Genomic DNA, 72,089 nt, shown 5'->3' on the forward strand with positions numbered 1-72,089 from the left:
ATGCTTTACACAATAATGACTTCAAATGATCTTTTGGGGGTAATTTCTCAGATTTGATGTACAATAAATTTGCGTTTAATTCGATTAATTAATCGCCACATAATGTAATTAATTAGATTAAAAATTTTAATTGATTCCTAGCCCTAATATATATATATATATATATATATATATATATACACACTGTGCTTGGTAGTAACTGATTACATGTAATCTGGATAATGTGATCAAATTTAAAAAATGAAGTAGTTGTAATTAGATTATATTACATTTTGAAATACTCATAATTAGACTACAGCTACTTTTTTACTGATTACATTACGTATTATTTACACAATGGCAGTAAATCATTCATAATTTAGTGATTGTCCCTAATTCTTCTTTTTCATGTTTTAAACATGAAATTATTTTTTGAATTTCACTCAGTAAGTCATTTAACCATGTATTGCTTTGTCTTTGAAAGGCATTTGTCTTTTAAACACATTTTTATTATATTTTTTATGATTTATTTAATTATTAGCTTTTCATTAAACTCATAAACCTGCAGGGGGTTCCTTCATGAACCCCAGTTTGGGAAACCCTGACATAATGTAATGTAATATAATATATATATATATATATTCTACACTATTATATATAGGCTACAGAAAATAATACTTTTGTCATTAATATTGTTGAATGTATTTTAAAAATGCTGTGCTATGAATAATTTAAATGCTGTTCTTTCTATTCAAAAAACCGCCCCCTTACCCAGACTATCCTGCCCCCTCAGTCAAGATGTACAAACCCGATTCCAAAAAAGTTTGGACACTGTACAAATTGTGAATAAAAAAAAGGAATGCAATGATGTGGAAGTTTCAAATTTCAATATTTTATTCAGAATACAACATAGATGACATATCAAATGTTTAAACTGAGAAAATGTATCATTTTAAGGGAAAAATAAGTTGATTTTAAATTTCATGGCATCAACACATCTCAAAAAAGTTGGGACAAGGCCATGTTTACAAGGCTGTGTGGCATCCCCTCTTCTTTTTATAACAGTCTGCAAATGTCTGGGGACTGAGGAGACAAGTTGCTCAAGATCTGGAAAGATCTGGACTGCAGGCTGGCCATTTCAGTACCCGGATCCTTCTACGCAGCCATGATGTTGTAATTGATGCAGTATGTGGCCTGGCATTGTCATGCTGGAAAATGCAAGGTTTTCCCTGAAAGAGACGACGTCTGGATGGGAGCATATGTTGTTCTAGAACTTGGATATACCTTTCAGCATTGATGGTGCCTTTCCAGATGTGTAAGCTGCCCATGCCACACGCACTCATGCAACCCCATACCATCAGAGATGCAGGCTTCTGAACTGAGCGCTGATAACAACTTGGGTTGTCCTTGTCCTCTTTAGTCCGGATGACATGGCGTCCCAGTTTTCCAAAAAGAACTTCAAATTTTGATTCGTCTGACCACAGAACAGTTTTCCACTTTGCCACAGTCCATTTTAAATGAGCCTTGGCCCAAAGAAAACGCCTGCGCTTCTGGATCATGTTTAGATATGGCTTCTTTTTTGACCTATAGAGTTTTAGCCGGCAACGGCGAATGGCACGGTGGATTGTGTTCACCGACAATGTTTTCTGGAAGTATTCCTGAGCCCATGTTGTGATTTCCATTACAGTAGCATTCCTGTATGTGATGCAGTGCCGTCTAAGGGCCCGAAGATCACGGGCATTCAGTATGGTTTTCCGGCCTTGACCCTTACGCACAGAGATTGTTCCAGATTCTCTGAATCTTTGGATGATATTACGCACTGTAGATGATGATAACTTCAAACTCTTTGCAATTTTTCTCTGAGAAACTCCTTTCTGATATCGCTCCACTATTTTTCACCGCAGCATTGGGGGAATTGGTGATCCTCTGCCCATCTTGACTTCTGAGAGACACTGCCACTCTGAGAGGCTCTTTTTATACACAATCATGTTGCAAATTGACCTAATAAGTTGCAAATTGGTCCTCCAGCTGTTCCTTATATGTACATCTAACTTTTCCAGCCTCTTATTGCTACCTGTCCCAACTTTTTTGGAATGTGTAGCTCTCATGAAATCCAAAATGAGCCAATATTTGGCATGACATTTAAAAATGTCTCACTTTCAACATTTGATATGTTATCTATATTCTATTGTGAATAAAATATAAGTTTATGAGATTTGTAAATTATTGCATTCCTTTTTTATTCACAATTTATACAGTGTCCCAACTTTTTTGGAATAGTGTTTGTATGTGAAAATAGATTTAAATGATGAAATAAAAAAGACTATTAAAAACACAGTTGCCAAGAGCATTTTTAATATTAGGCTACTATACAACATTTTAGTTAAGGACAGTCTGTTTGACAAAGTCACATTTTGATTGGCACATTTGACACAAACTTCCTGTGCCACGAAGAATGCAACTCTATACTGACTAAAGGTATGATGAAATATCTTTTTTTTTTCATGTTTAGAGGGCTGGATAATTGGTCATAGATAGTTGATTAATTCACTGTATTTTGTCACCGGTTTCAGTTCTAACTTGCTATAAAATTACGCATCTGTTAAATGTGTTGCAATTAATGAGTCTGTGTTTTATAGGCCTAAAGCAGACACAGTTACTTACTTCTGGTGGTGGTGGTACTTGTCTGTATTCATGGTAAAACCGCTGAAATTGAGCATCTAAAACGTAATTATATCTAGTAGTCTAAAATGTGTTTATTTCATGGATATCAGTGAATGAGCTCAGTGCTGAAAGCGGGCAGGGCTACATAAGGTCTATAGATATAAAACACTAATGTTGAAATATATGAAAAACACAGGCCTGCACATATAAAACAATTGAGTCGTAAGTACGTGCTGCTGTGACTTGGCCGATTATTGTCAGTATTATCAAGAGCTAAGTCTCTAGATCAGACATTAACTGAGAGACCTACTGAACAATCTTTCTTAAAGGGTCTATTTTGTAAACTTTCCCCCTTCATGCTGCGCAATACCTTCCATTGATGGAAACCAGCAACTGGAAGACTTAACAACTGGGTTGGAGACTTGGAGTGACATCATTTAGTGTGTACTAAACATTTAATCAAAAAAGAGCTTCTCGAGATGTTTGGACAATTATTACTCCCGAACAGAGACTGATGTGGATTTGTTGACTGTGTCACCCTGCTGACAGCTGTGGGCTGCAACTGAGAGCCCCTCTCTCAGAGAAATGATTGCAATAGAGCATTCGTCTGTAAGCCAGCATTCAGAGCAGAGATGAATGGGAACCATACAACATAGCACTGCCTGGACACTCTTCAATGGAATTACTGTAGCTACAAAAGAATGGGAGGTTTGACTTTGGAACCAGAAATTAATAGTTCCAGGCAAAGAAATCCTTTATGAGACTATAAAGGTTTGGGCATTTTAATGAGCCAAATTTTGATTTGGATATATATATATATATATATATATATACCTTATATGAATAAGGTTTTTAAAAGTGTCAAAAAATATAATGGAGATATAATTAATTTTTAAGTTTTATTAAGTGTTAACAATGAGATTATGTGGTTTTTATAATCAATTAACACTGCTTTTGTCATTTATTACAAGATGGACAAAATTTGTCACCAAAAAAGTCATTCAGTTTAACCAAAATTTCGGTTTCACCGAATGACACTTTTGGTTATACCGAATGACAATATTTTCAAACAATGCTAACAGGCTTATATCTAGCTAGCTAGCAAAAGGGCAATCAAACATTTTATAATTAGGACAAGTTTTTAAAATATTACAACATTTTCCATGTTTTATAGCGGTTGTACCGAATGACCTGATGTTTCGGGACATGCGTATGAGCAAGTAAAAAAACATGAATTTTTCAAATAGTTAAAAGAGAGTTAGTTACTTTGCTTCATGACTGTGTGGTCCTTTGCAGGTGTCTGAATGATGTCACATCCTGTCACATGATATTGACCTGCATGACTTTATATCCCTTTATATTGGTTACTCTGAATGACATCAATGAAATTCATTTTTTTCTGGACATTCTTTCTTATAACAAAGCAATGACTTCTACACATAATTTTAATACCATTTTGCACTATGTTGATATATGATGTTATAAAATCATGTCAGAATAAAAAAATAAATACATTTATTACAATTTAAGATATTTTAATCACAAATGAAATGGCTGTATTGGCCTTTGGACGGTTAAACCGAATTAACTTTTGACACTTCAAAATCTTTAAAATACCTTTATATGTAGCAAAATATAATTAAAACCTTTTGGATTCAATAAAACAGATGAAGTTGAACTTCCTTACATACTTTGAATGACACACAAAACATTTAGAACAAAATGGCTTTTTTAAGCAGATATCAGTATTTAGTGTTACCTCCTGGATTTCTTCCATTTTCTCAAAGATGAAGATCTGAGAAACTTCTTATCAGATTTTGAAAGTTTTCTTGGCCTTCTAGTCGTTTTCCATTCCATTTAGGTTTAAGAGAGCAGGTTTCTGCTATTGCTCAAGTGTAAGGGGAAGTCACTAAATAATTGCCACTTTAGTCCATAGAAATTGTTGTTTTTTTCTTTCTGTTTTTTAATACTGCAAACAAATATCCTGTATTTCCTGGTTATATTCTAATAAAGAGACTGAGAAATAATTATATATGGTCATTATCCCATTGCTAAAACAACATCTAAAGGTGGCCTAAGACTTTTGCACAGTACTATACATTTACATATATTATAGATAGATAGATCGATAGATAGAACGATAGATAGATAGATCGACAGATAGATAGATAGATAGATAGAATATAGATAGAACGATAGAATGGTAGAACAATAGATGATAGATAGATAGACAGATAGATAGATAGATAGATAGATAGATAGATAGATAGATAGAATATAGATAGAACAATAGAATGGTAGAACAATAGATGATAGATAGATAGACAGATAGATATTGTATATATATATATATATATATATATATACTGTTCAGTAGTACTCTAAAATCGATTAATCGTATCTAATATAAAAGTTTGTAAACGCGCGTGTGCGCGTGTGTGTGTGTATACGATATGCATATATATTTAGAAACATGTTAGATGCGAATAATCCCGATTAATCGATTTTACAGTGTATATAATGTATATAGTAATGCTGTCAAATCGATTAATCACGATTAATCGTATCTAACAAAAGTTTGCAAACATATACATATATGTATCTGTGTACACACGCACACACACACACGCATATATATACATATATATTTACAAACTTTTAGATGTGATTAATTATGATTAATCAATTTTACTGCACTATACACACAGAGATAGATAGATAGATAGATAGATAGATAGATAGATAGATAGATGCTTAATTTTCATGATAAGTCTATATAGCTACCTGCTATTACGCCCCTTCTTACTTATCAAATAATGTATGACAATGTTTCCATAGATGAAACCAATGAGGGTCTGGACACAAAAAAATAAAATAACATGGCATTTAAGTCCTCACACAAGAACAATGCAAAAGTAAAGGGCCTTAGGGAGATTCCCAAGAGCTGCATCTTCCTTTCCATGAGGGCTGGGTGTGGAAATGTGGGGGATGGGGAAGTTGGCGCTTCATTCACATGCATAATATCAAACTTAAAGAGAAGAAGAGTTTGACTGGTACAGAAGGGCAAGCAGCCTTTCATATTATATGTACACAACATATATAGAAGTTGTCGTATTGAATTAAGTTAATAGCACTTTTCATGTTCATGTCAGATTTTGGATGAAAGCATTAGAAAAACAAAGGTTATTCCACAAACGCATTAAAGTGACTTTTGTAGGTCTCTGTATTTGAGTAATTTCAATAACGTTTTCTCAACTGAATGATTGCACAACAGCTCTGTGTCCTTCGCCTGAGGGTGTTTAAAGTACTTCTCACTTCTAAAGAAACACTACATCCCGAGTATACGCTCCTATTCCAGTTACAATCAACATGGTTTCTGTGTCACAACAAATGCATGTTGTCTTAGTAAGCATTAGGAGCGTCATAATGACTATTAATCTGTATACCTTATAACAATTATTAAATTAATACAATAATTTCCTTGAATGATTGATTGTTCTGCAAAAACCTTTGTCATGCACAAGTTATACTTGCTTATTTGAATAGAGATTATGCAGAATGGTACTTTTCTTCTACATAAGCTTGCCTAAAGTGATCTGCACTTCTACTATATAATTCTGACTTTTAACCAATAAAGTAACAGTAAACAAACCCTGATGCCTTTACTTGCATGTGTTTTCTTGTGTGAGTCCTCTACCCCTCCCCCACCCTACATAGTGTGTGTTTGTGTGTGTGCGAGTTGAGGGAAGCAGTGCAGGGGACGTGATAGGTATCTGCTCTCTCAAATAACAGCCAAATTTCCTTCAGTTTCATGCAGTTGCAGAATAGTGACAATTCAGTGCTTATCTGTGTTTGCCAAAGAAATAATGAATGGAAACCTTGAGGAAGGAGAGAAAGCAACTTTGTGTACTTCTATTATAGACAGTAATAGTCAAATGCAGGGGGGAAAGGACGCTGGGGCTTTAAATGCAAGTTTTTAGGATGATGCCACCATGAGGTGTGGCTACATGAACTGGAATAAATACATTTTAGCCCTCATTTAGGTACATATATAAGGCTACAGGATATAAACATTATGCATAATTTTCAGACAAGCTGTGAATTATGCATTTTTAAGCATATTTAATAGTGAGTTTTAGGATAAATAAAATGTTAGTTGTTAAATTTACCTCAGCAAGACAAAGGAGTCAACCATTTTATTCCAAGAATATATAAAATATATCTACCACAGATATATCTACCATATAAAATCATTTCTACCACAGAATACTATTTAACATCATACATATTTTGAGGAGTGGTGAAAATGTTGACTTTTTAGAACAAAAAAAGAACATTTGAACATTTAGGCTAAGCCCACTAAGACTACTTCAACTAACATGAAATTTATTAAAAAAATCACCCATAGCCGAAGCTGAAAACACCCATTTACTAATGGGAACTCCAAGTTATTTAAAAAAGTTTTGTGGACAAGATGGATTATTAGCAAAAATTATCGTGGTTAAGAGAATATAAACTGAGGATAATCGTTTAATATAAAAGGTATGTTTTGTAACTTTTTGTTTTATTCTTGTTATGGGCTAATTACATACGGGTACCAGCTGCACCTCGTGGTCTTTTAAAGGACATTTGTTTACAATGCTGGCTAAAATGAATACTAAATACTTGTTGTTAACTTCCTTCTCATTACTACTAACGGAAGCCATATCCACTCATCAGAGGCTGTGTATAACTCATACCTCAGTTCATAATAATAACCGTAAACCACAGTTCCACTATAGCAATCTAGATGAAGAATAGTTGAGAGGGTCATGTGATCAGAGGTGCGCGAGTCGCGACGTTCCACAGAACTCTGTGGGCTGCATGAACGCGCCTCATCCGACTCAATTTCGTGAACGGTTCCTTAGAACAGTTCATTGAAGCAATGATTCTTTTACGTGGGTACGTAATTGCGTCACCACGTGGTTCCTAATATCCCAGCGTGGCAAACTTACGTGCTAATATGAACGTTTCAGTAAATGTTGTTTAATACTTTTTTTTTGTTTAGTTTCATGTGCGCCAGAAAAGATTGTTGCAGCCATGATTTAGAGAGCCTGAATAAAATTTTCAACACTAGAATAACTTTTCGTATGTTGTGATAAAATCAACTCCGTTTCGTTGTAAACATGATTCTAGGGATTTTTTTTAAACACGTACTTCTGATATTTGAATACTGTATTAAGGTTTTGGTCTAATATAACGAAAGTGATACTTTTCTGTTAAGTGAATCAAATGAATTCAGAAAACCGTTGAGATTCACTAACAAAGAACAGGATCATAAAGGTCACTCGTTTATGGGAATCAAACTATTCTGGTTGTGATTTATGTATTTGATGCACTTAAATGAACAGCCATTTTTTCGAGAATCACATTACTGTTCTGGCTGTACGTTTTTGATTTACCGGTTTTGTGAACTAGTTCAAGTGATTCGTTGAATAGATTCGACTCAAAAGAACAGTGCTTTAACGAATCAGACATCCACTGCTACCCACGGGAGCGCGCCCTTCCTCTCTCTCTCTCTCTCTCTTTCTCTCTCGCTCTCTCTGAGCGCAACAGCTGCATAGTGAGTGATTTGCAAACATTGAAAGCAAGGCATTTCGTCCGGCTAACAATTGGCTAACTCAGCTAATCAGATTTCCAGAAAGAAAGAAAGAAAACCAGCTACCAAACTAACATCCCATAGACGTTATTAGTTACTATAGCGATTGTTGGCACACAATAAGAATACCTGACGAAGTCTGAACATAATGGTAGGTATGGAGGGTGAGTTCCTTATTTTCTATATCACTCATCGCTAGCGTGTCGTTAGCCAAATTTCTATTATCAGCACGAGCGCAGGTTGATCTAACTCACCAAAGTTAACGAACTAAGACAAAGGCTTTAGTTGAACACAAACACTCTATTATGTGAAATGAAATAGCAGAGGATGATGAAGCTGGTTTCTTTTTTTGTAATGCAGGAACTGCATTAAGGTCTTTTGATGTTCTTCCTTAACTTGAAAGGGGAAAGAATAGACAACAACTTGACAAAAGTTTCAGCCATCCCCAAAAACAAAGCCATAAAGTTGTATTTTGCTATCCGACCTGTTATGCTATACACATAATAGCTTTTGATGCAGCCATTTCAAAACAATTTATTCTAATAGCTACAAAGGAGGAACTTTTGTATAAGTCAAATGAGGTTTGTCGTATTAATGATTTTATGTTATGTTTGAATATCTATTCAGTCTTGTTTGTATTCTTTCTTCTATCAAACTATACTGATGGTTATAAGTTACTTATAGCATATACTTGACCATATAGTAATCTCATTGTTCTGTAGTAAACACATCTTAACTGTAGTTTGGGAGGAGTGTTGTAGCACATTCCAAAAATGGAAACAAAAAAGAAAAACAGGGCATGCAGGTATATTGGCGAGGTATGTAGTAAAAATAACTACTTGCAGTATCTAGAGTTGCTGATCAAGTTAGAATGATCACGTGTCAGGAAATTACAGCCACATTAAAGACACGCTTCCACACACGAGGCATTATTATTTATATAAGACATGATTTCGTTTATAAGGCTTGTCGTTAACATAGTTTCTATTATGTTTTAGAAAAAACGATATTTTTAAACTTTGCATTATGACGTCAGTAACCGTTGTTTTAATAGGCAGCCATCGCCATATCTCCTCCCTAGTCTCACACTTTTGTTCTCGACGACACACGTATATGTATGTATGTGTGTGTATAATATATATATATATATATATATATATATATATATATATATATATATATATGATGTTATATCATCTGCTATATATATACATGTATACATATATTTATAGCAGATGATATAACATCATATAATAAATACCTTTTTTTTTACTTTATTCATAATTGTTTTTGGTTGACATCAGAATTACAGTTATGAGATAATTGCTGAGCAACCGCTGTTTTTTTTTTTTTTTTTTTTTAAGAAAAACAGTATGAGTCCTTTAGTAAAGTATAATAACCTGTTTTTCACATATTTGCATGAGCCAGCTGCGCCATATATTGTTCTCTAAGACAATTGCAATAAGTGTAACTAACACTGTGTCTTTTTAAGAACTCTTATTGATACATTTGGATGGTTTTGGGGCCAACAAACTCACTATTCTTGTGAACAGGTTGCATGGCAAAGCCCAAACAAAAGAGTAAGACAAACACCAGCTGGTCCCTAGCTGTTTCTTCAGCATGTCAACTAACTGTGTTTTAGTCTATTATAATGACGCAAGTATAGGTGGAGCCATTAACATTTTAATTATTGTGTACTGGTTTGGTTATCTAGATAACTTTTGTGCATTTAGAAGTAAATGACTTTGCTCAGGATTGGTATGTGATTACTATCAGAAGGATTTTGAGAAGCAAACAGTATTGTTTGTTGAAATCAGCATGGCAAGGTCTGTCATTAGAGTATGTCTGCAGAGTGTAAAAGCATTCACAGATTGTTTTCTTTCTTTTTCACTTGCTTTTTTTTTTTTTTTTAACAGTGGTTATTCGGTAGATAACTGAAGTGTTGAAGCTTCCTTTTCAGCCTTCTCTTTTTTTCATCTTCAGCCTCTGTTTCTCTTTTTCAGTGCCTAACATTAGCAAAGCCTATTTTTGTTTTGCACAGGGTTTCCCTAAAAGTGATTTGGACTAGTAGTGTGGATGTAGGGATGTAGAGATTATTGACATTTGAATTGAATAGTTTTATTACTTAATGTTTCATATTTAAGGTATTGCTTTTATTGTAAAATAGGCCTAAGTACTTCTGTGTGCGCAGTTTGGCAAGTTGCCTGAAACTTTGTATTTAGGCTTGAATAAGAGTGTTGCATATTCATTTTGGGTGTTATTTAATATCCTAAGAGAAAGATAAATGTGGTTGCCTGTATTTATTGGCTTGTTTCAGCATGGAAGGTAGGCTAAAAGGTTGCAGAACAATGCTGTGACTCCACCTAAGGCCTCATGAGTGAGGTTTCGCAGATATTGTGAAGGACACCGCTGTAGATAGGCATACGACTCTGGCTTCCTGTTGCTTCACAGTTAATTCATCTAAATAATTTCATCAACTTTGTCCCTGAAAAACTTTCTAAAGATTTGAAATTGTTTTTTCCTTCAAATTGTGTAAGTGCACCAATACAAAACACAGTGAGTGTCGGATCTGTGAGTTTGCAGTTTACTAGGTCTCACGCAATGGTTTTCTTTGTTTTTTATGTATACATATTTACTGAAATTAGCACTAGATGCAACATACTTTCACCGTTCCTTTATGAAAAACATGTTGGAATGGAATTCCATAATAACGAATGATGTATTTTATGATCAATTATCAACTTTCTCGATATTAATTTAATCTTGTTTATTTAGCTAAATAAATAAATAAATCTTACTCCAAACTTTTGAACATGTATATGTTAAAACCATCCTAGGGATCTATTGTTTTAAAAGATGACACTTGTGTATGAATCATAGAAAAAATGTAGTATTTTTTTTTTTTTTACTGTGAGTCATAGAAAAATAAGGTAGTTAATTTAAAGTTTTCCCCAAAGTTTTTTTTTTTGAATAAAATGTCTACTGTACAAATCCTGATTTTTAGACTGGGAATTTTCACAGTCCTGCATTGTGATCTACTTATTTAGTTGATTCAAACAGTTGTTTCCCTTTAGTCTTTTTAATTTATGTAAAAAAAGACAAATTACATCAAAGGACTTAAAGGTCAAATGCTAGTTGTTGACATTCAAGTTATAAAATGGCTGCTCATTTTAAGCTGTCCTATGGTATTGTATGATATACTAAGCTCTAGCTAAAATGATTTAAACAGCATTCTTATAATATATTTTTATAATTGTGTATGCAGTTTTTATGATTTCTTATCAATTGTGATTACTACATGGGATATTTGTACAAAAAATTGATTTGTCACACTGCTGGACCACTGAAGTTGACTAAAAATGTTGAAAAACAAAAATGGAGACCAGTTGTAGCATATAAAACAAAAGTTATAGCATCCCTAATACAAACATATATTATTAACCTAATCTTGATGAAACATGTCTATTATTTTAATTTACATTGGGAATGGTGCAGCGACAGTCCCACTGGAGTAACTTAGTTGGCACTAAGGACTTTTCTCAAGGGCACAATTATCATAGACTAACACCGTACCCTCAACAACCCCCTAGCTGCTGGTTCATTCCCAATTCAGATACGTTGGGGTCAAAGCCACAACCTTTGGCTGTTTGCCCAGATCTTTACCCCCTAGCTTACTATTGCATTTTGCTCAGTATGTTTTTGTAAATAATGGAACCATATTTAAATATATTCTAAGTAAAATAATCCTCTCATTTTGCTATAACAACAAAATGTCGAATGTATGTTTTGAGCAATGAGTTTAAATTATCACTTGCTCAGTATTTGTTCCACTTTGACAAATTGCAATGTGCTTAAACTTTCCTGTGGTCTCCAGTTTACTTAAGAAACATCAATCCTAGGACCCTATGTAGTTGCTAATCAATGTTACATCATGTTTCATCTTGAGTAACAGTACAAAACCCCCCCCCCCCCAATTAATTTAATCATTTGTATTTGTAAGTGCAGTCCTGAGTTGATTGCATTCCACCGAAGTGGCCACACCTGACTTTGTCTTTTTCTTCCATTTCAGGTTTTGCCTGTCAGGACAATTCCTCCGTGTGAATCACAAGAAATCAACTGATCGAGTTTATGCCCCATTACCTGGCAGTGACTGGCAAGCCCTGACTGCTTCTCTTGTATAGGATGGATCATAGGGGTTTACAGAAACTTTTAGCATACGTGCCGTTCTGAAATTCAATTTCAAAAATTTCAAAAGTACCATGGAAGTGTTAAGAGTGTTTGGTATTTTGTTATCTCATGCATGATGTCCTTCATGAGTATTTCAAAAGAATGACTAATCTTTTGCATGTCTTGTAACATACAACATATTGTTTCATACAAGATTTCAACTGAAACTAAATAAGAAAAAACGAAAAATACCCAAGTAAATTCCTGCTGACATGCCTACCCACCCATTGATCCCATATGTGGAAAGTCCTGATGGACTAGGTCATGACATCCTTAGCCACAGCAGTGCAAGCATGCCTGGTACTGGGTCTAGCATGACGCCCCATGCCAGCTTGGTGGAAAAATCCGACACGCTGGCAGAAAGCAGCCTACCTCTAGACTGCATGTTTTGTGAGGAGACTTTCCTGCATCAGGAAGACCTGGGACCACACCTTCTATCCCAGCATCCCACAACATTCCATGCGCCTGCAGTGTTGCGCGTTGAAGCGGAATTCTTAACTCCCAGCGACAGGGCCCGTTCTAAGACCAGCCCAGCTGTCGAAAAGAATGAGGAGCTCTGTTGCGTTGTGTGCGGCCAGGCTGTCGCAGATGCGACAGAGTTGGAAACGCACATGAGGAAACACAAGGACTCTTTCACATACTGCTGCGGTCTCTGTGGACGTCGTTTCAAAGAGCCGTGGTTCCTAAAGAACCACATGAGAACCCATGGTGGAAAAGCAGGGTCTAAAAACAAAAACCAGGACCTCGAGATCCCAACTACCGTCAATGACGTCATCCAAGACCAACCCCCATCACCTGTGGTCATGCCATACAAAATGTGCATGATATGTGGCTTCTTTTTCCTCAACAAGGAAGTTCTGGCTGAGCACAGCAAAGTCCACAATCGGGAACTGGAAGTGGATGAGAACGTCTCCCCTGAGAGCCAACCTGCTGAGGAGGTTCCTGTATCTCAGATGTCGTTTTTGCAGACCTTACAGTTGAATCCTTCTGGCGCAAGAGAAACTGAACAGAATCACCCGTCTGGACGCTGGATATCACAACTTGATCCTTTCAACACCTACCAGGCCTGGCAGTTGGCCACCAGGGGCAAGATCGCAGCAGGTCCCAACTTGGCCAAGGAGCTCAATGCAGACTCCAACTCTGACAATGAGGACTCTGGTTCTGAAAAAGAGGAACTGGGGGCCATCTGGGCTTCTGGTGGTGGAGATAAACCCGCCAGGCGAGGGCTAAGAAGTGAACTCAAGCCTACTGAGACCCCTTCCCCGTCACCTGAGCAAAAGGGTCTGATTCGTAAAGACAAGCCAACAAACTGTGAAGAGTGTGGCAAGATCTTTAGGACATACCATCAATTGGTCCTTCATTCTAGAATCCACAAGGGCAGAGGGGGAGCAGAGAGCCCAACCACACCTGTAGACGGGAGGGCCCAAAGTGTAGGCTCCTGTAGTAGTTCATCTCTCGACCGAGCAGAGGAGTACTCCGAGGATGGCTCCGAAGAGGGAGTGCCAGTTGACGCCTTTAATCCAGGTATTATTACCCAAGTGTTTGGTATTGCATTCACATTTTTATTAGTTTTTAATTGCTTGGTAAAAACAACAAACTCATTTGTCACCAGTTGGTCCACAGAGAGCTCATAATTGGCATCATCTTGTTGAATTATGCACACCATAATTACCAAAGAAATGTGCACTCTTTACTACAGACGAAGCTACTTCTGTCTCAAGGGTTCACACAGACCTATTTTTGTACTAGTGAAGAACTTAGTGCTCCCTCTGCTGGTCAAGAGAACTTGAATCTTGCATACTTGAGAGCATTCTGTAGTATGTCTCATGCAGCTTGCAGTTTTACATTTCTGTTATAGGACACCATGTTGTACCATTCAAGCAATATATGTTTTGCATATGTCTCTCATTGTCCTACAGATAAAAGTGAGGATGGATCGGGTAAAATGAAGCTCAAAATTCTTGCTCCCAGAAAATGCAGTTACTGTGGCAAGACTTTCCGCTCAAATTATTACCTCAATATTCATCTCAGGACACATACTGGTTAGTACTTGGTTGTATTGCTTTTTCACAACTTATGTCTCATTTGGCTTCTGTTTGCTTGTATTTCAGGATGAAAATAGTTTTTCTTTTAATACAGATTGTTTATTTGCCATGGTTTATTTAAATATTGACGTCTCTTTTCATTTCACAGGTGAAAAACCTTATAAATGTGAATATTGTGACTATGCCGCAGCACAGAAAACATCTTTGAGGTACCATTTAGACAGACGTCACAAGGACAAACCTTTCACGGAAATCCCGAACATTCCTGCAACATCGTCTGCTAGAAATATCATCAAGGCCATTGAACCTCCCAAGAATGAAGATAACAAACAAACCTTAAAACCAGCCAAGCAATGGCTTGTTCCTAAACCTCTCCCTGCCAGTGTTAAACACGAACCAGGCATGAGCCAGGCCGTTATTACCAGCACAAGTCCTTTCATTCAAGTAAAGCAAGAGTATGTAAGTTCTCCTGTCGCAGCTCCTTACACCCCTGCGACTGAGGTCAACAAAAAATACCCATTACCGGTAAACCTGAAGATGGAGGAGAAAGAGGCTTCTGAGGCACCATTGAATCTGTCTCTCAAAGTGTCTCTTTCTGTATCTGCTACCTCAGTACCCAGAAATCTGTTACTGACCAACACATGTACCTCTTGCTCCTATGAAACCCTTTACCCTGAGGTTCTTCTTATGCATAAAAAGCTCATCCACAAGGAGAAGTTGGACATCAAGAAGAACGGATACAGGGGGCCTCAGAAACAGAAACGGTACACTGGTTGCCCCCCGGCTCTTGAGGGCAAAGACGTCACTCCTTTGCCCAACATCAACAGGAAGCATCCCCGCCGGACCAAATCCCCACTCCGGCAGCCAGAAAAACCTGGGGAGAGGGTTCCGAAACATCAACAGATGTCTAAGATTTCTCCTGCAAAAGAGCGCTGGAGAGAACAGCACCAGGAGGGTCAGCGGGGCAGGGAATCGGAAGCAACCAGCTCGCTATCTAGAATCTCAGAGCAGGAATCTAGCAGAAAATTAAATGTGCCAGTTGTAAACGATCGAGAGTTGTCCAAGAAGAGGCCTGGCCAGGATCATGAGATGAGTCAGAGGGCAAGCATGGGCAAAAATGGAATGGTATGGGCCACAGATCCAGGTAGACTTTGCCTTTCAGACCGTTTCCGAAACTTGACGCAAATGGATGTCGGCGAACCCTCCAGCAAGAGACAGAAGTCCTTTGAGCCTCTTCATACTGCATCTGGACGGCTTGGAGAGGATTTCAACCGGCTCATGCCCTCCGGCAGAAATGCGAAAACCTCAGTGCAGGCGAACTCACCCTTGGCTTCGGTTAAGGTGACTCCCACGCAGTCTCCAAACAGCATGCAGGCTGACTGGAATGTCATCAACCTGCTCCGCTCTTACACGCCCAACAACATGGCCTCGCTCTATCACCCCGCTGCTGCAGGTTCCAGCCACGCTGTCATGGCCTCACCTGTCCCTGGTAAGTATTTACAACACGATTTTCAGGAAATGTTCATTAGGTAATGCAATAGATCTGTTTATACTTAAGAAATGATAGCAGATATCACATTAAACAAAAAGAATTCAGCAACAGCTTTTCCAGACTGTAAGATTAGAATCAAGGTGGAGTATTGGCATAAATGGTCAAATCTCACAAAAAAAATAACATGTTTGACATGTAATTTTAGTAAAAACATTTTAATATAATAATTCAAGAATATGAATATATATATATATATATATATATATATATATATATATATATATATATATATATATATAAATATGTGACGATACCAGCATTTCCCCCTAGCATTTTGAGCACTGTTAAGCGGATTCTTAAACACCTTTGATAGGCCATTGTGTTCACGCGCTCAACAGATATGTCTTAAAAGGTATCCCTAATATATCCACTAGGGCTGGGACAATAAATCAATGCATCGCGAATCAAGAAATGACTCTGGATCGATTCTGAGATTTTCAGAATACATTGCGATTCTCAAATCGATTCTGAGCTTAGTTTTTAACAGCAGATGGCACTGCATGCTTTAGAAACAGCCGTACTCTGCTTGCTTCCAATTCCTTACACACACCACAAGAACCTTCTATAAAATAATCATTCATAAAGTTCAAAAAGGTTGAAGCGAAATACAAGGGTGTTTGCTGTGGGCTGTTCACATTAATCTCGCGTCATAAAAGCATTCTGAGTTGCACTTACGTGGACTCAGACTCAGCTGAACGCACAAGCGCTCTTCTTCGTGAGCATTTGAGCATGCGGTTAGAGCGTCGTCTGCTGTTAAAAAAAAGCTCAATCGATTTGAAAGAGAATCACTGTGCATTTGGAAAATCTCAGAATCGATCCACGAATCGCGATGCATCGATTCATTGCCCCAGCCCCTCTTCTGAAAGACAGATCCGCCTGCTTTCAAACGCTTCAGTGCGTGTCTGTGTAAGCGTTCGATGAAGAGTGTCAAAGATGTCCATTTACAACATGATTTTGAAGAATTGATCATTGTAGCCAATCACAGACATATCTGTTGAGCACGTGAACACAATGGCCAATCAGAGGTGTTTAAGAATTTGCTCAACAGTGCTCAAAATGCTAGGGTGAAATGCTGGTATCGTCACATTTTCACTTGGTACCGAAGTCGGTACTTTTGGTACTTTTCCCACATCAAGGTAATGAGAAGTAGCAGCTTAATTGTCATAAATAGTGTCACAATACAAAAGATCCTCATGTTTCAATGTTAGTTATATTTCAAGCCTCTGAGAAAGTGCAGGAAGTACCCTTCAAGAACTATTTAAATTTTAAAGACTTCACCATGACCTCTTAAATGGCCTTGGCAGTTGTTTAGTCAGGACGTGGTCTGGGATTATGACTGAACACTACCCCATATGCTCCTCTCTTTAGGGAGTAGGTCCTTGATCTTCCCTCATTACTCCACTAGTATGACTCAGAGGAGAATCCAAACCAGCCCTCTGAGTAATGAACGCTGTGGACCTTCAGATAAGAGCTCTTAGAACTATCCAGGGTAAATGTCTTTGGCAGACCTTGCTCTCATTTCACAGGTATTGTGTTGTGGTCCATGTAGCTAATCGCATTGTCTCTCCTCACAGCTTTGAAATATGCAGAGAAAACGATGATGCCGTCGCCAACGTTTGGGTCCACGGCTGGGAGGAAAGTTTAAGTGATTTGATGTTGCTCAAAATGTTCTTCAGACACTACCGCTGAAGGGTTTGATGTGCTGGAAGGATGTACTGTACGGGCCGCAAGCTCTGCAATAGCCTTGGCTGGAAGACAGAATGAACTTGGACTGCAGCCTTGAACAGTGTTGTTTTGATTCAATTTGCATTCCATTATGGCAATAGATTCATATGCGGTGCACTTAACACAAAACCGAACGTCAGACGCACAGACGTGCATGACGGTTGACTTGTGAATCTGTTGTGGGTCGGTGGTTTACGATGGCCTAAATACTAATCAAACCGCAAGCCCAGCAAGTGCCTCCATTACTTTTTATTAAAAGCATAAACGCTTTATCTACGAGTGGACGGCACTGACCAAATAAACAAGGAGGGGCGGTGTGTTTTTTGTTTTTTTGCTTTTCTCTAATCGTGCAAGATTGTCTATATTGTTAATGTTTAACATCTCTTTTACACTTTACAGGTCAACTTTATGCTATGCAGAGAATGGGAAATCTATCATTTTCCAAAGTTTGAAATCTTTTCATTTGTACAAATCGAGCTGCTGTGTTACTGTCTCAGATCCGAGACTTCTGAAGCAATGGTGACGTACTGTGTACTGTTGTGTAGGTACATTTAAAAGAAAAAGAAATGCAGGGACTGCATGGAACCTCTTTCACTGTGACAAAACATTCAATGGGATCCTCAGGATTGATGAGAAACATAACTGTGATATTGTGCTGCCACTGCTGAGCAGTTCTGCCAAATGTGTGGTGAGCGGTTTTTTGTCTTTTGACGTTTTTTTTTTTTTTTTTTTTTGGTGATGTTTCACAAATTTTCATACACCAGAATGTTTTTGTTACTGTCTTTTTTTTTTTTCTTTTTTTTTTACCTAATAATCAAGTGTATTTATTTTCAGGCAAGTGTGTTGGTTTATTAGGTTGTCATTGCGTGTATGTGGAATGGTGGCTAAAGCACGTCATGGTTTCTGTTACTGTCTGCGTTCAGTATACTAACTCTTTCTCCCTGAAGATGTTTGGCCACCGAAGAGTTAACTTATTTTGTAATATTTTAGGGGCTTTCATGAGCTGAAGCAACTGCATTGTATTTCCTTGATAATAAACTTGAAGCGTTTTATTTTCTTTTTCTTTTGCTTCTCTCCACAATGAGGAATTGCCCCTTATTTAGTTCTTTTGTGAGTCGTAGATCAGTTAGGCTGAGTGATGGCTGTCACTGTGTTTGATAATGGATTTCGATTAGAGTCAAAAACCAACACTGCCTATTATGCAGGTTCGATCTTTTTCTGGTTTTTGTCCTCAGTATTTCGACTCTTTCCAACACACTGAATTGGGTTTGTATAGGTAGTTTGGTTTAGGATGTAGTGACAGCCATGTGTAAATTTGTTTGTAGTTGGCAATTTTTTTCTTTAGGGCATACTTGTTCCCATTTTTAATTTTTCTTCTTTCTTTTGCACTTTCACAAATTTTCTCTTTAGAGTTGTGGTAAGGTTGTGTCACAGGCGTGCAAAAATAACCAATAACTCCCTGTCTTGTCCATTGTTTCATGAATGATGCTGTTATTTTTGGTCTCTAACAGAATGTGTAATTTGGATTTCCAATCTTGTAACCCACCTTGTTATAAAGCCAGGTGTATTCCAGGGCTGATGCCCTTTCTAGAGGCAGAATAAAGCAGTTGTGAAAACTGTAAGAAATGTCAAATTGTCCATTTCATTTTCGTCTGAGGAATCTTAAGGTGAGTGATATCTTGATTGTGGATGTTTTGTATATATTTAAACTTGTAATACTATATTATATGCTTAAATTTGGATTTGGAGTCATGATTTGATGTACTGTACTTTTATTTTGCAGGCCAAGTAGTCTAGACAAACTGCTAGTGAATTTGTGTAGTTAGCCCTTTTATGAAGTTCAAATGAATATTATTAGAATATGTTCATCTAATCATGTGTAATTTGTGAAGATAATCTTACAAATAATTTATAAAATATTTTAGAAAAATGTTTAGAAACTATTTAGGTCCAATTTCACTAAAAGAAAGTGTCTATCGTTCTATTTATCATTCTGTCTGTATCGTCTCTGTCTATCTGTCTTTGTCGTTCTATTTATCATTCTGTTTGTATCGTCTGTCTGGCTATCATTCTGTTTATCGTTCTGTCTGCATCGTCTATCTATTTATCTGTATGTATCGTTTGTTCTGTCTGTCGTTCTATTTATCGTTCTATTTATCGTTCTGTCTGTCTATCTGTATGTCTTTGTATCTGTATCGTTCTATCTATCGTTCTGTTGGTGTCGTTCTGTTGGTCTGTGTCTGTCTATCGGTCTATCTAATCTGTCGTTCTGTTGGTCTGTTCCATCTTTCTATCTATCTGAATGTCTGTCTGTATCTGTCTATCGGTCTGTCTGTCTGTCTGTCCGTCTATCGGTCCATCTGTCTGTCTATCTATCTAATCTGTCGTTCTGTTGGTCTGGTTTGTCTATCTGTATGTCTGTCTGTATCTGTCTATTGTTCTGTCTATCATTCTGGCTGTCTGTATCTGTTTGTTCTTCTGTCTATCTGTCTGTCTGTCTGTATCTGTCTATCGTTCTGTCTGTCTATCTGCCTGAATTTTATCTTAATTATAATTAGTTATGCAAAAAAGGAACAAACTTTTTACCCTATGTAAAAGCAAACTTGCATATAAATAGCCTTTTCAGCAAAGGGTTTGCCTTTTTTTTTTTTTTTTTTTTTTTTTTTGTTAAATTGTTTTGGCCTTTCATAACAAAGTATTCTGTGGTATATATCCAAATGGTATACATCTTGGACCCACAATGATACTCAGACATATTTTCAAATAAAATTCAATGTGAGGCCACTTTTCAACAAATCCATCTGGGGTCGAAAGCATTTTTTTATTTTTATTTTTTTCAGGTCAAGAACCTTTGTTAGAAAGACGGAATGCGGAATCTGATTACATATTGTACAAAAACGGGTCGTATTCTCAGCCTGGCCTATAAAAAGACACATACTGCCATGATAATGCATTTACAATGTACATCAATAATTTGCAATGTGATGATATAATCATATATTTGTACATTTTTACTCAATATCATTGGCTCTCCTACATTAAAATGTATTAAGAAGCTTTGACCAAATGGAGCTTTGGATTAACTTTATTCTTTTACGATAATTTATTTGAAATCCTACCCCCCAAGCACTACATGACTGGGAGAAATATGTTGTTTTTTTTTTTGTCATATATAATGTCACATTGTGTTTTAATGTTGCTAGAATTGGGGTACCTATTATTTATCCAAAATCTTTTTTTTTTTTTTTTTCCTCTGATTTTGAGGTGAAATATGTCCTGTCCAACATCGTGAGCCAAGTTGTTCGTAGAGACCATTAATGGCTATGGTTTTACGATCTACTTAGGTTTACAATGCTTTTGGGAAAGCAGCTCAGGACATGTTCTTTACACTTGTTTTACAGTAACTGACTGTTTGGGGCAAACAGAAAATGTGACTTCACTGGCAGAACACTAGAGGGCAGTATGTACAAACATGTGAACTGCTGCCAGTGAAACCATGTGCTTCTTGCATGATTTGAGACCGAGACACAATAAACACTTCACACAAAGAGTTATTAGGTCTTATATCGATAAAATAACCATTCGCCGTTTTTGATGTAAGATGACTACATTGCATTGAATAATTATCTCTTGCATCTTCCATTTGAGGCCCAAATGCTTTTATTAAACAGTTGTGGACTAGTAATCGTTAATTTGCTTTGTTCATCTTCATTCCTGGCCATGCATGCTGGATCAGGGGTGACGGTGTGTTGAACCTGGCCGAGTGCATCATGTCTGTCAACAGCAAATTAAAAAGGACAGTATCCAGCACATTAAACCGAGTCCTCTTTTTCTTTTTGACTATAGCACATCTGCTTGCTGTCTGCTCCCCAGGGTCAGTGCTGTGTAATCTATTGCATTAGCTCACATTAGTGCATATCGCCCATGGGTTTCGATAATCACAAATGCAAAATGAGCATTTCACTTAGTATCACCCTCATATGCCCCTCAAACAGAGGCCAACACGAGCATCTGGATGGCAGGGGGAAGGAAGCACAACCTCAGCTTATGACACGCTTCCTGTTTTGCCTAATCCCTCAAGTCCAATATGATGTGCAGTTTTCCGCCTCTCGAGTCCTGCTCAAGGGTTTAATGTCAAGACTGTACTGAATAGAGCTGCTCGCTGTTTTCTTTTCCTGTGTTTATTTGATTTTTTTCTCGTTGCTGGTCTGTGGTGATCAGTAAACGTCTGGATCAAGCCTCATTACTGGTTGAAAGTTGGAAAGCACACAAGCTTCTTGTAAATCAGTGACTGTGATGAGGGAGTTTAGTGTTGCCTTAGTGGTGCTGAGGTTCAACTAAGTGTTTTGAGTATGAATTTTTTTTTTTTTTTTTTTTCCAAGGCAAATACGACCACAGATATGCATTAGCCACTTGCACCAGTCCCAAAAGTGTTGTATTTTACCCCCACATTGAAATAAATAAAAAGTAATTATATTTTGCATGATGAAAATGGACACGAAAAATGAAAATGTTTTTTTGGACCATCGAGATGTTTTGTATAGTTAGCGTCAGCACATTTCCCTCACAGTTTGCTTTAGAAGGAGCCTTCTGTAATTTTGAAATAAAAAAAAATAATTTTCATGACCGTAATGAAAAAGATAATAAAATATATTCAGTTATGCTCATTTTAATAAGCATTACATTTTAAATTTGGAAATGGGCTTAAATAATGGGCTTTAGATGGATGGATGGATGATAGATGGATGGATGGATGATAGATGGATGAATGGATAGAACGATTGATGGATGGATGGATAGAACAATGGATGGATAGAACGATGGATAATGATGGATGGATAGAACGATGGATGATAGATGGACAGAAGGATAGATAGATAGATAGATGGATAGATGATGGATAGAACGATAGATGGATAGAACGATAGATAGATAGATGGATAGATGGATGGATGGAAGATAGATAGATAGATGGATAGAACGATAGGTAGATAGATAGATAGATAGATAGATAGAATGATGGATAGAATGATAGATGGATGGAGAGATAGATAAATAGATGGATAGATGGATGGATGAATAGAACGATAGATAGATAGATAGAACGGTGGATGGATGGAGAGATAGATAAATAGATGGATGGATAGAACGATGGATATAACGATAGAACAATAGATAGATAGATTGATAGAATGATGGATAGATAGATAGATAGATAGAACGATAGATAGATAGATAGAATGATGGATAGATAGATAGATAGATAGATAGATAGATAGATAGAATGATGGATAGACAGAACGATGGATGGATGGAGAGATAGATAAATAGATGATAGATAGATAGATGGATGGATAGAACGATAGATAGATAGATAGATAGATAGATAGATAGATAGATAGATAGATAGAACGATGGATGGATGGAGAGATAGATAAATAGATGGATAGAATGATAGAACGATAGATGGATAGATCCCATCCCAGAGACAACTGTAATGATATAAAATGGAACCTCCTTTAATATCAAAAAATGAAACCCTTCCTTCATTCTGATTTTAAGGTTGGCAGGCCGACATGACATGATTTTGGATTTTATCCTGACCTCTATTGATGCATACAACATTATACTGTTGCAGTTTCAGTTGCAATGCTATTTTATTCGCCGTCCTATTTGTCACCCACGATTAATTTATTTCACACCCAAAAGTGTCCAATAATAGTGGGTTACTGAGGAGTAGTATTGCGCATGGCGGCCACAATAACCATTATAGTCATATTTGTTACTACAATAACAACTGCAATGTAAAACTTTAGTGAAAAAGCTTGGTGTGCCTTTAAATGTTCTCTTAACTAGCATTTTATAATGCACACATGCAATGCAGAGCAACTATTACAGCCAGCACCGTCATCCCCTGCTGTTACAGCACAATAGTTAATTCCTGTTTTCGTCCTGCCTTGTTTTCTGTGAAGGTGTGGGCCCCTTTGTGCCTGGGGTCACACCCTGCAGAAGAGACGTTTATTTCCACTGGGTTCTGCTTTATTCACCACAGGAGGTGTTGCTTTTGCTGACATAGGGATCTGGCACGCAGCGCGCCGGGCCCCACACAATGCTGCGTGCAGCAGGTAATGTGCAGAAGAACAATACTAAGATGTTAATTAGAGTTATGTGCAACATGGGGCCGCATGCAGTTACCCTACTGCTTGTCATAGTGTTTGTGAGACCATTTGTGGCAAAAGCAAAGCTGGCGATATTCCCTGTAGACGAGTACTAAGGCGACTGTATACATATTTTATTAGTGCCGTTTCTCCACTGTCAGACAAATTATTTGTTCACCATAAAGATGTTTGACTGTCTGCTTCAGTATGATCATTTAAGATCAGTATTTTGACTAGCAACTTAAGTAGTTTGCATTTTAATCAGTATATGTTTGTGAGGCCATCTATAGCACACATACTATACTCTTGTGTCTTAACTGTTGTTTTGTGATTTTAAAACCGGTTAGCAGTTTACTATGATGCTTATATTACCTAACTTTGGATCTTATGTTTTTTGTTTCAGGCATCTGTCTCTCCTTACTGCAGATAAAAAGAAACGCATGGAAACTTCATATGAGTCATGTGGCCTCTTCATGGGTGATGTTGTCGTCATTGATAATTGCCTCCTTCAGATTGTCAACTTTGCATGAATTAGCAACTGGGCCAGCAACGGTGAGACTGGAGGAATCCGATTTGTGCGTTTTTTTGAGAAACGTAAAGTCGGCGTTCACTGTGATTGCTCATCATCGTCGGTGGATCCCTCTGAGAAAGAAGGGAGATATAATGGCTCTTGCGGAAAAAACAGCCGCTGGCCTCAGGAAAGGGATTTGGGTGTCTGGAGACAAGCAGGACCATATGGAGCGGGCTAAGATAGCAAGGCACACGTTCAGAATAATGGATGATGTGTCATGTTTCATGTTGCTAAGAAGCCATCAAGAGACCTGGTTGGGGGAAATCAAAAGACGTGCGTACAGTAAAAGCGACTGTTGCGGCGTTTAAAGATTTTGCTGGTTCCATCAACCCACGTTGCTCTCTGCTGGCTGAACCCATTAATGGGATGAGGATTTTAAGAAATGACATTGTTGTCATTGTTCCATGAAAATGGGGCAAAAAACTATTTAACACTTTTTTTTTGGACAAAAAGCAGGCCCATCTGTTGAATAGTGTTTCCTGAAATCTTAAAGGGATAGTTCACCCTAAAAATGAAAATTCTGTCATCATTTACTCACCCTCAAGTTGTTTCAAACCTGTATGAATTTCTTTGTTCTGCTGAACACAAAAATATGTGTAACAGTTGATGGACCCCATTGACTTCTATGGGGAAAAAATGGGGTCCATCAACTGTTTGGTTACACATATTCTTCAAAATACTTCAGGAGTTCAGCAGAAAAAATAAATTCATACAGGTTTGGAACAACTTGAGGGTGAGTAAATGATGACAGAATTTTCATTTTTTGGTGAACTATCCCTGTAAATGAGTAGTTCACCCCAAAATTAAAATTCATTGTTTATTTACTCATACTACAAGGTTTCGTAGTTAGCTGTAGAACAAAAAAAAAAAAAAACATAATAGTAGTCCATAAGAAAATATTCTAAGTCTTCAGAAGTCATATGATAGCATAGTGTGAAAAACAGACTGAAATTTAGGCTGTTATCAGTAGCTATGTTTCACCCGTTTTACTTGAAACAGGCCTTGCAACAGAAGGGGCCTCCACGTGCCCCCCACCATCACGGAAATTAACGGGGGTTAGGGGCAAAAATGCCACCAAATTTTAAAAAAAAAAACCCTTGTGTGAATTCTTGTTTTTAATATTTATAATAGGATATAGAGTGCTGTTTTCCTGAATATCAGCACGAATGCAAATGTGATAGCCTACTGATTTCATACAACAGTTCAATAAACAAGAAGTTAATATAAGGTGACTTTAGACTTAGAACATTTATGCTCTATTTCACAAACGAAAAAATTTCCAAAGAAATCCACAGAGCCGTTGCGTGTCTCTGAGTAACACAGTGATGTTTCGTTACTGAATGAATCCACGTTTTGAAAGAAGAGTTTGACTGAATGATGGGGGCCTCCAACTGTTTCTTTGAAACGGGCCTCCGAATTGCAAAGTCCGCCTCTGGTTGTTATTCAAAGTAAATGTTCCACCTGCCATTTTGGTGTTAAAACCTTGTTTTAATGCAATTCCTCCTTTTGCTTTCCACAGAAAAACAACAGTATCAACCTTACACCATGTCTACACCGGACATGACAGTCGTCGCTTCGGAAACAGCTTTGAGGCATGTCTACACTGGATGTTACAAAGCGACCATTGCAAATCCATTTGTTCTTTGTTTCAGAAGTAGCACGAGCACTTGAAGTACGTCAGAAATAGAACAGTGTACCAGTTTACTGCATACAGTGTAGACAGCATCACTGATTATAATGGGATCTATTTGCTTTTGCCGCATTGCGCCCCTTGCGTCTGGAGTAGACACGGTGTGAGTCAGGTTAGACGCCATATTGAATCTAATGCAGATGAAAAGCCGCCAGTGTGCCAATATGGCGTTGACATCTTGAGTCTCGAGTCTGCGCACAGTGAACTTGGAGCCCGAGTCTGCGCAGTAGTGAGCGCGAAGTGGAGCCGCGATATCAAGGTCCTGCCCAAACTCCCCCAGAATCGGTTAATACTTCAGATCCACTCATTATGTCGGTGTGAAATAATCAGTTCTGGAAATGTAGAAATTAAAGTTAAAGCTCCAATCTCCTCCCGAAGATCCAGAAAAAGTTCTCAGCTGTCAATCATGACGTCAAACCCACGTTTTTATACCATCAAATAACTAACTAAAAACGTATTCAAAGAACAAACACTTTAACTAACATCAGCGTGACAAAAACTGTCTAAAATGACAGAAACCATCTTTGGGAAAAAAATATTTGGCGTGTAATTTGACTCTTTATTTTGTCTCACGTCCCATTACATTACATGAAGAGTGCGGGGTTTATGACTATACTGCATCCAGCCACCTGGGGGCGATCGAGACGCTTTGGATTCACTTTTCAGGACTCGTGTGGCACGCTTGGTTTGAAACAACACAAGGGTGATTAAATTATATAGTTTTAATTTTTGGGTAGGGATGCACCGATACCAAGCTCATGTACTTGTACTCGTAAAAATACCCGATACCAAAGACCGATACCTCACGTGACGTAACTGAAAGAATTTTCCGTGCACAGAGACACCAGCGGCAGCAGCAGAAACAATGTCAGCCTCAGAGGTGTGGAAATACTTAAGAATTAATGATGACAACCCACACATTGCGAACTGCATGCTTTCAATCACAATTCGTTATCGATTAGTGAAGGCGGGATAGGCGGAATCGCGCTGAATGACACAGAAGCGCTCTCTCTCGCGCGCGCTCTCTCTCTTTCTTGCGCGCGATCCCAGTTCTCTCAGACAGCGCGCGATCAGTCCTCCTTTCACCTGAATGGTCAAATGCACACATAGTTGTCAAAATGTCCATCGAGTGGAGTATCTCGCGTAAATACAGTCGGTTATGGCTTAAGTGGACGTAAACATTTGGGTGAAAACAGGATATGTGTCAGTATCCTTGGATTCGGTCTTAAAGGGACCGTAGCCTATATTTGTCATTAATGTTAATAAAACAACAAAAGATGTTAAATAAATGTATACATGGTAATTAAACCTACTGTATCCGAGAAACAAGTTTATTTAATTTGTATCTCTATAGTATTTGTTGTATTGTTTGTAATTTGTTTGTAAATTTCTTTTTATATAACAACAATTATATATATTGGTAATTATGCCCTTTGAAGGTTATTGGACACTGTGAAATTTTTTGTTCTTTAAGTTTGTGACAAGCACATAAAAATTATTACGTTTTTCATTAGAGCAATAATAGTATTATTCATTAGTAATAATATTCATTAGTCTCACTGTGTTGTGCTTGGAAAACTGCAACATCAAAAAAAAAAAAAAAAGAGAGAGAGAAATTAATAAATGTATAGGCATCGGTATCGGCGAGTACTAGAAAAAAAGTATTGGTACTCGTACTCGGTCCTTAAAAAATGGTATCGGTGCATCCTTATTTTTGGGTGAACTGTTTCTTTAATGGTCTCTAACATCTCTTTAAATAGTCTCTTTAAATACACATATTCTGATTGTCCGACAAAACGTTCACTGCTCGGGAAACTGTAATTTCATCACGTAAACATAAAGTGTAATGGCTCTTCCCCAGATGTTGCGTTAGTGTATTTGAAACCGCTGAGGGAGATACGGGACCGAGGTCATGACCCCGTGAAAATATACATCTAACGTCCGCCTGTCTGAGCCCGTCTTCCCTTCTATCATCGAGCCATAAATATTACAATGGTCTAAACATCACAATCTCACACGCTCTCAAAACACAGCGCAGAAGTGATAGATGGAGGGTGAATGATAGATGGAAGACAGCTTTGTTTTCCACCTTTCTACACTCTGGATCAGGAGCATGGGGCGGTGGGCTATTTTTCTTTTTGCCAGGGGAGTTTTTCGCCTTTTCTTTCTTTTTCTTTTTGCAAAAGCACATCCACTAAGTGTGATCCCCCCTGCCCCACTCGCTCTCTTTTTCTGCCTCCTGCGTTCTACCTGCATGTGAAATGCGTCTGCATACCCCTAACCTCGCTTTTTCCTCCTGTGTCAGAGCCACCCTTAAGTGCTGTTGCCGATACCCATGAGTAAGCCCCATAAAAGCCGCACCATCGCCGCGGCCGTTATTGTTTCTTGCGGATGATTGATTGATGGATGAGGGCTGACACTTCAATGAAGCCATTTCCACTGGCATCTCTATCCGATGATGTGCAGCGTATATTTTCTATCCACGCCTCATTGCTCGCCTGTGTCATTCCTGGAAGTTCATTTACACCATGTTCCCTGAAGGACCTTTTTTGCCCATCTCCCTTTTTCTCTCTCCTTTTTTTTCTTCTGTTTTTCTTCTCTTTCTCCTCCTAGTGTCATAAAATAATGCTTTTTCTTGTAGGCTCTGTGGGGGCCGGGGATAATTTGAGCAGAGTGACAAAACAAAAGGCATGGAGAGGTAACTTACAGGAGGAGCTTGTATCAAACCGTATGTATGCTTAAATTTAAATCTGCTTAAATACAGTATAGTATTTTTATTCCTGCTGTGCAGGGCCTTTTTGTTTTCAGTTTTTTTCATTCATGAAATATTAAACTCACAATTTTTTGTAGGTCACATGATAATGACAACATGGAGAATGTAGTACATCTGGATTATATTCATACTACACACATTCATATTATATAGAACATACTTATTTAGAGGTTACAGAGTAGCTCAGTGAGGCCTGCATTGACAGCAAGACAATTAACACTTTCAAAGCCCAGAAAGCTACTAAAGATGTATTTAAAACAGTTCATGTGACTACAGTGGTTCAACCTTAATGTTATGAAGCGACGAGAATACTTTTTGTGCACCAAAAAAACAAAATAACGACTTTATTCAACAATATCTAGTGATGGGCGATTTCAAAACACTGCTTCATGAAGCTTCGAAGCTTTTGTTTCGAATCTGTGTTTCGGACCGTGTATCAAACTGCCAAAGTCACGCCCCCCAGTGGTGAACCATTGAAATTTCGAAACACTTATTACGTAACGAAGCCTCGTTTACTGAAATCACGTGACTTTGGCAGTTTGATACGCGCTCCGAACCACTGATTTGAAACAAAAGATTCGTAAAGCTTTGAAGCTTCATGAAGCAGTGTTTTGAAATCGCTAGATATTGTTGAATAAAGTCGTTATTTTGTTTTTTTTTGGCGCACAAAAAGTATTCTCATCACTTCATAACATTAAAGGAACACTCATTTTCCAACTCCCCTAGAGTTAAACAGTTGAGTTTTACTGTTTTCAAATCCATTCAGCCGATCTCCGGGTCTGGCGGTACCACTTTTAGCATAGCTTAGCATAGTTCATTGAATCTGATTAGACCGTTAGCATCTCACACAAAAATGACCAAAGAGTTTCAATATTTTTCCTATTTAAAACTTGACTCTTCTGTAGTTACATCATGTACTAAGACCGACAGAAAATGAAAAGTTGCGATTTTCTAGGCCGATATGGCTAAGAATACTCTTATTCCGGCGTAATAATCAAGGAACTTTGCTGCCGTACCATTGGTGCAGCAGGCGCAATGATATTATGCAGCGTCTCTCATAAATGTCTCCATGGTTGCAAGGCAGTCAAAGAAAACCTGCATAAACAGAACAGAGCGGAACGCATGCAAGCTACAGAGACAATGGAGGCCTATATAGATGACAGATTGTGCGAAGAGGTTAGTAAGTACCCTCATTTGTACAATTCTAGCATGAAAGAATACAAATATATTTACATGGGTTGTAACTCGTGGTGACAGATTGCTCAAAACTGCGCATGCATTGAACGCCTGTGTATGCGTACGAGTCAGATGAAGTATACTTTGCATTCGACTAGCATAGGCGTAAAAAAACAATGTATGACTGAATGCAAACATCATGCTGGATGAAAAAAGCTGGTTTGCGTCACTCTAAAAATTTGATAAAATTACAGAATTTGCTATGATTATATGAACATTTCAAAACAGTATTAAAAAACGTAAAGTTGACATGTCCATGTAAGCTAACTCCCATTCTGTCAATGGGAAAAGGTTAACTTTAGCAGTTAATTTCTATTCTGTTAGGTTCCATCCTGTTCATTTTCTTGCAAATGTGTAAACTTTGATCAGTCTCATATACAGTATTATAGAAATACTTCCTTATGCAAGCTTATTCATTTTTTATTTTTTAAAAAGTTACAGAGTTCAAAAGGTATTGCATAACAGGAATGGCCCATGCAGCAACTCTGTTAGCATTTAAAGTAATTATACTATGTTAGTCAACCAGCTAATGGTGTGGCTTCCTGTTTTTTGCTTCCACAATACTGTAGCAATAACAACGATTTTTCAGTTGGTGAGTTGAAGAAGAGAGAAAGATGGCTTTTCGAAGACAATTCCTCATTTTTATCTCATATGGAGAGCAGATGGCAGGCCTGCATCAGTGCAGGAGGCTTTCTGGGATGACAGCCATGAGATTCCCCCTCAGGTGCCATTGGAGCCCTCATGTGCCGGGAGTGTGATGGTTGGGACATGGCACCTCCTCGTGAAAGAATGGCTCTCTGTTCGCCTCCCTTTCTCACTTCGTAATGGTGCTTGCTAACAACCTAATATTTCAAGTGTATGTGTGCACACATAGAGGCTCAAACAGTATGGACTCTCTTCTCTCCTACTCTAACAGTCTATTTCTTTGTGTGCGGGGTATGAAAACACTTAAAATCCTTTGTTATGAGGGATTCGGGTCAAGATCTAAGAACAGAATTATCTTCTGTAATGGACATTAACTAATTGTCTATGGATAGTATTTGTGACAGAAATTTCAACTCGCCCCTCAGTGTGTATAAATGAATGAGAAACACATTTATGCTAATACACTTCATATTGGAGGTTTTAGAACCAGAAATGCAAAGCCTGTGTTATTAACTTTAGTTTTATTATTCTAGCTAGCCATGCTGTATAATCAAAAGATTATACATAATTTTGTGATTCTTTTGCACTAGTGTCAAGCTAACATGTTTAAAAAAAAAAATGTTCAAGTATCATATTTTTGAAATAGTGTGATAATTGTATATTAGCAATGCTTTACGATTGCCTGCTAGGACTTCAGTGTGGATATATAAATGTTAACATGTTTTCTGTCCTTAGAAACCAAGGTCTGTGGTAATTGACAACATGCACAATTTAAATGCACCATGTGTCCTAACCAGTTAAGTAATGTGTTTGTCCAAACCGAAAACGAAAATACTGTGTGATGCAATACAATCATAACTAATCGGAACATGTTTAACATATACCTGTAGATTTTTGTGAAGCAGGATCATGGACCAATTAGGCTTCACTGTTTACACCTGGTATTTAGATGCGTTTTTGTCAATCGGATCACAAGTAGATGAGGGAGAAACATACCTGTTTACACCTGGTGTTTTAATCCGTCTCTTTTGTCCTTTTTCAACCTCTTCTGTCCTCTTCTGTAAATACAGGTGTAAACAGGGTCTAAAACATTTTGAGCTTGTCCACTTTCGACCACTTCCAGAGGTAATCAAAAACACATTTAACCAGATTGCTTTCGTAGAGTAAACCCTCATGAGGTCAAATGTGTTTGAACAGCCACAAAAGATCGCCTACTCTCCACCTACTGACCTAATATGTTATGGGAAGTGCGCTAGCCAGATGGGATTTAACCTTTGTTGGCTAAAGACCCAAATTTGTTTTGAAGACGAAAAATGTACCAAGCACAATGTTCTCTCACCATTCCTGATTTCTAACACACACTCACAGTGTTTGGCGTGGTCTTGCAGCTGTCAGAGAAGAAATGAAAGCTGATGCTCTCCGTATATTTTTCCGTCGTTTCCAGGCACGTTCATATATAAACTGCGTGAGCTTATTTTGTCCATTAGATTGAAAGATCTGAAAAAACCCATACATTCACCCGGCCATAAACCCTCCCCTCAAAGAAATCAGGACACAAGTGGTTGAAAGTGGACAAAAGACATGGATTAAAGCACAAGGTGTAAACGGGAATGTGTCTCCCTTGTCTACTTGTGATCCAATTGACCAAAACACATCTTAATACCAAGTGTAAACAGGACCTAAGAGAGGGGCTATGTACAATAGAAGCCAAGCATCTGGCAAAATGTCCTGTGGTCAGTTTAAGACAAAACCAACTCCAACACCCCTGAAAAATGCGCAAAAATTGTAACTTTTGATGTACAACAGCTTATCAATGTGGCAAAGCCATCTTTGTACCTTATTTACCCTTAAAAGGGTTCATAGAAGAGTACCTTAAAGGTACATACTGTATTACTACTCTAAGGTACTAATATGCACCTTTAAGGGGTAGATATGGTAAAATTTGTACTTTTAAAGGTAATGCTCCAGTTACAAGATGTTGTACTCCTAAAGGTACAATTTTGCTATTTTTTTTCTAACATTTAAATATGTTGTTTCTTAGATGTGTGTTGTGATATAGCCACCCTTCACCCTTTAAACAAATATGTTCCCACATAAACCATTTCCTCTCTGTCTTTTACAGTGTTCATGTCACAGGCCATTTCACTGTGACAGGGAGTGTCTTACAGAGAAAATGCAGTATGTACAAAAATATTCGCAATATCAGAGAGAACATGTGGATCCTCTACCAAAACCCTCCTGCATTTTTGATGACTCGACCTTCTGTCCTCTTTTGGAGATGAAGTGCCTCATAAGGAGAGGTGAGTTTTCGTTCCCCCTGTATTTATACATTACGCACAGCCCTTCCCAATGAAAGAAAAGTATAGAGGCAGGAGACTGGCGTATATTTCCCCTGCGTCTCCCTTCAGCATGTCATTCTTTATCAGTAATCACCTCAGAGGCCAGCGTGGTACTCGTTTGCGAGATGCTGACCTCCCTTGCACTGAGAGGCGGTGGACAGTAGGGCCATCCATAACGCTGCGATGCATTACCGGCGGTAATATGTAGTGTAGTCGCCCCTTTCAGGCACTAGCTTTCAAGTGCAAGGCCTGGGGAAAAACACCTCTTGGGACCCATCAAAACTCGTTCTGGTTCTTTGTGTCACTGGTATTCATTAACCTGCAGAAACAGTGAAAAATGGAAGATGCTAAGCTATGTAGATATGAACTGTGCTGAGAAGACCAGGGCTATGCAACCCCTTTTTTCTCGAGGGCCAGTGTCTTTCAGAAATTTTATCCAACATACCAATCTTATTAAAATAATCCTTGATTAGCATGTTCAAATGCACTAGATAAGGGTTGGAGATAAACTCTTTAGGACAGTGGCCATCCAGGAGTGGAATAGTCCTGGCATAAACCAACATGAATTTCCATGCAGGTCTGATCTGGTTTATGCATTTTAGGTGTGGGTCCAGCTGGAGGACCAGTATAGCTATGTTGTTCACCAGTGAAACTTGTGTAGCATCCAGCAGAGTTGACTAGTATGGTCTTTCTGGTGATGCCAACTGATCATGGAAGTTTTGCTGGTTAAGAAGCCTTTTGAGGACACCAGCAATCAAAATCTAGAATAGATGCCACAATTAATTTGATACAAAAGAAAACTAGACAGTAAAGTATAGATGTGTAGTTTGCACAATAGCTTTTCTTGTCCAAGATCACATCTAATCTTCACACTCCATGTTTTCTGAAGTTTTCGGACATGTTGAACAATTAACACCAAGGTATACAGAAGAACAAATTATTGACTGTACATGTTGGCATTAAATGTGGCGTCTACCCCGACTGAAATTCTTCGCAAATGTTCTGTGATCAGCAGTAAGATAAAGGTGAAGTTTACTCAAACTCATGGTCCAAGCTGTACTTCAGGACGCATCTCATCTGCCCAAGTGCATATACGTCTCAATCTTAAAGGCGATTCAGCCACACCCATCCGGCAAAGCAATACACTTTATCCTCTAATGTGTGCTGACACTGAATACTACACCCACCGAAATGAGGAGCCGCAAATTGGGTTATTCATCTTCACCTGGCGGTAATCTAGTTGATAAGCACTATGCACGTAGATCTCGCGGGGGAGAGGCAATGTGATTACTGAGAGCAGAGCCCATGATGCCTGAGTTGCAGTAAAGGGCCTCTGGTGCTCCTAGGGATGGGCCTCTAACAAACACATTTGAAGAAGACAAAGAAAACACTCAGCCACTCACTTCTCAGCCATGTAATGCATTGTAGTGCTAGTAACCGTTTGGATGAGACGATGGAAAAGGAGAATAAATGAGCTTGTTTTACTGACTTACGGGAGAAAGGTGATTTGAGAGGTACTCCGTGGTGTTTGAGAAAGATATCATCTATTTCCGCCTCAGAGAGACTTGGTCTTTTTCTTCATTTATATCCTCTTGCCTTACCTCAATTGTTTTTCCCAGAGAATAGCGTGCATTCACCTGTGAAATCGGGCCAGCGTGCAGAGCAGTCTGACTGTTGTAAATAAAGAACAAAGGCTAAAGAGATTCAGCTGTCCATCAGCCGGGGCAGGATACAACATTATCTCACGGCAGACTGGCTTGAAGTTAGAGCTGATGTCCGAGGGACTGGTGCATTTTTTTTTTTTTGGCTCTTTATTAAAGCCCTGGGTATACTTTGTTTTTTTATGAGTACGCTAGTGTACGGGTACAGTCGAGCGCACAGCCTTGCAATGTATACTTCATTTGACTCGGACGTGTACACAGGCGTTTTGAGCAATCTGTCGCCACGAGTTACAACCCATGTAAATATATTTGTATTCTTTCATGCAAGAGTTGTACAAATGAGAATACTTTCTAACCTCTTCGCACAATCTCTCGTCTATGTAGGCATCCATCGTCTCTGTAGCTTGCATGCGTTCCGCTCTGTTCTGTTTATGCAGTTTTTCTTTGACTACCTTGTGAATCGACGCCCCCAGTATACTTTGGGCTTTAGTTGTAGAAAAAGCATAGATGCGTGTATCCAAGTCATTTGTAGAGATCTAACTTTGCGATGTTAAAATGTAAAAAGGTTCACATGATATTGCAAAGCAAAAAAGATTTATCAAAATGCGATCAGAGGCCTCAACTGGACCCCTGAGCCTTAGGTCGCATTAACTCATTATGAAACACCAGTACTTTGAATTATACTACCAATGTAAACACAGGACTCTTTAGTTGAGTCCACATTCTGCAGGTTGTGAAAAAAGCTGGGGCCTTTGTTGCCCGCTCTAGTAGGTGAATTATTTTCATCCCTTCAGGAGTCCGTCTGACCAAGATGTAGCATCATCTCATGACTTATGCATGTCATAGACCCCCTTACTTTCCCCTCCTAATGGCCAGATAGCTTCGGCGGCTGCAAGTTGTTGTTGTATTTGCCGACGTGATGCATAGATCCCCGGTGGCTGTGTAAAAACCAGCCAGACCAGGTGCAACACTAATATCCCAGCCGTATCCAAACATTTCCTTTCAAAGTAACCAGCACACAGGGGCCCATAAATTAGAGCCAAGATGTCGGGCTTCCAATAAGACCCTACCCTGAGCAATAAACTTTGACATTGGTGTGTGAAAAACGGTGGCCCTTTTTCATTGTCAAGTGTTACAAATTGATGAAATGAGTTCATCGATGTTCCCTGGTCATTATCCCTCTAGTGGCACTTTGTTTTACAGACAGCGGGGAAAGGGACGGAGCAGATTAGGGGCCCCCGACACAGTTTATCAAACCAAATCTAATATCATCCATAAGAAGGGAATCTGGAAATCAATACTTCATTACTAAATTGTTACTGGGGATGAAGAGTGATTGTGAGGGTTCAGAGATGTGTCTCGGCGGCCGGGGCATGGGAAGTTCAATGTCACCGGTGAAGTGATAAGTAAAGGCTTTGATGGGAAGAAACATTTCTGTAATGGGGGCACTGGTGAAGGAGGGCTGGGGGGGTGTTGGTGAGTACAGATAATAGAAACCGAGTCTGCCTTTGATTGGGCATTTGCTTTATAGCTGGAAAGAGAGAGAGGCAGAGGAAAGGAAAGGGAATCTCTCTTTCTTGACTTCACCAATACTTCTAACACTACTGAGAATGTAGGACATTATGGTGGACTTATTGGGTCATTGGCAAGCAAACTTTCATTATGAAGGCATCGATTTACAAAAAAAAAAAAAAAAAAAAAAAAAAGGCATCGATTTACACAATAATAAACTCTTTACTTAATATAGATCATTGTTTATTTAACACTCATTGCTCTATTTGCTGAATCTGTGTATTGAATGTAGGTGAGTGTGAGCTGTTTTGTTACTGGTCTTCCACAGGCAGGCTTTTCACTATTGGTAATGAATTCTTGTCCACATCAAGCACTGCCTTTATGCAACCTTTTTAGGCAGGTAAATCTTAAATTGTTTAGAGACATTCAGTATGGTGGCTGTCCTGGCTTTCAGTCTAATAAGATAGTTTATTTACTCCAGATACGCCATGTGCATTAACTTAGCAAACGGAAAACAGTAATAAATAATTTGAGCTGTAAGAAATTAATTTTACTTTTGTTGTCAGATTTTTTTGCTGATTTGAAATATGTTAAAATACAGTATTTTAGCACGATTTGAGCTAAGAAGCTAAATGAATGCTGCTTTTGTTGTCAGATTTTCTTGTTGATTTGAAATGTTAAAACAGCATTTTAGCACGATTTGAGCTAAGAAGCTAAATAAATGCTACTTTTGTTGTCAGATTTTATTTCTGATTTGAAATATGTTAAAATACAGTGTTTTAGCATGATTTGAGCTAAGAAGCTAAATGAATGCTACTTTTGTTGTCAGATTTTATTGCTGATTTGAAATATCTTACAAATATTAAATGGTATTTTGGCATTATTTGAGATAAGAAGCTATGAATTCTACTATTGTTTCCAGGTTTTACTGCTGGTTTGAAATATGTTAAAATGCAGTGTTTTAGCTTGATTTGAGCTAAGAAGCTAAATGAATGCTACTTTTGTTGTCAGAATTTTTTGCCGATTTGAAATATGTTACAAATATTGAAAGATATTTTAGTATTAATTGCGAAGATGCTATACGAATTCTACTATTATTGTCAGATTTTATTGCTGGTATGAAATATGTTTTTTTTTTTTGTTGTTTTTTAAAAAAGGTATTTTAGCTTGATTTGAGCTAAAAAAGCTAAATTAATGCTACTTTTGTTGCCAGATTTTATTGCTGATTTGAAATGTTAAAAATACAGTATTTTAGTCTAGTTTGAGTTAAGCTAAATTAATGCTACATTTGTTGTATATTTTAAAAATACAGTAAAATGCAGCTACTAGTTCTTTCTCAAAAGTGTGTAACAGCTTAAAGGGTTAGTTCACCCAAAAATGAAAATTCTGTCATTTATTACTCACCCTCATGCCATTTTACACCCGTAAGACCTTCGTTGATCTTCGGAACACAAATTAAGATATTTTTGTTTAAATCCGATGGCTCTGTAAGGCCTACATAGGGAGCAATGACATTTCCTCTCTCAAGATCCATTAATGTACTAAAAACATATTTAAATCAGTTCATGTGAGTACAGTGGTTCAATATTAATATTATAAAGCGACGAGAATATTTTTGGCGCGCCAAAAAAACAAAATAACGACTTATTTAGTGATGGCCGATTTCAAAACACTGCTTCAGGAAGATTCGGAGCGTTATGAATCAGTGTGTCGAATCATGATTCGGATCGCGTGTCAAACCGCCAAACTGCTGAAATCACGTGACTTTGGCGCTCCGAACTGCGGAATCGACACACTGATTCATTACGCTCCGAATCTTAATGAAGCAGTGTTTTGAAATCGGCCATCACTAAATAAGTCGTTATTTTGGGGTTTTTTTGGCACACCAAAAATATTCTCGTCACTTTATAATATTAATATTGACCCACTGTACTCACATGAACTGATTTAAATATGTTTTTAGTACCATTATGGATCTTGAGAGAGGAAATGTCATTGCTCCCTATGTAGGCCTCACGGAGCCATCGGATTTAAACAAAATATTTCAATTCGCGTTCCGAAGATTAACGAAGGTCTTACGGGTCTGGAACGGCATGAGTGTGAGTAATAAATGACAGAATTTTCATTTTTGGTGAACTAACCCTTTAAAAAACAAAAACCCTGACCTCCATAACTGAAAACTATCTAATCAGACTGGAACTGGGGATTTCAGCCAGCTCTTGTCTTTTTTGTGTGTTTAAATGGTGGTCAACCAGGTGCTCTCTACACAGTAATATGACTGTACCATGTGATACGATCTCAAACTGTTCTCTAGTACTTTAAATAAATAAATTAAAGAGAAGGAATAAAAGATTTTAGAGCAAATTATTTTGATGAGTTGCGTTACGCTGCATTGCTAACTCCACAGTACGTCTCTAATTGGAAGACCATTGTCTGAGCTGTCACGACTGAAGCCTCGCACATTCGCTCACGTTAAGTCGTTCCTCACGTACATTGCAAGGTTTTCCAGAGCCCCTTTCCGCGCAGGTGACAAAGATAAACATTTTTTACGGCTGAGTTTGACATCGGCGGAGGGAGAAGACTTAGTCCAGTATCAGAGGCCCACGGCTAATGATTTTTGAGCAGCCCCCGACTGAGCCTTAAATGTCTTCAATATCCATAAACAACTCTATACTGTCCAATTAGGCAGACAGAGATGTACTGAGCTGTCAGACAGATTTGCATGGCTAAGCACCTGAGATCCCGCAGATGATGGGGGGGAGGGTTCGTCAGGCCGGGAGAGAAAGACGAGCACAACGGATGACTTTCATTACTGCATTTTGCCTTTTTCCCAACACCCAATTACTGCCAGGATTAATTGATTACGTTACCTTTCCTTTCAAAGCCCAATGCAGAGGTTGCTGCCTCTTTCTTCCCCCGCTCTACGCACATTTATTTCCTGTCTTTTTTTTTTCGAGTGTTTTGTTCATGTATAAAGCCTATTGCCCTGTTTCTCCTATGGGGATTTAATACATTTTGCAATTCACAGGTAAAAAAAAAAAACTAAAAAAAAATCTGTTGCCTTGAAAAAGACGGCCATTTGCAGCGGGCAATACCGGGTGTAATTAGGATTTATACTCTTGCGTGCCCCTGCTCTCCCCTCTCTCTCCGCAACAGGCCTGTCAGCGGTCAGGGAGCTTGGGAGAACGTGACACTTCCCTGAGTACGTCTGATGGGAGTGAATCATGCTTTTTAGATTCATTATGGCACTTTATTTTTCCACTGGGCCTTTTCTCTCCTGTCCATCCAGTCTTGGGAGTGAGACGTGTGAGGGTGTATTAAAGGACAGACAGCGTACATATTTCACGATATGTACGCGGTTCTGCACCGCGGACCAGCTGAGATGCTCTATTCTCTGTCGGTGTCTGTTTTGTTGTACATGCTGGCCAGACAAAGAACTCAAAATGGCAAGTGTGTCCCAGTGCAGAGGAACATCGTCAAAGTCACATCAGGCTGTCCGTAATTTCTGAGTTAAAGCTGGTTATATAGGAAGCGAGCAAGAGAGAGAATTCTAGAAGCAGGGCTAGTTTTTTTTAAAGTACTATAAAGTACTATATATATAATTTTGACTTCAAGCCAACCCCAAAACATACACACAAACACGTAATTTCTACCCAATATTTTGAGTTTGGCATAACAAGATGTATATTCTCTATAAAAATAACCAAATACTACAAAATATCTAGATTTTTAGTTGTTTTAGCTTATTTTAATGCTTGTTTTGTCTTATTTTATATCATCTTGAGGCCCCCTTAGAAGTTTGTTGACACTGATAATGGATTTTTCAGATAATGACAACTAAATTGGAAAAAGAGCTGATTTCCGATAAGTTATTAAAACTGATGTACTGCATGAAAACATTAAATGTAAACTATTTAAATGATTTAAAAAAAATTAAATAGCATTTATGTCTTACAAGCCTACAATTAATTTTCATAAAAATGTATGTAATATTATTTTATTAAATATACATGTATGGCATTTAAATGTTTAAAATCATTCAAATATATTGCATGTAACATATTTATTCAGTATTTGGATTTTAATAACTAACCGGACAAATATATATATATAAAATTATATATATATATATAACTATACTAGATAAAAATATTAAATAAAACAAAATATTTTACACATAATAATAGTATAATTGAAAATATTATATGCATATATTTATGGTTATATTTTTTTAATATAATATGTTACATAGTTAAATGTTTTTAATACCAATTATTAGAAAAAAACTTTTCACTGTGTAACTTCAACTAGGCCCACAATTAATCTTTATTTAGCCTATATTTATTTATATTTTATATTTGCAGAATCTCTAGGAAAAAAAGCTTCAAAAGTGTTAGCAATGTATGTTACGTGATAATATATGTTTTTAGTTATAAAATATATGTTATTATTTTACTTTTCTCACTAAAAATGGTGTTTTCTGGCAATTCTGGTTTCTTTCAAAGCTTGAGACTGCGCTCTATTTGAAGCATGTTATTTTGATCTCAGACATTGGCACTGTTGACACCTCAGTACTTGACTGTCCCTCAAGCTTTTCCATTTCCCCGGCATCGCACTTCCATTGGAACTAATTAATAAAAGTGTTTAAATCGCATTTCCCCCCTCCTGTAGTAATTAACAGCAACATCTGTTAAAATTTCACTCAGCCTAGAAATAGCAGCCCCTATGCAAGCTCACAGGGAGAAATACAAAATGTGCAGAGGATACGTTTAAACGTTCAGACCAGAACATGTGACCACAGCGGGCAGTCTTGTTAGAATATGAGGTTTCTATCGATATGTTGGTAACACTTTACAATACTGGTGCATTATAATCAGTGATAGTGATACTACACTGGATGCAGCACAACGCAACACAACACAACACAACACAACAAAACGTCACTTCTGTTATGAAGGACAAATGGACTTGCAATGGTCTGTCATGTCCAGTGTAAACAGCTGTTGCGGCATGACTCGATAATGGTCTCATCCAGTTTAAACACAGTGCAACATCAATCTGTAGTTGTTATACATGAATTAATGCATATTAGTGCAACCGTATTGTAAAGTGTTACCGATATGTTAAACCGATTGATTCAATCTAATTTTAGTTTCTTGTCCTTTCACCATTTCCAAGTGATCTTGGGTGCATTACAACATCTGATGCAAAGAAATCGATTTTGAAAGCTTTTGATTATGTCTGTTTTCTGAATTAGACAGATGGAAGGATCAATCAAGAGGTTAAGTAAGGTCGGAGCAAAGAGCCCCTAAATACCGGCGAAACTGGCAGGATGTATGGTGATTTACTGGAGGTACTTTAAATATTTTCACGTGGTATCAACCTAAACGTGATGGTGAACACTGCTGCCCATGCTTCAAAATGTCACTCTTCATTATTTAGAGGTGGTTTCAAATGGTAAACTGGATAATAATTGGCTGAGATGCTTGTTTTGAAGGAATATTCTGGGTAATTCTCAGCATAATGTCTATATGCTATAATGTCTATATGTCTCGCATGCTGTCAATTACAATACACATAAATGCACATGTCATATGGACTCATTTTATGGTGTTTTTCTATCTTTTTTGGAGACTGACAGATGTATATGGAAATATTTCTATATATTGGCTATAGAGGGAGACAAAAAACGTTAAGTATTTATTTCTCATCTTTATTTAAGTCTTTATTTCTCATAATTTCAAATTCCAACTGTGAAACATTAAGTCACATTGTATGAGATGACACAGTTACAAGACATAACGTCAGCATTGACAGTTCGCAAAGACCCGCCCATTTTAGTTACTGTTGCTACGTCTGACAATGCATGCAGCTCTCACGCAGTGAAAAATACATCGCGAAAAAAAGAGGACACTGACAACGCGTCGCCGTCGACAGACAAGACAGAGCAGGTTACTTTTGATATGAAACAAAGTCTCAAATTTTGTCATTTTTAAAGAAATTTAAACAATACCGTTTTGTGGCTCTTTAATGTGTTGTGACAGATCGCTGCAGCGCTTCATTTCAAGCGGCTCGTGAACCGATCATCTCTTCCTACTAGTTCATTTATAGCATCAAATAAACATGAATGAACATTATAAGGAATGTTGTTTCAATTGCGGAAAGATGTCAGTACACACCATTTTTCAAGTTCAAGATCACCTACGTTAATCTGCTAACTCCCCTGACTGCTTTGTCGGACAAAATGGCGGATTCGGCGTTATGATTGGTTAGATCGCCTGTCAATCAAACTCCTGGCGAAGGGATGAGATGGGCTTTCAGTATTTTCAGCTTTTATAAAATTCAGCACGAGAAAATGTAACCTTTGCTAGCTAGCTAACTAAATGTCCTAGCAACACCTACAATTAAGTGTCCTTTTGTTAATTCTGCTAGTTATTGGTGCACGGATGTCAAAACCCAGAAGACTAATTCACTACTGGTTTCCTTGAAATTTTCCTATAGGGTTTTAAAATGTTTTTTTTTTTTTTTCTATTTATGAGTAAAATAAGGTCTGTGGTAAACAGTATGACAAAACATTTTGCTGTATAACGTAAATTACACACACCTATATTGAAAACGTTAATTTTAAAGCTGTTATTTTTATTTTAAAAACATGTAGTATGTTTCTAATGAGTAACTAGATAAGAACGTTTGGGGTGTGAGTTTACTTTGTAGAACAAAAAGTTCGCCATATTTACCGCAGACCTTATTTTACTCATAAATTGAAAAACCCCACAGGAAAATCTCAAGGGAACCCGAATTAGTCTTCTGGGTTTTGACATCATCATACCGTCCTTCGGATGAGACATTAAACCGAGGTCCTGACTCTCTGTGGTCGTTAAAAATCCCAAGATGTTCTTCGAAAAGAGTAGGGGTGTAACCCCAACATCCTTGCCAAATTTGCCCATTGGCCTCTGTCCATCATGGCCTCCTAATCATCCCCATACACTGATTGTCTTCATCACTCTGTCTCCTCTCCACCAATAAGCTGGTGTGTTGTGGGCGTTCTGGTGCAATATGGCTGCCGTCGCATCATCCAGGTGGATGCTGCACATTGGTGGTGGTTGAGAAGATTCCCCCTTCCATATGTAAAGCGCTTTGAGTACCCAGAAAAGCGCTATATAAATGTAAGGAATTATTATTATTATTATTAATTTATTATTATTATCATCCCTGCACCACTCTGTAGATCTTATGTAGCCCTGGCCCTTTTCAGCACTGTGCTCGTTGTGTTCTGTTATCGGATTTGTGTTTCCACAGCAAGAAGGAAAGACCTTACAGATCTATGAATGAACCGCTTGTTTTAAAATATTCCCGGTCTACTGACATTTGTTATGACATCCGCTTCAAACATTACGATGCTCATAATAACCTTCGCTAACTCCACTTCACCAGCTACTTACTCTTCGACAGCGATGCCATAGAAATATACAGAGCTACCGCAAAAACAGAAGTTCATAGACAAACTTCTGATGCTGCGCGCGTGTTTCTCTGGCGCATAAGGTCTATAAGGCCATGTCACTTAAAATGTGACTTAGTCATGTGACACATAACTTACATTATATCTTACAAATCTCAGGTTAAAAAACTATTTTGAGTGAAAGCTGAGACTTTGAAACACAACACCGCCAAAACGTCACATGATGCTTGCGTGCCTCAGGTTGAGTACCGGGGCTCTACACTAAATCAGTTGCTGAGATTAGACAGGAGGTATCCCATGAATCAGGTTGCACTGGCTGCTTATAATCACTTTTGTGTGACAAAAAACTAATTGAACCCAAGCTGTTTTGTGTACACGGGTATGACAAGAGCTAATGGGATAATTTGAAATACAAACGGGTCCTCACTTTTTCATCATTAATTACTACTAATTATATGAGCACGCGCACACTCTCGTTGAGGCACCTATTACAGGATTTTGTACTTGAATGGTGTATATCACAATCAGAATGTCAGTGCTGCGTCTTAATTGTCTTAGTGTCTTCGCTGTCACATCTGAACGTTCTCCCTGATTACACTATGACACCTGCAGGTATGAATGACAAACTGTGAAGTTATATTTGTATATTATGATAATAAACATAATCATAACTCAAGTAGCCGAATCAGACCTCTCATATTATGAGGTGGTGTACAAAATAAGTAAAAGATCTTTAAAAGGCTAAATAAATTATTAATTGACTATATTATAATATATTAAACTATATTATATTAAACTATATTGTATTACGAAATTAAAATCGATTAGTTATTAATTGATTATATTATATTATATTATATTATGAAATTAAAATCAATAGTTATTAATTGATTATTATATTATATTATATTACGAAATTAAAATCAATTAGTTATTAATTGACTATATTATAATATATTATATTATATTATATTATATTACGAAATTAAAATCGATTAGTTATTAATTTATTATATTATATTATATTATATTATATTACGGAATTAAAATCGATTAGTTATTAATTTATTATATTATATTATATTATATTATATTATATTACGGAATTAAAATGTGTTAGTTATTAATTGGTTATTAATGCTGTTTACTAATGGTTATTAATGCTTATGACAGATTTTGCAAACACACTACAATTATTATTACTATTACTTATTACTTTATATATATATTTCAAAATTGATTAGTTTATATTATATTATATTATATTAGAATACTCCAAATCAAAAACATCAAAAATCTTCAGACTGAAATGTTATGCCATCACAAAATGATTGTGAATACCCTTTCTTGGTATTTTCACAGAAATGGTGACCAGCAACAGTTCGGCCCCATTAAGGCAGCACGTCAAATATTAATTCTGCCGTATATTCTTCATATTGGACAGACTGCATCAACTAGGCTCATTTCTGCATTTTTAATTGTTGTTTTTTACTCAGAGCTCATCCTTGGGGAGGCAGTCCAGTCTCTCCGAAAGGTTAGTGGTCCCTGATGCAAGCGCAGTGCTGGATTTCACATAATGTCATGTCTTTGTTAGCATTTTCACTGTTAATAATGTAGTCACCTGACATCAGCCCGCCACACCAGAGGCATGGTAATGCAGCGGGGAAATGCGATCTCCTTTCCAAAAACAATTACCGTTGAAGAGTATCGCTTTTTTTCACCAAACGGTTGTTTTAGCCTTCATTCAGAGATTCATCAGTAATCAAGGGTTAATTTCACACTTCACTGAATGGCCTGTTTTAATCCCTATTCAGAGTAATTAAATCTGTCTAATAAAGTGAACACTTTTCTTCTTTTTTTTTTTTTGTTCGCACTTTATTTTTTTTTATTATTGTTTTACACCCTTCACGTCTCATCTCCTGAGAAACACGTCATCTCGCCTCCGTGACAGGCCGAATCTATCCCTAAAATTAAAACATTCCTGACCTATCTAAGATGACAGGAGACGAAGAGAGAAAAAGTGATAGAGTTAGAAAAGAGTGGGGGGGGAAAGGGATAAGCATGAGAGAAGTTGAAAGAGATCCCTCACAAAGCTCGTCAGGAGTGCGAAGAATAGCTGACAATTGTTTTTTTTCTCTCCTTTTCTCTTTCTCTCTCTTGCGCACTTCCATTTCAGACGAGTGGAATGTGAAGATTTGACCCTGTCAATCAGGACCGGTGACAAGTTTAATCACGGAGCGCCCTCCACAAAATCATGGCTAAATAGGAATGCAAATAATAGAGCACCAGGGCCTCTTATAAATGCTAATCAAGAGGGCTAATCAGCTGACAGGACTACAGATCCTGCTCGTTCAAGGAGTCACTCAAACTTACTTTCTCCTCTCTTTTATGCTTTCTCTTCCCTCTTTCGCATTCCCCATTACAGGCTATAAATCTGCATGTCTGTTTGGAAGGAAATCCAAAAAGATCTCTTTCCGGCTTCCCGTAGTGCGGGGTGGTTTGATGGTATCAGCATTGAGGAGCAACTGACTAACGCTACTAACTTACAGGTAAAGAGTGTAATTTCTGCGGCATTAAACAGAAATGCAAAATAATGATTGTCAAACACATCCTAGTCTGCAATTGGTCAGATAGCCCCGCCCTAAACTCACATGATTGGCTGAGCCAGTGTTGCTGTGTTGGGCTCCTTCTCCTTCACTAATAATTGTGTAGATTATTTGTATACGCGGAAGAGAAAATTTCGACCTTCGTACACATATGAATTTGTACTTCACCTTGAGTATTGTAAAATAAGCAACCTTATTATTATTAAGCAACCATGCCTGAGGTTAGTAAAACATAAAACACGCACAAACCATCTCCATTTAAGGTCTTTCGTCACAGCAAACTTATCGCACTCCTTTAGGCTGCGATCATGCAGTAAGATCCTCGAGCAATGCCAAGTGTGCCACCCTCAAAACTAGTTTAAACACCTTTATATAGACCTACAGACTGTTTAATAACCCACTATATTTTTATACAGAAGAACCTCACAGCTTGAGCTATAACATACCTTTTCTTACTCTTGTATATATGTTTAGGATGAATAACAATGTTAAAATTTTATTTCATACATGTTTATAAGGCCACAGAGACTTGATGGATGGATTCAGTTGACTACATTTTTTCATAAATTTACAATTAATTTTAATAAGAAAGGTATTGATGAATCATGATTTGTTTGTGAAAATGTTCATTCAAATTCATTTCTTCACATAGTTAGTGAATGAGATGCAATGTTCATGAGAATCAAAAACTAAAACCTTTAAAAAAAAAAAAAAAACATTTATTACTCAAAGGGGACCTATTATGCCCCTTTTCACAAGATGTAATATAAGTCTCTGGTGTCCCCAGAATGTGTCTGTGAAGTTTCAGCTCAAAATACCCCACAGATCATTTATTAAAGCTTGTCAAATCTGCCCCTATTTGGGTACACGCCATTTTTGTGTGTCCCCTTAAATGCAAATGAACTGCTGCTCCCTTTCCAGAAGATGGCGGAGCTTTAACAGTTCGCGTTTCGGTTGCTCAACAACAACAAAGCTGGAGAAAATGAGGATTGTCAGTAACGGTGTTCAGCCTTACATTGCTCAAACCGGAGTCGGACACTGATGGAGAGACTCAGGAAGAAGTTACAACTTTTACAATGAAACTGGACGTTTCTGAACGGTTAGTGGATAAATTTATGTAGTTGCTGTGGAGTTGATTCAACTCATCGACTAGCATGTGCCGTCATGTTAATCTTTTGTGCAAATCCAGCGTTGAATTGACCCTCGTTTGTGAAGCAGTTCAGCATAAAATGACGGCATGACAACAACACTCTGCTACAAGAACTCTTCCTCTTCTCTAAAGCAGCCCAACATGGCCTCACCCCCTTTGTTGCGTGTTCTCGGGGGCAGCGTTTATGTAAATTTTGGGGTTTGTGATGTCACCAACCAGGGTAGAAGCTTGTTGTAGTCCCTACCAGCTGTTTGTTGTAGTCCTTAAAGAGTGATTTCTGTAAAAGAAAATATCTCCCTTTGCATTGAACTTTGAGCGTTGTAACTTTGCAGATGTTGTTCATGCTCAAACAGCAACATTACACACTAACTAAAGTTGAAAAAGTGAAATCATGATCAAGGACCCCTTTAAAATAAACTACCTGAAATAAAACAAAATATAAAAAAGGTATTTTATTTCAGTTTTAGTTTTTTCATTTTCATTTAGTTAAAGTTGAACTATAAAATAACTAAAACTAAAACTTAAAAGCTTTATAGACATTAAAAAAACTAATAAAAATGACAAACACACAACAGTGTTGCATCAATGTGCACTGCTCCCTTGCCGTCTAGACATGGTGAAAGTCGAAACATAAGAACACATCCATTGGTCCATGAAGTTGCAAATGAGATAAAGTTCCTAACCATATAGATAGGCATTACCACATGATTGTTTAATAGAAATTGTTTTGTTAAACGTCCAGAAAAAGATAACTATATCATGATATGTACTGTTACTGTGATATAAAATGACTCATAAGTGATACCGCCCACCCCTACCGTCCTGTGTGACTATTGGTTATCGTTCAGCGTTCCACCCACTTCTGCTCTATTTGCGCAGATGTAACATGTCAATTATGCCCACCTTTTATCTCAAAGTGTAGTTATTTTTCAGCGTTTCTTCCTTCTGTGGAAGAAATAGCTATATTTTTAGGCTTTATAAAGTGTACTTGATAGAATCCCCCCTCCTCTCCATGGGATGAAGTAGCCGTCTGTTTCAGAACCATGTAAATGAGGCCTTGCCAATCCACAGCTCTGTGATCCGACTCAGAAGTGAAGAGCTCAGTGGAGACTTTGAAATGTTGATTTAGGCCTGGTTTGAGGATGGTGAGTCCCCCCGCCGCACCTTTAAAAATACAGTTGATCTAAGTTTCATGTGTGCTTCAAAGTTGTGAAGGTTGCCTTTCTCTTCCCAATTGTCTAAGATGTCAAAGCTAAATGTGAAGATCCGCTCCGCCACGCCTGCATCAAGAGCGCGGCGTGATTGTTTGAAGTCCGCGAAATCACAGACGATAAGACTGAAGCCAAGGCAGTCACTGTCTTCTGGAGACTGTACTTGCTTTGTACTTTGTGTTCTTTCTTACAATACTTTTGGTACCTGCACCATGTGTTTTCCATTCTCAAAAGTTTTAAATGAGGAGGGTTGGATTCACTTTATTGCATTTGTTAAAAGGTTATTTCACTCAAAAATGAAAATTCTGTCATTATTCACTCACCCTCATGTCGTTCTAAAACAGCAGGCTATTTTTCTTTTGCGTGGAACACAAAAGGGGAATTTCTGAGCAATATTTTCATAGTCAAAAGCTCCATTTGGTGCAATATTTCAAGACTTATGAAGATATACGATGGCTTTGTGTGAGAAACAGACTGAAACTGAGGTCATAATTTGCTCTTAAAACTCATTCTCTATTGGGTATATTCAAACTGACCCAATGTCAATTTACGACACTGTCATTTGAAAAAGTTGACTTTGAATATAGCACATAATTTGTTTAGGCCATTGTTATGGTGCTTATGTGTTATTTATTTATTTTTTTCCTTTATTCTGAAGCTTGACAGATGGGGTCTTCAAGAATTATTCAGGCATTAAAAAGACATTCTTGTGAAAGCTTGCTTCCGCCACTAAATAAAAAAATAAAAAAGGTAATTGCGACTTTTTATCTCACAATTCTGACTTTTTTTCTCAGAATTGCGAGATTTAAACTTGCAATTGCGAGTTTATATCTCGCAATTCTCAGGAAAAAAGTCAGAATTGTGAGTTATAAAGGCAGAATTGCATGATATAAAGTCAGTTTTTTCTTGCAGTTTTTATCACACAATTCTGACTTTTTAACTCTCAATTCTGCATTTTTTTCTGAGAACTGTGAGATATAAACTCGCAATTGCATCTTATAAAGTCAGAATTGCGATATAAACTCGTAATACTGATTTTTTTCAGAATTGCGTGTTTATACTGTATCTCACAATTGACTTTTTTTTCAGAATTGTGAGTTTATTATTTATCTCGCAATTCTGACTTTATAACATGCAATTGCGAGTTTATATCTCACAATTCTGACTTTTTTTTCTCTCAGAATTGAGTATATTATTAAAAATTCAGACTTTTTTCTCCTTACAATTGGACATTATAACACGCAATTGCGAGTTTATATCTCAATTCTGAGAAAAAATCTGAATTGCAAGAAAAATTCTGACTTTTTTCTCGCAATTGCAAGTTTTTATCACACAATTTTGACTTTAAAACTTGCGATTCTGACTTTATATCACGCAATTCTGACTTTATATCACACAATTCTGACTTTATAACTCCCAATTGTGACTTTATTGAGAAAAAAAGTCAGAATTGTGAGAGTAAAGTCGCAATTGCCTTTGTTAACCTAAGGTTGTAAGAACATATGACAGTGCACTTCTAATTCTAGTTTCTTGAAGGTAACAGGAAATACAATCCAGATGGGTGGCAGTCGCGTTGGATTTCTGTAACCAGGAAGTGTGGGAGCAGCACGATTCCCTTCCAAAACATAAAAACACAGTATGCAATTAATTTCGTTGCACGTCTAAGTTTATATTTTGACTTTTGAAGAGGATGCTGCTTCTTCTAGTGTATCTGGTTTTCAAACTCAATAATTTATGGTAAAGGGAGTCTTTTTATTCAAAGGAAAAACATTATTGTAACATAATTATAAGTGATTCCATCTGGTTTCTTTTGTCAGCTAGAGTTACGCTTAAAACGGCACGTAAACAAGCTCTCACATCTCAAAAACTACCACTGGCAAAGTCTATTTCTCCCCTCAAACTGATGGTTTACAATCTAATTCTCTCGGGCGTATCTGCAAATGCCTGCAATGTTTCCCATCCCCAGAAACGCATATGAGTTTATCTGGCAGTGCCAAGGGTGAAAACAAAGACTTGCTCCAAGAGGTCATAAAAGAAACTCTCATGTACTGCAAGAGGCCGCAATAAAACATCCAAACATTTTGATATTTCATTATTTTGAAAATTAGTGCTGCAGATTTACAGTACACCCCTGGACTGTGTCTGATTTTGTGTTTTTGTTGCTTAAACACACCATTTGAATTGTTCTGGGTTGTCTAAAAGTGCTTGTGAGTAGAAAAGAGATTAGACTTTAAGCAAAAACTCTCATATTATATCATTATTTTTATTGCTCTAAATTTAGAATTGTTTTTGATATCTTTTGGGGGAGCCTTAAATATCACTTTTAAAATGTAAACAGACATTGTAAAAGACAATGATTTGGAAATAAGTCTTAAAATTGTTTGGTTGTGCAAGGTGGATTTAGTTGTACGTGCGCTCTTTCAGTCCTCCTCCCCTTCGTACGAGAGCTGACGGCTGATTTGCTGGCTGATAGTTAACAGCAGACCTTTCTCACACACACCCCGAGGTGAAGATTCAACCCACCGACCACCCACATCACCAGACGTCTCCCCAGGCATCAACACCACATGGCCATCGTCCAGCCGACATCTCCCCAGCGACGGGCAGCCGCTGCTAATGATGCCCCGTGTTTGGCAGTTCAGAGGCCTGTTTGATCAGGTATCAACCCCGCGCGTCAATGATCTCCACAGATATCGCCGCAGAGAGCAGAATGGAGGCTGAGGTTCAGAAGGATCTGTCATCAGATCAATCAGCTCTCCTCACCCTGTCAACCAGTCAGTCTCTGGGACCGAGGGCCATCAAGGGCCAGTGCTTTGCCTTTGGATGCACTTTCTCCTGAAGCAATGGAAGGTTTTTATGTCTAATGAGGAATGGGTTTGGTTTGTGGAATAAAACTGTGGAGGTGGTTGATGTGTACAACTAGGCCGAGATGGTCGCGCATCTGGTCGTGCAGAATGAGATGCATTCAAGATAAAATACATGGCAAAAAGACATAGCTTTGAATCTTCTGGCAAGGTAAGAACATGGAATTTGCAGGGATTTGCTCCCATTCAGCATCGGAAGTCACACAGTTCTGAATCCAACTCATACCAAAGGTGTTCATAAAGGCCGGGACACACCAAACCGACGGTGAGCCGTCGGGTCATTTTTGAGTGTCGGTCGGGCTAGTTTTTTCGGTGTGTTCCACACCGTTGGCTCTAGTCGGATGCTGTCAGGTTTTTTTGGGCCGATTCAGCATGTTGAATCAGCGTCAGGCCATTGGTGAGAGAGAGAACTCTGATTGGCTGCTCAGTTTAGCAAACGAGTCAGTGTATGAGAATAAAAGTCATGAAGTCAAGACGGTACAGACAGAAGGCTGTTATAATTTTACGTCATCTTACCTGAGCATTCTAATGCACAAATATTTTCATAATAACATGAGCCGACTGGAATGAAGAAAGTGATCAGTGATTGATACACAAAATGGTATTGCAAGCACTGCTTTGTTTACAGTTTGTATATCTGCAGTCCTAGTTTCAGTCTCCATTTTTAAATGACGAAAATAGACTTGATACCTGCTTATATAAACAGATATATACTTACACACAGGTGCAGAATGCACATGCCAGTGGACAGTTGCCTTTTGGTGCGCAGCTTTTTGGCCGAGACACAGTCGACGAGAGGCGACAACACAGTCATCTTTCGTCGCCCCTAGTTCTTGGACGTCGGTTTGGTGTGTCCTGGGCTTTAGGGTTCAGGTCAGGCTTCCACAGAAGACTTTTGCACATTGCACAGGGTCAGTGGAGTTCACATGGGTGTATACTTGATATTCTGCACCTGTTAGTAATGGCCAAACATGTTACTTAGAAAGTGGGTGCACACTAACTTTCGGCCATGTTGTGTAGAATATGTACCCAACCTAGAGTGTAATAAATTATAGGCTTCAAGCCCTGTAGACCTGCACAGAATCTATGCTTGCAGGATTTCTTTCTTTTAGATATATACATCCTGCAGCCCTTTGCATGTTTGTTTCTGCATGTTTTTGGCTAATTTGAACATGCTTTACCTGTGCAGATTTTGTCCCACGTAGCCAGACCTTCAGACTGACAGCAGAAGGTCTGGATTCTATTGCAGCTTTCATTGGCCAAGGACCGCCCAAGAGGACATTGGACTGGCATGTAACGCAATCGATCACAGTTCGTTTTGTTCCATGTCATGTTTAGGGGCGTAAAAAAGTCGATGTCCCTACAATAACAGACCGGCGTGCATCTAATAAATTATTCATTCAAGAACGTTGTGCAAGTTTAGTGCAACAATGGAGCTGTGAACTTCACATACTTTTGAAAATCCAGCGTTTAGTTGATTCTGGTAAACGTTCATTGCCACAGTTGTAAACACGACGGCGTTCTTCTTCCACAAGAGGGTTTTGCGTCACGGCATTTGTTTCCAGGCGGACCATTAAAGAACGTGACACATATCCTGTAGAATTCAACCAACCAGATGACGACTTCGATAATTCTGAAGTGTTTCCAGTTAAGTGAGCCATATGCATCAGACGTTCAGCCAACGGTCTGTGGGCGAGACGTCTGAGGCTGAGACAAGATTTTGTGTGGGCCTGCATTTGTCAATCCTGCGAGCAGATGACCTTCATGCGTTCCTTAAACGTCACCGGTCTGGATTCCCTCGGACTGGGTTCCAGCGAATGAAGAGTAAGGGTTCTGGATGACAGGTCTGTCTGCTATTTTTACACCCGGTCCGATAACGTTGGGCAAATTGACAGACTACCAAATGATGTGTTGCCGAGTGGCATGGTTGCTGACAAGGAGACCTCTTCACGCAGGAGGGCACAGGCTGCTGACACCAGGGATAATAGCGGCGCGCAGAGCCCATTGTGTGTGTCCCCCACACATGGCATTTGGAACTGAGCGGCTTCTATCCCTACGGACAAACGAACCGTGCTTGGCCGGGGAATGTCAGGCTTCGCGCCTTTCACTCAGCTTACTTGAAGGATCTTGGCAGGGGCTGCTCTCTTAACCCTCGAATTCATTAATAATTAGCTTAATTGTGTGAGGCAGGGGTTGGCCATACCAGAGACGCCGTGTGAATTCTTGATTGCTTTTCTCCTCTTTCCGAAGCCTCTTTGATCAGTGCATGCATTTTTATATGTTTTTACCTGTGGAATGATATGTAACTTTCTCTTCTTTTCTTTCATTCAATTACTTCGCATAAACTTTTGTTAGCATTCATCAGCAAGCATTGATTACTCCTGGTACTGCTGCATTGTGAGTTTGGACTGCTTCACTCTCATTGGATTGCTCAGGAAAAAGGCAAGCTGGCATCCTCCATCTATGCCACTTACTTGTTTTCATTTTGCCCGGGGGCTGCTGCCAGCGTCAAGGGCCTTTCTTTGCAATGTGACAGCTCCATCTCAAGGGGTCTGGCTCCCCATGCAAAACCAGTGCATCAAAACAAATAAGGCCTCCGCTGCTTAAGAGAAAGCCGCGATCAGTACCGCCCTTCAACCGCCAGAGCGCACAAGGCAATCTTCCACAGTCTTCCGCGGCTCTCTGCCAGTCTGTCCTGCAATTCAGCATCATCTCTACGGGAGGCCCCCGCTTCTGTCATCCTATGGAACCACTGAGGAGGTAATTACAGATTTTGCAGCGTACAGAATTTCCGGAGACGGACACCTGCCTTAAAAAATTACGCTCTTCCGCGGTCGACATTCCCACCCCTGCTCCTCCTTCCACTCTCTATTCCAATCCACGGAAAGACTAAAAGAATCTGCTTCTGCTGATCCCCTACCCAAATGCTGCCGGCAACAGGAGCCTCTTGTACATTAAATAAAAACTGTCACCCTGGGCAACGTGTGGCACTGAAGCATTTATTCTGTCTCACATATCCTGGCACTTAGAATTATTTCCTTCATGCCTGATAACCAAATTACAATATGGCAGGTCTCCCCGGAGCCACGGGGATCGTTAGTGCCAGCTCACAACATACTTTCAACTGATGTGGCATTTCATGTACAGCTGCCAATCAAAGTCTGCGGAAGGGAAAGATGCAAATGAGGGCGGGCCCGGCAGTGTTGCAATTACAGTTGTGTGTGAGCGCATACGAGCGAATGTATAATCCCTCTTCTCTCCTGAAGATAGACAGCTGCAGTCTGAACGCAGTTCCCCAGCATCTCTCTGCGCTAACTCTACTTTAAATGTGGGGTAAGCAAAATGGCAGGTGAAGGGAATTACTGTAGCGCTGCTGGATTATGAGCTGTCGTATGCTTCTCTCAGGTCTCTGAGTGGGCTGAAAGCTCCATCCTGAGGTAGAATCGCAATGTTCGCTGAGCGAATGGCAAACAGAGAGCAGTTTAGTGAACTTGCAGTTCTTCAAAATAAAGGGGTGACACAGAAAGACCCGACTTGTTTTGAGATGGAAGGCTGGTGAAGTTGTGATGCCTTTGGCATGGTTTTAAATAGTGGCTAGGTGATAGTGAGTTCAAGTCAAGTCCCCTTTATTTTTGTGTCAAATCAACCAAATTTCGCAAACTTCCCCAAAATTAAGATTCCAAAAGAAAAGTTTCATAAGAACAAGAATCTAAAATGACATTAAGATATCAATGTTTTTGTTTCTGGCACTCAGAGAGGTGTGTTGTATTCAATTTTTTTGATATAGGGAAACAAGGTACATTTCTAGCTTCAGTATTATTTGTTCTTCAGACATTCTTCTTTAAACACAATAACTATCAGCTGCTTAAAAAGTTACCTACATTTGGTTCTTGACCATTGAAAATGGGTAAAATTCAACAATTTGTACATGGAGTCACATTGGGGTCCCAATATCTTAAAAAAGAAAAGTTTATTAAGAATGAGATATCTTGAATACTTTTAGAGTTACAGGCATGCAAACTTTGGAAAAGGAATATTTATGGCACTCAGACAGGTATGTTCTATGCAATTGAGCTGATGAGATACATTTCTAGTTTTAACATTATTTGTTCTTTAGATATTCCTTTTTAAAAGAAAAAAGTATCAGCTCTATGCAAAATAACCCACATTTGGTTTTTGACCACTGAAAATGTGTACAATTTACCAATTTGCTTATGGAGCCGCATTAACATGTCAATATCTCTGGGATTGAACCATCGAGGGCCTTTAAAATGAAGATACCAAAAGGTAGAACCAGAAACTAAAAGGATATTAAGATATCTTTAAAACTTCTTGAGTTACAGGCATGCAAACTGGCTTTTTTGCCATTTTTGAACTCTCACTGTTGGCATATAATGAAACAAAGATTGTTAAAGTCTACAGATTTTACTAATAGACATACCAATCTCTGTGTAAATCCATAAGATTTCATGACAAAATACATTCAAACTATATATAGTGACCCCAATAAATTTTGCTTATTGCATTTTTATTTGCATAGTTGTGTATACAGTATTTTGCAACATTATCAAAAAAAGGGGGATTTATTTTGATGAAATATAGCATAACACTTCTCAAACAAAGCATTTCACAGAAAAGAACCATATACTGTTTGGACACATTTTGGTTGTGAAATGTCAGTGGAACATAGCTACTAGTGGTTACTCTACTAAGACAACTCTGAATTTGGGGAGAATTGACTTCATGCATCTACTAGAAATCAACCTTGGGACCAGTTGGTTAAAATAAAAAATGGCCCAGAAATATAAGTTCTGAAAAAACACTTGATTTGATATTTTGTATCTGATATTCAGACATTTTAAGTGTTACAAAAGTTTCCAAATGCTTTTTAAGGCCACTGGTATTGTGATGTTAAACCAGCGGGGTTAGTTTTACAGAAGGCTTCTATTATCCAGTCAAATTACAGGGTAAAGACATTGTTTTCGCAGCAGTGGTCATGCACAGATCCACACTGAATCTGCTTGCACAGGAAGTTCTGCCTGTTACACACAGAGTTCTACCTCTCTTGTGTGTTTATTAATTATTTTGCTAATTTGATTGTTTTCAGCTATTAATAAGACTGTCACACTCACAATATTTTGCTGGTGATTAATTGTCACAAATAATTGTGATGATTTAATTGTCTTGTTTGTTCACTTGTCTTAGTGTAAATTCAACACCTTAAGAAGATCATTTATGCATTCTGAAACAATACAATTTATTGATTGTGTTATATTATTGTTTCTATTAATTGTTTCCTTTTTATTCTTTCTAAAAATTAGATAACATTCTAAAAAGATATTTTAAATAATATAATTGTAATAATATTATAATTTTAGTAGTGATAGGGTCTACTGTATATTGCCATTGTTGTTCGTATTGTTTTGTTATTGCAATATAGCATAATATGTATTATTCTGTTAAATATTAGGTTATTATGTCATGCTAATACATTATTATTCTGTTTTCTTCACTTTCAGGCTGCATTTCACTAGCATCAAGCCTACGTTTCAGAAGAAAGAAGACTTTTCATTTTTGCCAGGACTGCACTACCAACTTGTGAGACACCACAGGACTCTGAAATGAGCCTTTAGAGGTTTATAGAGTTGTATCAGTTAAGTTATAGGGAATATGCTTTTATGCATACAATATATTTATGGAATATGCATACAAGTATTTGTGGCTGGAGGGGAAACCAGGTCATTCTCATGCAGATGGGATACTAAAAGACCCTCCAGCATCTCCACTGTGCTCAATACTCTGCATGAAAAAGGTAATGCAACTTCACTGGTTTACTGACACTCAGCAAGTGAGATTAAATGGCTGGGAAAATTCGCCATTACAGCTCCGGATGACGATGAGTGAATCTGTGCACCAGGGGTTAATAGCACAGTAAATCATCAGAAACATTTTTCAGGTTGCGTGACTTTATTCCTTTTTAATTTTGTTGTTTTTCCCCCCTTTTGTTTCTTGATTTTGTCTTCAGTCTCAGTTTTTTCCCCATTAAAGACCCCCCCCCAACTCCTGTCTTAAAGTGATGCTTTTGTTGCATTCCAAGAGGTTGATAAATCAATCCATCAAAAAATTCTTTGCGGTGAAACTCAATCAAGAAAGGTCATGTCGCCGGGAAAAGAACAGATTAAATTAGCATTGAATTAGACATGGAAAGTGAGCTCTGTCAAAACCATCACCGAGCTCAGCACAATTAGAATATGTTAATTATGCATTTCATTAAGGGCCCAGGCGCTCTTTGAATGTGAGATGAAATGTCACTGGTGTAGGCAGCCGAAAAATGGAAGATTGCCAGGCACAACTTTCTTTGTGCAATGTGTGACACCTTCATTAACATCAGGGATTGCTGCTCTGATTAGACTTTTTGTATTAGTGGAAGCCTAAGGCCTTCAAATGCTTCGGGTTTTTTCCACCCTGACTGCAAAAAGGACATTGTCTGTGGACACTTGAGTGAATTTACAAACCATAACACCAACAATACAACTTGTAATTCCTACACATTAATGGCTTCAGTTCCTTTATTTGGAAGAGCTCGCTTAACATTCTTTTTTTTTTTTTTGACGCATGCTGTCAAGATTTCAAGTATTGCAGATGGAATTTAAGGTGTTTTTATGGACCAATCAGAATTTATGCACTTCTACTTGACTGCTATATCCAACTGAACTTCACTATCTACAGTTTCATTGGTAGTTTATTCCATGTGTATTTGCATAAGGTTGAATGCCCAATTTGGTTGCATCACCAATGGTATCTGATGCTTATACACTGCCCGGCCAAAAAAAAAGTTTGGATTTAAATAGGCATATGATTAAGAGTCTATGACTGGATCATTATTGCAGTGATTATTATGTTTCTGGCATGTTATATGTCTGGCAACAGTTCTTTTAACCCTAATTGGTGGAGTGTGTAGCTTTTCATTTCTTAAATAACCATGTAGGAAGACAAATCATGGCCATATTCCAAGATGAAAAAGCCAAGATTCATCAGGCTCAAATTGTGAAAGATCATTTTCACATCATTTTCGCACCTCTGAGTCCTGACCTTAATTTCATTGAAAGTCTTTGGGATGGAGAAGACTTTACACAGTGCTCACCTCTAGCATTGTCAATACAAGATCTTGACCAAAAATCAATGCACCTCTTGATGGAAATAAATGTTGTGATGTTATTTCCATAAAGAGGTGCATCCGTTTTTGGTCATGATCTTGTATTGACAATGCAAGAGGTGAGCACTCTGTAAAGTCTTCTCCAGCACATCCCAAAGACTTTCAAAGACAAGCATTTGTGTTTAAAAATTATACAATTGATTGCTTTAAGTAACACTGATTGCTAGGGTATTGTTAGTGTATTCTGTGTCCAAGTCAAAAAAGTCCGCCATCAAGTTTGGTCTCTATATATGGCTCAGATGCCAGGGCAAAACAAACTAAATTTTAACAATGAATTCAACCTTTTATTTTTCCAGAAAATCTGATCTACATCTGTTGATCTTTTTAAAACGGGCGTTTTAGGTGTACATATGTAGTTCTTCTGTAAAATAAAGCCAACAAAATGATGAAGGCCCTGGCCATGAAGAAAGGGGGGCTCTATCCTTCATAATAAAATGGCAGAGATGCAGAGAAAGAGAGTCATAACAGAGAGCGATAATGAAAAAAAAGTGGGAAGCGAGCACAAATGGTCTGGCATTCTGGATGACTTACACTGAAGATCAGTCAAACTTTTAAAAACTTCATTAAAGCAAAATGAAAGTGCTCCCTGGCACTCTAAAATTTAATAGAAGATGCTTGGGAATGGGAACAGCCTGCCAATTACGGCTTTCACAGCCTTTTTTCAGGGTTTAGATGACTGTCTGAGTTCACACTGAAGCAAATAAGAGAGCGTGTTTGTTCGTTCCTCACCCACCACATTTAAGCTGATGTTCATAACGCTGCGCGATCACCGGCTGTTAATCTTATTCCTGTAAAGATCCAGTTGGAGAGAAAGCTGGTAATATCACTTCACGGCATCTCTGAGCAGGAACGCTTTATTTAAAAATATATAATTCCTTGTTTTGCATTGGTTTAAGTGGGTTGGATGTCTCTTATCTGCTTTGTTCATGTGTCTTAATATCACATTTCCGTCTGTTTGTGCCAAGCGGCAATGTGTTTGTCTTTTCTAAAGCATGTGATAAATGATAAATGATTCTAGAGACAACTTAATTTGCAAAAGGTGCTGTTATGTTATGAGTCTTGTGCGGATGCTAAAATCCAGTATATGTGTTCCTAACCTTAGTTAGCTGAACCTTTTTTCTATTTTAATATATTTTACATTTTCATTTATTCCTTTGATGGAAAAGCTGAATTTTCAGCATCATTACTCCAGTCTTCAGTGTCACATGATCCTTCAGAAAACATTCTAATATGATGGTTTGCTGCTCAAGAAAATGTTGAAAACAGTTGTGCTGCTGCTTAAAATTTTTTTGGTGAAACTGTGATAAATTTGTTCTGGATTCTTTGATGAATTCTTTGAGTTCAAAAGAACAGCATTTATTTTAAATATTTTTTTTTTTGTAACAATGTAAAAGTCTTTACTGTCTCTTTTGATCATTTTAATGCATCCTTGCAGAATAAATGTATTACACAGATGTATGCGTAAACCTTTTTCATACAATCAGTTTTCTCTTTCAGGTCAGCTACTGTCTTGGCAGAGCAACCATTTGAAGACAGTCTAGCTGGAAAATGGCTGAAAAGCACAAGAGAGAATCAGATGCTTAAAATAAGGTCAGAAACATACTCTACACAAGTGCAAATGCATACCTGAAGTTGGCATGAAGTCTTTTCTTTTTTATTGTGACATATATCTGAGTGAAACGGCTTTTCGGAAAAGAAAAAATGTAGGGTGCGACTTGATTTTGTCCATAGGGAATGGATTGGATGGTTGTGGTTTTCTATTGGTCGATCTCATGTGAGTGACAGGTTGTCCCGCCCTCACACCAGTAGACACAGCATCAGAGAAGAGATGTTGCTGCAATAGGTTATTTTGATTATACAATAAATATATAATATGTTATTTTGATAGCGTTCCCATTCATATTTACATTTTTTGATCACCAGGGTGATCATAAATATGAAATTGTCCAGCCATGACTTCAAGTTCCACAGGAGTATAAACATGAGGAAACACAAAGGCCAAATTCCCTTAATCTTTCATCACAATGAGTAAAACCAAAGAATATAGTTCTGATAATCCCCATTTCCACTATCAGGGCAATAATTAAGAAGTTCCAGTTAACTGAAGATGTTACAAATCTGCCTGGAAGAGGACGTGTGTCTAAATCGTCCTAATGCGCGGTGAGGAGGAAAGTTTGAGTGGCCAAAGACTCTCCAAGGATCACAGCTGGAGAATTGCAACGATTAGTTGAGTCTTGAGTCTCAGAAAGCCTAAAAAAATGATCAAACAGCACCTACATCCCCACAAGTTGTTCGGGAGGGTTTCAAGAAAAATCCTCTGTTCTCATCCAGAAACAATCTCCAGCATATTCAGTTGTCAGACAAGACTGGAACTTCAAACGGGACTGGCCTCTATGGTCAGATGAAACTAAAAAAAGAGCTTTTTGGCAGCAAACCCACCAGATGGGTTTGGTGCACACATGGATAAAAAGTACCCCATGCCCACGGTTAAATATACTGCTGGATCTTTAATGGTGTGGGCCTATTTTTCTGCTGGAGGTCCTGGACATCTTGTTCAGATACATGGTATCATGGATTCTATTAAATACCAACAAATAAAAAATCAAAACCTGACCGCTTCTGCTAGAAATCCAATAATGGGCCGTGGTTGGATCTTCCATCAGGACAATGATCCAAAACAAACATCAAAATCAACACAAAAATGTGTCACTGAGCACAAAATGAAGCTTCTGCCGTGGCCATCCCAGTCCCCTGAGGTTCAGGACTGAAGACAAGAAGCACCAACATGGAGCTGGGAATCTGAAGGATCTATAGAGATTCATGAAGGAATGATCTCTGATCTCTTGTCAGGTGTTCACCAAACTCATCAGGCATTATAGGAGAAGACTCAGAGCTGTTATCTTGGGAAAAGGAGGTTGCAAAAAGTATTGAATAAAAGGGTGCCAATAATTGTGGCCAACGTGTTTTGGAGAAAAACATTTATTTCATAATGTGATTCTTCCCCCCCCCCCCCCCCCCCCCCCCCCCCCCCCCAATTTAAATTCTTTTACTTCAATGAAAGGTTAGATTTTTGCTAATTTTATGAATTAAAGATCAAAAGGATAAACAATGCAGATTTATTTTTACAGTCGTCTTTGATCATATTTACCAAGGGTGCCAATAATTCTGACCACCACTGTATATATATATATATATATATATATATAGAAAAAACGAAACCACATACTGAAATGTGTATTAGGTTTCCATTATGACACACTTTTGGAGTGCAACAATGTGTGAAATAGTACCTAGCACTTGCGTTAACCTAACACTGGTGGATTAGGCTGCTTTTGTTCCTTTAGCGTTAATGTAAGAACTGACCCTCATGATGTCAGACTGACTGTTCATCATGACGATTAATGCTTTGTTTTCCCTCCAAAAATGAAGCCATTACTTGAGATCTACAGTACATATAACAACACAAAGAATCACTGTTAAAGATACTGCACATCTGACCACGATAAATATCAGGCAAATGCAGCGCTGTACAATAATCTACATACATCTACAGGAAACAGCCAATCAGAGGAAAAATATGGAGGTCTGCGTCTGTTGTAAATGTATTCCGTGGCCTGAGGATGAACTCAGAGGCCATGTGACGTATGATTTACACACAAAAGACCACTGACTCTTCACAATGATGTATCTCTGCCTCCGTCCGGTCAGACCCAGTCCTGACATATAATCTTTCTCTTTAAACGCTGATATAGAGATAGATAACAGAGTGTTCTATTGATTCCGCTGTTTTTTTTTTACTGTCAGCTCGGGCCGACTGCTGTGTTAAACACTAACTTATGCTTCCTGTGTCTTGTATATTCAAAGGACAGTCTCTGCTGTGTCTTATTGTACAATTACTTACACTTTGGCTAAGAGCTAAAGTCAACATGAAATCAAATTTGAGCGTATTTACTTTCCTATTACACGTTCCTGGTCTTATTGTGAACGATTCATTGGTGCAAATTATGGCAGTTTACGTTATTACATAAAAGGTTATGACAATAAACGCAAATAGCCATTTCAAAATTGCCATTGTTGGCAATGCTCTCAAGGGTGAATTTGACCTTATACCATGGTACTGAAATGTATGTAACATGGTTTTTATTTTATGATATGTCCGAAATACCATGGTAGGACCATGGTACATGTCCAAATTACTACGATATTACATTACCATGGTACTGTTTTGTAAGTGAGACCATGGCATTTACACTGTATTTCAATGTATTTCAAAGGATACCATGGTATTACCATAGTACATGTCCAAAATACCATTGTAGGACCATAGTACTTTTTTGAAAGTGATACCATGGTATTTAAATGGCACTCTATGTACTTTCAAATCATACCATAATATTATGGTAGTATATGTCCAAAACATGTTAAGATAATGTGGTACGTTGTACACTATATATATAATGGCTCAAAATGATTACCATAATTATTTACCATGGTATTTGCATGGTACTTCAAAGCATACCATGGTTTTACCATGTCACTTTTCCAAAAACATGGTAACACTATAATAATTTGTTATATATCATGATTTCAAATGATTTCCATATTTATATACCATATTTATATGCTATACTACTCTGAAGTACATCAAAGAATACCATGATATTGTCATGGTAATTGTCCAAACAGCATGGTAATACTATGCTACTTTGATATAAATATGTATGTTGGTCCTAAATTATATTTATGCACCATGCAATTGGAAAAATAGTACTTTCAGGTACTTCAAAACGTATACTTCTAAAACCGTGGTAATACTATGGAACTTTGTTATATATCATGGATCTAAATGATTACCATATTTATATACCATGGTATTTGCATACTTTCTGGTACTTCAAAGCAATGTGCTAGTACCATGGTACTTTGATATATTTCATGGCTCTAAATAATTCCATAATTAAATAGGCCCACCATGGTATTTGCATAGTACTTTCAGGAGCTTCAGTGTGTACCTCTAAAAACTTGGTAATATTATGGTACTTTAAAGGCGACCTATAATGCCCCCTTTACAAGATGTAATATAAGTCTCTGGTGTCCCCAGAATGTGTCTGTGAAGTTTCAGCTCAAAATACCCCACAGATCATTTATTAAAGCTTGTCAAATTTGCCCCTATATTTGGGTGTGAGCAAAAACACGCTGTTTTTGTGTGTGTCCCTTTAAATGCAAATGAGCTGCTGCTTCCGGTCCGCTTTCCAGAAGAGGGCGGAGCTTTAACAGCTTGCGCTTCGATCGATCTAAATGCTTGTATATATATAGCCTAGCTACCAACCATGGTATTTGCATAGTACTCCAAGTACATCAAATCATACCATGGTATTTGTCAAAAAAACATGGTAATACCATATCATGAGTGCAGTTACAGTTATAATGATCATGATGATGATTATGGCTGCTTTTCTAAAAATCATTTCCATCAACATCCTCACATTCAAGCATGAGTCTTACCTTGCTGTCATGCGAGTGTGAAGATTTGGCAAGCAATTTATCTGGAGCTTCATGTTTATTCAATTCAAGTGTTTCCATATTAATACAGTTAATCTAATATCTAACATGTCCACCTTAATTACAAGCTTTCTTCTTGTGAACCCTGATCTGCTAGAGTCTGAGCAAAGAGCAATGATTAAAGGAATCCTGCACCTCATTTGCACATTCACTCTGTAGGGTGCACACGAGGCGGGCGCTACCGCTACATACTGAATCAAAATTACGTGACAGAAAGTGGGTGAAAAGGGAGAGAGTTTAAATTCACAGAGTATTTTAAAGCGTATGTAGATACGTACGTCAACCCCTGGTACTGAGGAGTTTTCATGAGGATATGAAGACATTTGGGCCATGAACTAGCGCTGCGGTCAGGTTTATTTTTGCATGATGATTTTGCAGATGATCAAAGCTAACAGCTTGCCCGTACCATCACGTACATTCTGACTCCTTATGAAATTGTTTTGAAGCATTTACACCATTTTAAGCCTTCTAAATGTCATAATTCCTATTATTCATAGTCTGATGGCTTCAAAACATCAGAACATCTTAGATTCACCACACCGACGGGGCATAGAGGTTCTTTTTATAAAAATGTACTAATAAATCCACTGCAAAATCAAATTATACACGTAAGTATGCTTGCATCACACAGGCAGCGGCGGAAACTGAACTTGGCAAAATCGACGTCGGCTCACATTTGCAAATCCTCTGTCAATCTGTCATTAGACATGTTATAAAATAATGATAAGTGTACGCTTCTCGCTCGCTTTAGCGTGCTGCTCTCTGATGTTGATGCGCTGTAATGGGCCAAATGTGCATTGCAATTTGCCTGCTTGAATAAACACAAAACATTCTCTCTCTGCCTCACTTTGTATTTTTCTGATGACTGTGTGTTCTCTGGATCAACACTGACTCGAAGGGAACATAAAAGGGTCAACGAGCTCGCAATGGTAACGTGGGTGCTATTCGAGTATTAGGAGGGTTCAGGATTCATGAGGTGTCAAGGCCAAAAAAAGTACCTCACTTTCACCGAGAGGTGATGTCAGATGAGAAATTAATCAAAAATACAAGAACAAAACATATTCATGTAACTTTTTAAACACTGTACGGTAACACTGTCCTACAGTCAGTGACGCAAGCGTAGGTAGTGTTTATACTGTTTCATTGAAGCCCTGTGTTGTGGTGCCAGCGACAATATGGTCCGTTCCTCCTGGGAAGTTCGTATTTACGAATAGAGTGGTGCAGGTATGACATCAGAACCCGGAAGCTGGTTCCGTTCTTTTGAGATTTTCCTATGGGGTTTTATAATAAGGGCTTTTAGATTTATGTGTAAAATAAAGCCTGTATTAAACATAACTTATGGAAGCTTGTTTCCACCACTAAATAAAAAAATTAAAAAGATAATTTCGACTTTTTATGTCAGAATTGCGAGATTTAAACTTGCAATTGCGAGAAAAAACATGAATCTCACAATTCTGACTTTATAACTCGCAATTCTGACTTTATATCTCACAATTCTGACTTTATAACTCGCAATTCTGACTTTATATCTCGCAATTCTGACTTTATATCACGCAATTCTGACTTTATAACTCGCAATTCTGACTTTATATCTCGCAATTCTGACTTTATATCTCGCAATTCTGACTTTATAACTCGCAATTCTGACTTTATATCTCGCAATTCTGACTTTATATCTCGCAATTCTGACTTTATAACTCGCAATTCTGACTTTATAACTCGCAATTCTGACTTTATAACTCGCAATTCTGACTTTATATCTCGCAATTCTGACTTTATAACTCGCAATTCTGACTTTATATCTCGCTATTCTGACTTTATATCTCACAATTCTGACTTTATATCTCGCTATTCTGACTTTATAACTCGCAATTCTGACTTCATAACTTGCAATTCTGACTATATCTCGCAATTCTGACTTTAGAACTCGCAATTCTGACTTTATAACTCGCAATTCTGACTTTATAACTTGCAATTCTGACTTTATATCTCGCGATTCTGACTTTATAACTTGCAATTCTGACTTTATATCTCGCGATTCTGACTTTATAACTCGCAATTCTGACTATATCTCACAATTCTGACTTTATATCTCGCAATTCTGACTTTATAACTCGCAATTCTGATTTTATAACTTGCAATTCTGACTTTATATCTCGCGATTCTGACTTTATAACTCGCAATTCTGACTATATCTCACAATTCTGACTTTATAACTCGCAATTCTGACTTTATATCACGCAATTCTGACTTATTAACTTGCAATTCTGAATATATCTTGCAATTCTGACTATATCTCACAATTCTGACTTTATAACTCGCAATTCTGACTTTATATCACGCAATTCTGACTTATTAACTTGCAATTCTGAATATATCTTGCAATTCTGAATATATCTTGCAATTCTGACTTTATAACTCGCAATTCTGATTTTATAACTTGCAATTCTGACTTTATATCTCGCGATTCTGACTTTATAACTCGCAATTCTGACTATATCTCACAATTCTGACTTTATAACTCGCAATTCTGACTTTATATCACGCAATTCTGACTTATTAACTTGCAATTCTGAATATATCTTGCAATTCTGAATATATCTTGCAATTCTGACTTTATATCTCGCAATTCTGACTTTATATCTCGCTATTCTGACTTTATAACTCGCAATTCTGACTTCATAACTTGCAATTCTGACTATATCTCACAATTCTGACTTTATAACTAGCAATTCTGACTTTAGAACTCACAATTCTGACTTTATAACTCGCAATTCTGACTTTATAACTCGCAATTCTGATTTTATAACTTGCAATTCTGACTTTATATCTCGCAATTCTGACTTTATAACTCGCAATTCTGACTATATCTCACAATTCTGACTATATCTCACAATTCTGACTTTATAACTCGCAATTCTGACTTTATATCTCGCAATTCTGACTTTATAACTCGCAATTCTGACTTTATATCTCGCAATTCTGACTTTATATCACGCAATTCTGACTTTATAACTCGCAATTCTGACTTATTAACTTGCAATTCTGAATATATCTTGCAATTCTGAATATATCTTGCAATTCTGACTTTATATCTCGCAATTCTGACTTTAGAACTCACAATTCTGACTTTATATCTCGCAATTCTGACTTATTAACTTGCAATTCTGACTATATCTCGCAATTCTGACTTTATATCTCGCTATTCTGACTTTATAACTTGCAATTCTGAATTTACAACTCGCAATTGTGAGAAAAAAAGTCAGAATTGTTATGTTTACCACAGGCTTTATTTTTCTCATAAATTGAAAACCCCCATTATAAAACCCCATAGGAAAATCTCAAAGAAACCTGACGTCATCCCTGCACCACTCTAGTAGGAAGTTGTGCTTAGGACTTTCGTCATGACTTTCGTCGGAGCAAGATGCCTGTGTACCTAACTACACAAAAACACAGCAAGGTTTTTAAATTCTACTTCTAGAAAATGAAGGACAAAATATGCATCAGGTGTGTTTTGCTTTTTTTTTTTTTTTAAATGTTTTTAATTAAAGCTACTGTAAACTTTATTGTTACATATTAAATTGTTAACGCTATTATATTTGTGCAGGCAATTAGCTTATTTTGTTGTAAATAAAAAAGCTAAATTAAAATAAAAACTTAAATAGGGATACCTATAAGTATTTCGGTATGCTGCCACGCCCCCAACTCGTAAACTCGGGACTTAAAGGGATAGTTCACCCAAAAATGAAAATTATCCCACAATTTACTCACACTCGACATGCTTTAGGTGTATATGACTTTCTTCTTTCAGCCAAACACAATCGGAGTTATATTAAAAAATATTCTGGCTCTTCCAAGCTTTATAATGGGAGTGAATAGTACTTTAGATTTTAATCCATCCATTATAAAAATAATCCACACTGCTCCAGGGGGTTAATAGAGGCATTCTGAAGCGAAGCGATGCATTTTTGTAAGAAAAATATCCATATTTATAACTTTATAAACTACAATCACTGGCTTCCAGTAACGGTGTACGCAAGTTGAGTTCTGGCGGAAGAGTGACTTCTGACACTTGGCAGATTATTGCTGAAATAAAAAATAAAAAAAAGTTTAAAAAAAAGTGAACTGAAAGTTATAAAATTTCATCAAAGTTCAAAGTTATAAACATTTCATCAAAGTTGTCCTAAAATCTTCTTCTTAGGACAACTTTGATTAACTTTTTTGAGCCACTTCAAATATTGACTACTGTATTTTCCAAAACACATTTTACTCTAAAACTGTGAGAAAATCAAAGCCATAAATCTAAACAAGCTGTGTTTCAAATTTGAGGTTGATGTTTCAAATAATGAGCTTTCAGAAGAATTTTGTTTGTGTGCAGTATGAAGTTTCCACTAGATGAAATTCATCTCCAATGCAGTCATTTTTGACCGCAAACAATGCAAGTGTGACTATTTTTTTCAGGACCATTTAACCTTTTCGAATCATGTGTGTGTATTCACACAGCAAGTGCCAAAACCTTTACCAAGTTTCGTACCATTCTGATGAAGTAAAAAACAAAACGTACATTTTTTTTTGGACAAAACTGGCCGAACAGACCCAGAGGGTTAAAAAGTAGATAAATACATTTAATAAATGTGATGGCATTGAACATATTTAATTAATTGCAATAAAATCACAATAATTTAGTATTCTACACTAAAAAAAACTACTAGACCTACATATTTTCCTGTTTTCAAGACCTTTTGAGTCACAAATACTAAGACGTAAATTATTTGAAACTACATTAAAACCCAAATTAGACCAGAGAATTCCCCCAAATTTTAGTCAAAACCCAGTTGTCTGAAAAAAATAAAATAAAATTGAACAATATTGCTGAAATGTTAAAGATTTGTTGGTTCCCAGTATGCACTGCAGCATTCATAAATTACGTAGTTGCTGGTAACATTATTACACATATTTTTTTGCTGTTTGCTGACTTTATTTTAACATTTGTTTTTGTTTTGTCAGTGTTAATTATTTGTTGTATTATAATGTTAGGTCATCTTTTTACATTTGTTGATTGTCACCGATCTTGAGGTTTGTCTGTCAGATGTTGAACTCTGTGTTACTAATTCAAAATTTATGAAGAAATTTGTAGTTGGCTTGGTGAATTTATTTCCTGAATGAGGCATTTTGCATTTAGTGAATGAACAGATTCAAATCAACAAAACAAAGTAGTGTTATTTAGGACTGTTTTTAAGACAATAGTTGAGAGAACCTAAAAATCTAAATGCGTCACGTTGTGTTGAATTTCAATCAGTTTTTTTTTTACAGTGAATCCTACAAGGATTGAAAGACATTTGTATGTCTCATATGTAAAATACTTATGTTTTGGATGCTGCTAATACTTTAATAATGTATGTTTCAATCTAATAAGATCATGTTGACACACAATATGAGTTTTATTCTGTTTTAGTAATTATTTTTTACTCAATTTAATTTTTTTCCCCCCAGAAATGTAACTTGAGACTGATGTGACTTGGTTTTAATGAATAGTTTGTTAATATAAAGATACAAAAACATGAGCATTTTAGGTAAAAAAAAAAAAAAAATTATACGAGTATAAAAAGTACCTAGATTTGATTTGTTTCTACTACATTTACATTATCTGTGGGTTGACAAATCTCGGTTTTCAGTTTGCAGAAATCTTTGCTGTTTATCTTATACTTTCTGTCTTGTTTGCAGTATGAGTGTGGATGAACTGAGATTAAATGAATCATTGTCAGTTAATATGACCACATGTGTGGGAGAAGCTGTTTTTACATCTATGTGATGTTAACACCTCGGCAGATGTTGACTCGGGTGACAGATGAAAGCTCAGCTCTTTTCTGTGAACTAAGAGATCTTCATAATCACAAACAGCTATGTCAATCAGCTATCTTTCTTTCTTCCTCCTGCATGAGCTGAAATGTGAGGTCAGAGTTGAATTAAACCTGTTTTATCATGTAAACATGGACAGCATTTGTGGCAGATGTCAGAAGATGATGATCAATGGAAAAAAAAACATGTTTACAGTAACATTTAATACTGAAGCAAACTGGGCCAGTTTTGCAAAGGATTTAAAAGCATAAATGTGTTTTGGTGAATCACTTATATGAATTATTCAGTAAAAACCTACAATGTTAAAGTTGTTTAATTGCATTTTTTGACCGTTTTTCTAGGTAGATGAACTTCTGGTTGTGTGTTGCTGGCGTAACTCCTGAGACTCAATGTAAACAATCTTGCTTTCTTGGTTTCATCATGCAAAGTTTGCTTTGCTTAACTGGTTTCATGGACAATGAAGAGAAAAGATTGGTTAAATCTTTACACAAATTAGGTTATTAAGTGATTCTGTCGCACTAGTCTCATGCCAACATGTATAAAGTTTATGTTTTTTGGCTGTACACTGGCGGTCAAAAGTCTGGAATAATTAAGATTTTTAAATATTTTGTACGAAGCCTCTTATGCTCACCAGGACTGCATTTATTTGATGAAAAATACAGTACAAACATTAATATTGTGAAATATTATTAAAATTTAATAGAACGGTTTTCTTGGTGAATAATTAGTGCCGTCAATCGATTAAAAATGTAACTAATTGATCGCACATTTTTCTGTAATTAATCACAATGAATTGCACCTAACATTAAAGTTTTTAAATATATTTTTATATTATATTAATTTCACATTTAATCTCCAAATAATGTAGAAACAACATTTATATTTTAAATATTTGATCTAACAGGTAGAAAATATCCAGAAATTGAATAAAACACTTCAAAGTCTTGACTGCATAATTTAGATTAAAATATAGATTAATTTTTATTAAAACTACAAAAGTTAATCAGTTAAGAGCAGTGAGTGATTTTCTTTCTTTCTTTTTTTTTTCGGAGCTTGAGGATTAGTTCACTTTAGAATTAAAATTTCTTGATAATTTACTCACCCCCATGTCATCCAAGATTTCTTCAGTCGAAAAAGAAATTATGGTTTTTGAGGAAAACATTCCAGGATTTTTCTCCATATAGTGGACTTCAACAGGGACCAACGGGTTGAAGGTTCAAATGTCAGTTTCAGTGCAGCTTCAAAGAGCTCTACATGATCCCAGCGAGGAATAAGGGTCTTATCTAGCGAAAAACAATTGGTCATTTTCTAAATGATTTATAAATAAATAATTATTTACTTTTAAACCACAAATGCTCGGCTTGCACTGCTCTGCGATGTGCCACACATAACGTAATCACGTTGGAAACATCACGTGTGAAGGAGGTGGAAGTACTGAGCAAGTGTTTAAAAAGCAAACGTGCAAAGACTAAGTCAAACAGCCTTTACAAAAAAAAAAAAAAAAAAGTAAAACAACGATGTCGGACGATTTTGAAGTTGGAGGAGAAAATGACATGGAGTTTTTCGCCCTACCGCGGTACTTCCACCTACGTTACGCGTGACCTTTCCAACATGATTACGTAATGCGTGGCACACCATAGAGCTAGTGCAAGATGAGCATTTGTGGTTAAAAAGTATATAAATGACCGATTATTTCACTAGATAAGACCCTTATTCCTCGTCTGGGATCGTGTAGAGTCCTTTGAAG

The 72,089-nt window shown here is 37.4% G+C and overlaps 1 protein-coding gene and 1 long non-coding RNA gene across 6 annotated transcripts; both read left to right on the forward strand.

The window, feature by feature from the left end:
* The first annotated feature begins 8,172 nt into the window (after positions 1-8,172).
* Positions 8,173-19,456, forward strand: znf217 (zinc finger protein 217). 2 transcript variants are annotated; one of them, XM_051880297.1, is made up of 6 exons: positions 8,173-8,445; positions 12,351-14,032; positions 14,428-14,550; positions 14,702-16,042; positions 17,474-17,594; positions 17,680-19,456. In XM_051880297.1, exons 2-5 carry the CDS (start codon positions 12,721-12,723, stop codon positions 17,581-17,583), a joined length of 2,886 nt encoding a protein of 961 aa, XP_051736257.1. In that variant the 5' UTR covers positions 8,173-8,445; positions 12,351-12,720; the 3' UTR covers positions 17,584-17,594; positions 17,680-19,456. The 2 variants fall into 2 exon arrangements, with proteins under 2 accessions (XP_051736257.1, XP_051736256.1); XM_051880296.1 differs by having other exon boundaries at positions 8,173-8,432.
* Positions 19,457-29,709: 10,253 nt separating this feature from the next.
* On the forward strand, positions 29,710-58,256 carry LOC127505053 (uncharacterized). Of its 4 annotated transcripts, none has more exons than XR_007927546.1 (6): positions 29,710-31,699; positions 33,026-33,203; positions 45,237-45,408; positions 46,300-46,423; positions 47,402-47,579; positions 57,225-58,256. It is a non-coding gene; the product is annotated as an uncharacterized LOC127505053 (long non-coding RNA). The 4 variants fall into 4 exon arrangements; XR_007927547.1 differs by lacking the exon at positions 45,237-45,408 and having other exon boundaries at positions 29,710-31,085; positions 31,639-31,699; XR_007927545.1 differs by lacking the exon at positions 45,237-45,408.
* The last annotated feature ends 13,833 nt before the right edge of the window (positions 58,257-72,089 follow it).

Source organism: Ctenopharyngodon idella, chromosome 22 (assembly GCF_019924925.1).
Source record: "Ctenopharyngodon idella isolate HZGC_01 chromosome 22, HZGC01, whole genome shotgun sequence".
In the NCBI taxonomy this organism is placed as follows: Eukaryota; Metazoa; Chordata; class Actinopteri; order Cypriniformes; family Xenocyprididae; genus Ctenopharyngodon; species Ctenopharyngodon idella.

What these genes read in the sequence shown, in the direction of transcription:
- znf217 (XM_051880297.1), top strand. Translation starts at nt 12,721, where the DNA reads ATGCCTACCCACCCATTGATCCCATATGTGGAAAGTCCTGATGGACTA. An exon ending in AGTTGACGCCTTTAATCCAG is followed by an intron (nt 14,033 to 14,427) that starts GTATTATTACCC and finishes ATTGTCCTACAG; the next exon opens with ATAAAAGTGAGGATGGATCG. An exon ending in CATGGCCTCACCTGTCCCTG is followed by an intron (nt 16,043 to 17,473) that starts GTAAGTATTTAC and finishes TCCTCTCTTTAG; the next exon opens with GGAGTAGGTCCTTGATCTTC.